The sequence below is a fragment of the Pinus tabuliformis genome, chromosome 3_2 (assembly GCF_031772625.1).
Source record: "Pinus tabuliformis cultivar Carrire ecotype Pingquan chromosome 3_2, CPIR1, whole genome shotgun sequence".
Classification (NCBI taxonomy): Eukaryota; Viridiplantae; Streptophyta; class Pinopsida; order Pinales; family Pinaceae; genus Pinus; species Pinus tabuliformis.
Window position 1 is genome coordinate 174,466,568 of NC_142302.1, and position 72,089 is coordinate 174,538,656.

A 72,089-nucleotide genomic window follows, 5' to 3' on the forward strand; every position below is an offset into this window, starting at 1 on the left:
TGTTAAACCTACTGAGCAGATTCCCAAACCTACGCCTGCTCACCCTCTTCTTCATCTGTTGGCTTCTCTATTGTCTCAACCTGTATAGGCGCAGTTTTCTCTGTCAGTGCGCCTTGCCTTTCCTCCTATTCTTGTTTCTTCTTTTCTTTCCTTTCTCTCCTCCTGAGCTCTTGCTCTGCTTTCAGCAACTTCTTCATCTCCTACAAATTCCTCTCTGCATCTTCCAACCTTTTCCTCTCTCTCTCTTCCTCTATTCTACTCTCTTTTTGCATTGTCACCTCTTCACCTCTATCTCCAAAGCTACTTTCTCAACAAGAGGATCTTCTCTAAACTTGTAGCTTTGCTCAGCCTCTGTGCTCTCAGCAATTTTCCTCTTTCCTTTGTCTTGCGTTGGTTTGCTCCTCATTGTTATTGTTGTTGTTTTTGTTGCTTCTTGTGGTGTTGCTGCCTACAGTGCTACTTTCCATTCCACAGCTATACTGACTGGTTCATTGAGCCTAGAGGAGTTGTAGCAATACTTCCAAGGATCTTCCTCTGGCCAATGACATGCCCCAAGGATCCATGGGTAATACACCTTCGTACAGTGGTTCTTGCATATGCAGTGGGGATCATACGAATTAAAACTCTTGGTGATGAGCCCAAACTTCTTCAAGTTCTCGGCCTCGGCCTTGGCATTTGCATCCTTCAAGATATAGATATCGTACAACCCAATCCTCAAAGGAAGAGTAGGCCATGGTGTCTTCTTCCTCTTGTGCAGTCCCATTGATAACCCCATGGAGATATGATATGCAACCTATTGCATGACCAGATGGTACGTGGAAAACCTAGGTATCTCATGCGGAGGCCTCTCCGCGCCAAACATCCTGATGAAGGTGCCATCGGGTGAGGCATACCAATCTGCAATGTTAAGCAATGCCTACATCGCTTCTTGGGACATGCAAGGTGGATCTTATTTGAATATCATCTTGTACAATGGGTTGATGAAGTGATCAGACAGCCTCGCCATGACTCCTCGATACATGTACTCAGAGAGAAACTTGCAATAGATGTTCACAGCATCTTATGATGGTGTCCATGTCCAACCCATGTCAAGGAATTGTTGCTGGGCACAAATTGCATCAAGAAGGTATGCAGACATAAAGAATCTTGCTTGCTCATCCTTAGGAAGACTTTGGGCATTAGACACATGCACTTTCAACTAAAGAGCCAAAATGTCAGACCAGTTGAATGGCCTTCCTTCATTTGTTAACTGCTCCAACATAACCACCCAACCTCGCGGGAAGGTCTCTGTGCTATCTTGACCATACAAGCAGCATGCAAAGATGACCAAGAGTTGGTAAGCCTTAATGAGTGACTTCGTCTTATAGACCTGGTTGGGTGTCACTCTGAATTTTGATGGCTCTTTTACCAAACGCTTAATGATTTCTCTAGTGTTCACATTGTTGTTGGGAGTGTAGAACAGTGCATCCATGTAGTTCACTGACTACGGCAAGTGATACATTTGATGGTATTTTTTCGTCTTGAAGGTGGAAAGATGTGTTCCATTGGCACTGCTCAATGTCATCATCTTGGGATAGGTATGTGAGACAATCCAATAAATGATATTCGTGCACGGGAATGCCCGGTTCTTGCATGCAACCCTGTACAAGCCTGACTTGTGAATGTTGACATAGACTTATTGTTAAGTTATGGTATGTTCTATGCTTATAACAGTTTACCTCTTTTTCTTATTATATTCCACCGATTAGCAATCACATGTACATAAAGTAAAGTGCAGATAAAACATTAAACAATCGACAGAAAACAAGCCAAGACAAGAGACACAAGATGTGGCGGCTAGCCAGGGACAAACCCCACAATGTGTGGGGAACCCTTTGATCAAATCTTCTTTTATCTTCAATAATTCAGCAGAGATAAATAGTACAATAAATCTGATTCATATCAGCAGTAGCAAACCCTAGATCAGTAGCATCAGCATTAGCGGCTTCATTATCAAACTAGGGCTGACCATATCTCACAAACCGACAGTCGGATTGACTTCATTCCACCACCAAAAGTTTCGGCTTTCAAAGGAGGTTTAGATGAACCTACAGCGCAGTTCCAAAGAGGAGATCTTCTAGGCCACGCAAGTCAATCTTTACTTCTGCAGTTGCAGCTTCAGTTTCAGCAGTTTCCGGCTTCAAACTAGGGCAGTCGATATCTTGCAAACCGTTCGTCGGATTGACTTCATTCCACCACCAAAAGTTGCGGCTTTCAAAGGAGGTTCAGATGAACCTATAGTGCAGTTCCAAAGAGGAGATCTTCTAGGCCACGCAAGTCAATCTTTACTTCTGCAGTTGCAGCTTCAAATTCAACAACTTCCGGCTTCACATGTGTGAGAGAGAGAGACCCATTTCAGCGCAGTAGAGAAGAGACTCATATCTTCGCAGTAGAGAGAGAGAGAGAGATGTGATGAGATGAGTGAGTCCAAATGAGTAAAAGTCCTCTTATATTTATACACAACGTTGGTGGGTGAATAGATGTGACTGTTGGGCTTCTGAGCCTACATGAGTTGTAGGTCGGCTTGATAATAATTCCATAATCAAAATAAATTCATATCTCCATGAATACTTATCGGAATTGGATGATATTTATATCAATCCTACACATCTCGACGAGAGGAATCTAATAAAAATATTATTAGCCATGAATAAGATGACCCACATGAAGTTTTGCCCTGGTTGCCAATTTTAACACTTATTGATCTTCTAGATCTTCCTTGAAACTGTCTACAAATATGTCCTTTATTTCTTGCCATGTAATCTGCATGTCCTTATCTATGAACAATTGTGTGTCTACATAGATAGGCAAGTTCATTGGCACCTATTCAACTACATCTCCAGTGCTTCTCTCTATAGTATCCTTTGATGCATCTCTCTTGGAAACCATGTTGCGTGTACTGCTGAGAAGCTTCTTAACAAATGATGTCCCTGGAGATAGAGCAAACACTCACAACAAGCAAATTTCAGCTTAAAAACATAAAGCACTTCAAGGATCGATCATATGCAACAAACTGGGCAACTGTTAGGCAAGGTTGTGTAGTTATGACTCTCAGGGGTGAGAGAATATCAACTGGATCTGCACATTGCATAGTCCCAGCTGCTAGTGGGAGGTATTGATGACTAGAACTACGCAGAGCGTAGTCCAATGTTCTTGTTGTAGACTGCGCAGTTTAGTCTGGTTTGATGTTGGCTAGGATTGCGCATTGCACAATCCCAGTGGGAAATATTCGAGATTTACTCCTCAAACTACGTAGAGCGCAGTCAGAGCCAGTGAATGATAGCCTTTGTGCAATTCCTAGATCCAAGGTAAAACCTTGAGTTCCATAAATGTGAAATGCATGTTGGAAAGAGCTAGATTTGGTCCAAAGCAACCTAATTCTGCCCAAGGAAAACTTGAAAACGAGTAGATATGAATGCATGAGCAAAGGATGGTGCAGATATGAGTGGATGGTCATGCATGCAATCAAAGAAATTATATAAATCAGTCAAACGGACGAACAATGAAGCTAGTGGGGAGAGTCGCCACAACAACAACTGTTAGTGCAAAAACAGGGTTATGCATGCAACGCTTAAGAAATGCAATGCAAAACTTGAAAAACACTTCTACAAGTTAAAACAAACTAAAAATCCAACGGTTGTTCAATAAAACATGAAAAATAGCACACACACAAGCCAACGAAAGAAAAGCAACAAAAAAAACACTTGAAAAGCAAAACTTACCCAGAAAAGTTGTGTCAGTCATGTTGAAAGTCCCTAGATGCCTCGGGAATGCCAGAGCTCCAAGATCGAATGTGAAAATGAGATCTGGCAGTGTCCATTAAATAGATTTGATCGATTTAGGGTTTCTGACGTGCATGCCAAAAATCTAGGAAAAAACAACAAGTGGCGGAAGTTTCTAAAATTAACTCAAGTGCAACTCCCAATGCTAAAAATAGATCCCTATTTTTAGGGATGTTTTTTTTTTTCTTTTTTCAGGAAGGGATGCCATGCATGCATGGAGAAATTGCGCAATTCCGTAGGGAACCTAACAACCTGCCGACACATGCATCAGACAACAACTGAGGGAATGCTTCTGTGAAATTCCTGGGCTGAGTGGCTCTAGCTGCCTCTCATGCTCTCTACAATTTCCCAGTGTTTGACAAGTTGTCAACTAGGTTTGTGCAGTTTTAGAGTCGAAGCTCAATGTTGGGTTGATCTATGTAATTCTTGAGAGCAAGGCTCACTGTTGGGCTGCTCTGTGCAATTCCTAAGAGCAAGGTTGGTTGCCCTCTAGGACTACACAGTTTTCCAAGGCAATGCAAGAACTGGATGCAACCAAGTCACGGGGGGTCAGCTTGTGGTTAGACAACAAAGAAAGTAAGCGAACACAAGTTGTAAAGCAAAAGATAAATTCAAATGAAAGCACAAGTACCTGAGCAGTGCAAGACAAGCTGCTAAGATTTAAGGAGGGAGGCTCCAAAACGAAGCGAAGGAAAAATTTTGGAGGGTGGTTGTAGCTGCTACAACAGCAAGAAATAAAGGATGTTGTGGCTTTATGGATAGGAAATAGCTATCGATGAACCATGTTCCTTTAAGGATGAATAGAACTCCCACCTCTCAATTGAATTAAGACCCTGACCATCCATGAGAGATTACAAGAAAGGGAGCCTGTGCCTATTGAATTTATCTTCTAAGTTGTTCCAAAGTCACCCTCCAAACGATGAATTTCCATACCAAAGTCTTTCTTACCAAATCAAGCATCTATTTTACACCCACGTACTCACCTACCACCAAGGAACCCCCACTCCCCTTATTATTTAGCACCTTCAGTTGCTTCTTACCATTCAATTCATTCACCCTCATCTCTCCTTGTAAGTGATGCAATTCTAACTACCCACCTATAAAACCACCATCTCCCATAAGATCAATGTTCTTTCCATCAACCAAATTAATAATAAATAACTCTTAGGATAAAGAGTGCTTTAAAGGGTCATAATTAACTCCTTCTATGATCTCAAATTAAGATGTTTTTCTCTTCAAATAGTAGAATTGTCCTCTCCCTTCATTGTATTCCACCGACTGTCCTCCAAATGACCCTCCAATTCTCAATAGCATGTCTGCAAAGATACATCACGCCTTGGAGTTGTATCACCTCCCACTAATTTAACATTTCAACCACTTACCCGAAGGATGGATTCATCACTAAATTGTCTCCCTTTACCCCCTAAGGCCATAGGAAGCATTTCCATCAATGTAGCACTACTAGGGTAGTTAGTAAAATAATTATCCTCAGGTTGATAGTCTTCACAATATCAACTAACTGATTATCTTGTTCCATCCCTTAAAACCTTATTGCTTTCAACCACCTATCAATTATAATTATATCAATGCCAAGGTTTCATTACTATAGTCTCTTGGGAACATGGATGTAGACCTATAGAAAGCCCCCCTTATATGCAGACAATGCTCCTGCACAAACTCACCATATTAGCATTCAATTTCATTTCATCATTATGATATTTTAGTTGTACATATCTAAAGTGTCTTGGCCCTTGTGAAATGAAACCTAGAGAGCCATGTCCTTGTCTCTCAAATCTATACAATCGCTTATATACCTTAATATCTCAACATATGGATCAACTAGAATCTCTCTCTGCTTGCCCTATAGATTCAACATCTCATTCTCAATCTAGATCCCTGATCAGAGCCAAAGATGCCTCATATATCATCTACATAGACATTATTCTTTTTGGCTTAGTCACCATCCATTCATTAGAGCACCTTCTCAACACACAATGCTTTTTATTACTATCCATGCTTCTCTTTGAAACCTCAAAATCATTTTTTGTTCTTGTACTTTATATAACAAAATCTCCTCAACATTGCATGAAGCTATGGAAACCTTAGAATTTTTGTAGAAACCATTGACAAAAGATAAGAAAACCATATAAATCACTCTTGAAACTCTAGAAATTGTTGCATCGAGGCCTTTGAGAATATGGTTGGAGCTACAAAGTATCAAGTAGTGGCCCTATGTGTTGGATCAAATCTTTTAACATTCTATTGTTGTAGCTTTGTGGGATATCAAGACACCCTTCACATCCACTCTTTTCATTGCTTTTATAGAGAATGAAACGCCTATGACATTGTTGATTTCATCTTCAACAAACAACTAAGGTTCTAAGTGTATTAAATCTAGAAGAGCCAAAGTTGAAGTAGAAAAATTGTTGTTTAATCACTAGACTATTCCTTAACTTTAGCTTTCTTTATTCATTGGGTCTAAACTATTGAATCTACATGGAAAGAGCCACATTGATTGGAGTTGTGTTGCAAGGGTTCAAACACGATCAAACTTGAAACCTTAGTGTCAAGTGAAACCCTCATTATGCTTATAATATTGCTTTTCATCATGATGCATTCTATTATTATAAAACAAAGATTCAAGAACACACAAATTTATAGAAAAATTAAATAAAGTTTTGAGATTTTTTTACTTAAGGGAAAAATAAGAACAAAGAAAAATAATATTTTAAAAAATAATAAAGACTTTTTCATTATTTGCATTAATTTGGTTGAACTTACTGCAATATAATATATGGTCAGTTTTTGCTAGTTTATTCTGAGTATAGCCTTGATATAAGGCCAAATAAGATCGCAAAATAGTTCATTAGATAAAATTTGGAGGAACTAACAAAATTTTGGATAATAATTAAAAATTTGCATTGGTTTGTGTGTCCTGATAACACTGACTAAAGAAACAATTACTATAGTCCCTGCAGTCCTGAAGGGGCAAGTACTAATAAAGACTTTTTGATAGTTGATATAATGGTTTTATAAAACACTTGGTTATATATATAATTATAATTATTTATGAAATGAAATCTTAAGTAGAATAAAGACTTAAAATATTTAAATAAATAAAATACATATTAAAAATTACCATTTTATTATAGTTTTTTTTTGTTATTTATATCCAACATTTTTATATTATTTATGAAATTTAATTGCAATTGCATTCTCGCCTTAACTCTCACTTAAATGAGATTCATCATCCTAATTAATAATAATAAAATATAATTATCATATTAATTTTTATGTAATTTTTTTATATGGGTTTTTTTCACCATTATTATAAATCTGTCTTTCTTTCTTTATTATTATTATTATTATTTTTTATTTTTTTAACAAAATGAGTAAGATTTATATCAAAATATTCATCTAGACGTAGTAATTACTTGGTAAATGAGTTATAATAATTTCTTTTTCTTTTGAGCTTCAACTAATAACACTTACTAAAAATACTAAGAAACGAACCTCCTACCGATAAGATTAGGGAGGGAAAAGTTTCAAAACTAAGTCTTCTAATTTTTCTTCCTATTGCTTCATAGGAGTTGACATAGATTCTAACAAATTTCTTACACAAGAAAATGCATAAATAGATCATTTCTAACAATTGTTAGTTGACAATGCATGAGGTGCAAGAGTGCCCTCATGGCCAAAGTTCTTTTTACTGTGATATTTTCTGCTTCTTGTTACCAGTGGGAAGGAACAATGAATTTTAATCACTTATAAATAGGAAGGGGAGGAGGAGGATGTGTGCTTCTTCTCAATCCCCTTACCTAATTCTTCTTCATTCAATGTTGAAGGAACCTTTGGAGAGTCTTGATATAGGTATTCTTCATTTTTCTTTGAAGAGACTTGGTCTGCACTGGTGGATCCTTTTGGATCTCAAGATTCTCATCTTCTACTTCATGGGCATTCAAAACTTCAAAATTGTTGCTAGAAAGGGGTTGATGCAGAGATTCAACCTTAAAAGTTTGTTGTTGCTTATTTCCTTGCTTCTTGTGTTTCCTCTTCACTGGAGTGAATCATTTCTTATATTCTTCTTGCCCCTCTTTAGGATGACGCGTGGGTTTTAGAAACTGCATATTTTGGACAAATTTTCACAAAGTATCCATACTCATGACACAAATTACACTTGAAAATAACTTCATGTTCATAACCCAAAGCATGTAGGTGAGACGAACCATCCATATTTAGCTAAATTTCTTCAGGGAGGCCTTTTGGGAACTCTAGTTCCATACAAATTTTGGCATATGAAATATTGTTCCTATGATTCTTATAATTGATGATAAATTGAGTTATTTTATCTCCTATATCCTTAAAAATTGTCGGCACACCGACAAACAAGAGGGAGATAAGGCAATATAATCCATACAAGGGTAGAGGATACTTCCATCATGGGGTTAAAATCCAAAGGTCGGTGAGTGAGAAACAAACCTATGTTACCTATCAAATAAGGACCCGATCTATAGTTCTCACCTCTATCTTCTTGGTTTTCAAAAATGAATACGTAATACCCATTTTCACAATATCAAACTTTTGAGGGTTCATTATTTTCCCAGTTGACAGAAACCCACTCTTTAATGACTTCATAACTTGGCCACATGCTAGTAAACTTTCCTAGTAACCCTTTTTCTTTAAATGTTGCCACATTCTTTTTCACTGAAGGAGAAAGCCCTGGATCCAAAGAAGGGATTAATTTTTCCTTCTTCACAAATTTGTTTGGGGCACTCATTGTGCAGGCATTTGAACAACACAACTAATATCACACTTGTTTAAAGGCCCTCAAAATCTGTCTACGAGCTTACCAGGTAACAGTAATCTAACATATCAATAATAGATCCTGCTAAAATGTTGAAACTTTACAGCGACGAGCAATGAGGTGGCAGCAACAACATCAAACACTTTAGCGATGGCTAAAATTTAAACTAGAAATAACACAGTAGAAAACACAAATCAACAGAGGCAACTGAAACCTGTAGACATGATAAATCCTATATCAGTCATGGAAAATAAGACCTAAAATGAGTTGAATGCGACAGTTGAACTAGTAAAATGGAGATTGCGAATTCATATAGGAACTGAGGGTCGGGGCTAAAGTTACCCTAGTTGCAGAGGAGTCATTTCATTGAGTTCCATTCTAAACATTGCTAAAATGCCATTATTATAAATCTTACTCTAGTATTATGGTGAAAATATCTTTATATATTAACCATCATCTAAATATGTTTTTAAAATAATAAATACAATTATTTTATTAATTTTTTAATTAAATGTAAATAGTAAAATTATTAATATTCAAACCTTTTTTTTCCTTTTTGTATATTGGACATTCTCCCCTTAACCATTGATCTAATAAATAAACCAACATAGATCCATCATAACTTTGAATCTACCAAGTGTCGAGAGGGATCAAATATTTTAAGATGCAAACCTTTTTTGAGTGAAAATCTTGAGGAAAGGTTTGCACCTCCAGCGATTTGATTCCTAGTAACGCTTGGTAGATCTAGAGTTAAGATGGATCTATACAAGTTTTGAGCAAAACATTAATAAAATGTTTTAAATATAAGAATTTTTTTATTTTAACTAGTTTTATATAATATTAGTTGACATCTAAATATTTTATTTATGATTCACATTCTTCACTTTAAAATGTTAAAAAATGCCCCCATATATTCAAAAGTAGAAAACATATATCCATAGGATATAATTTTTCTCTCTTTCTATATATATATATATATATTGAGAGTGACTTCTCTCTCTCTCTCTCCCGCTCTCTCTCTCTCTCTCTCTCTCTCTCTTTTAAAATATTACATGTCAACTTCATATTAAACATTGAAGGAATTACAAATATCCCTCGTAGGTTGAATTAGAAAGAACTTATTAATGGAATAAATCTTTTAAATGTTATATATAAACTCTATATCAAGAATGTATAATGTTAATATAAAATCATGTTATTTAATATGGACATTGAAATATTTTATTTATAGCTAATACTTTTTTTTAATGAAATTGTTAGGATTTATATTGATATCAAATTGATTATAAGGTTAAGTCCTTTTACATATTCAATTGGATCATTTGTTTCTGGATTCATACCATTCCAAAAAAGACCTTTGTTATTGCTACACTTTCTACCTACTACATAACTAAATTGATAGCACCTGAAAACCTTCCAAAAAACTCCTAGAACTAGAACATAATTGCAATATATATTTCAAAAGAGACAAGAAAACTAGCCTACAAGTAACCACCCATCTTCAGTTTTGACTTCAACAAGTACCTCTTACTCGTGCTACAACTGATCTGGGACAATAATATGATGAAGTATCGCTTCCTCCCATGTTTCCATTCCCACCTTACTTTCCTTTGATCCCTTTCTGATTATAGTATCGAGGTTTACAATACAGAGGTCTAGCATGTCCAGTTAATGTGCAACCTATCTATCTTACTTTGGATCAAGTCAATCTTTTGATTGAGCTATTGAGCCTAGTTCTCAAGACCAACATTTTCCCTTGGTGATTCAACAGAGATAGAATATGTTTCATAGTTGTTGTGATATAGTCAAGTTGGTAGGTGATATCGGCGTTCTCCTACATAACTGAATTTTGCAACGCACCCTCCATATTTTGGCTTGCTCTTCAACCTAATTTTTCACAAGTGAATTTTCTTATCCAGACACAAACCTTTGCACCAGAGAAGAAGATTCAACATATATTTTGTATGTTTCCTCCATACCTAGTTGTTTCCTTCATTTAATGTGTCCACCCCTGAATTTTAATGAACTGGTCATCCTCATTAATTCCATTGTCTAATAATTCCCATCCTAAATCTTGGCCACTAAAATTCATTACCGTTTCCATTATGATATTGATAGTTGAGCGAGTTGGCTTCAACTTTCAGATGAAGGCATCATTCCACATCTCCCTAATGCATTTACTCATGTTGGCTCATGACCACCAATTGTCCTAGACCTCGTGCTCATACTCATTCCTCATCCAAGTGTTTGTTAGGATCCAGGTACCAACATTTAAGGGAAGTTTCTATTCTTTTGTTGTGTGTTTCAAGATGATCACTAGTCAGGGACAAGATATTGCATGTGGACAAAGAGTCTCCCAATAACTCATTATACCCCTATTTTTTCTTGAATCATTCATTTCGCCATATACCTTATGTGTTATTGCATGTGTCATAGAAGAGGTTTAAAGATATAATTTCCATTGTCTTGGGCCAACATCCCCTAGTCCAAGGAAGTTCCTTTATTAGCTAAAGCATTCAATTTGGAATTCAAATGCCTTTTAACATGGTAAAACTCAACAATTAAATTTCCCAATTTTCGTTTTTATCCTCTATAGAATTCGAGTTTGATCATATTGTTGCACAAACTAACAGGCCTAGATAGGCCAAAGCTAGAGGGCACAACAACAATTTGGGACAGAGGCCCACTGTCACCATAGCCTATGTCTCCTTCTCTTCTCAGACTTTCACTGACAGAAGGAGTGTCAGTATCCCTCACTTGTGATTAATATGTCTATGATAGTATTCAAAGTGAGGCAAGGATTGCTCATTTAATGGAAAGGTTCATTTAAAGTGTGAGCTTTGGGAGAAGCTAGTAAGACTTTCCAAAAAAACCCCTTGTAAGGAACATTATACGAGACCTAGGTTTGAGATATTTAACAACCTAAGTTCTCATCCAAGATCAAGATAGTCAAGATAAAATGTTTTGAAAGATATGCTACTAAAGTTAAAACCTTCAAGAAATCCTTAAGTTGAAGGATAGCCCCTAGAATTCCTGCTTGGTGTGATAGCTAGGGCGTCAATTTAAATGAAATTTCGCTGCCAAAATTCATTCAAAACTTATGGAAGCCTAGAGGAGACAAAAGGGAAGAATTATGTCAGGATAGAATCCCAAATTTCCTCATTCCTTATCCTTAAAGGGATGAAGAAAATAGGGAAGAATAAGGTGAGAATAAGGATGTCTCGTTGAGTTAATTTGATCACTAAGGATCTAGGAAGAGTGCCTTGCAATTGGGAATATTTGAGTCAAAATGATCTTGTTTTGTGAACTTCACTCTTCAAGGAGACCTAGAAGTAGCTTTGCATGCCCTAATGGAGACAACTTCACAGCTAATCTAGAATTTTATACTTCGTTGGGAAAAAATAATGGAGTTTCACGGATGAAGATGCAATTAATCCCCTAATAATATTCGTTCATTCTTTGTCCAATGAGTAACACATGCAAAATTTTCCAATAGTTTTCAATGCTTCAAGAAATTCGCATTAATTAGGGTACATTTAATCACCATAAGAGAAATATTCCATGTATTAATCATTGAAACATAAAAATAACATTATATAGCACTTAGAAGACAAAGAAGAGTATATCCATCCATCAATTTTCCAAAGAGAATCTGCGAGAGAGATAGTGAAATTCTTCCAAAAATCAAAATGCATTTAATCATCCAAAATCATTCCACAAATTGCAAGCCGAAAATCCTCTAATGAGGTAGTCGAAAATCCCAAGTGTGGTGTTCGATACAAATGAGGCCTCTCTTATTTATATGAGGCTCCTAAAGTTTGGTTTAGCCTAATTAAGCTCCTAATAATATTTAAATGTGTAAAATAACATGTCTTTGGTGACAAGCCCAACAAATAGCTACTAAAGTGAATGACAATCCATCCTAAGAGGGCTGAAATAGCGAAAAATGGAGTAGGAAGGGTTGTTGAAAGGCCAAAATGAGTCCTCAAAGTGCCATGATGAAGATGAGGGCTCCATAAATGATGATCAAGGGGGTGGCCCTTTGATTTCCAAGCAAAAGATCATGTGGTGCTCCCAAGTGGTTGTGGAGCATAATCAATGGCCTCATGGGTATCTGAATGACTCCATAACAAGTCAATACTCCATCAGTGGGGCTAGATGATGACACATGCCTTCCCATGTCTCTCTAGAAAAGACAAAACCTCATATGGGCCCTAGATCAACTGCCAAATGTTGGATGCAGATGTGTAGATAGGCAAGGTGGTCCAAGTGTATCATCGTCTTTGTATGGTTGGGGCACAAACAAGCAATGTGTGTGTAGAAGAGGCCCATGGTGTGGAAGTCAATGCTCTACAATGGTGCAGGACCATGGCTCTAAACGCTTATCCTACAAGTTCCATTATGACCCTTTGGAAGGCTTGGACCCTGTATAGGGAGACCATGTCCAAGAAGAAGACTCACCTACAATCCTGTATAAGACTCATGGTACAAGGGTGCTATGATGAGGGAAGCCCACACCTTGGGTGTATGAATGTAGGAGGAAGAAATCGTGGTAGGTGAGTTACCCCGACCTTTGTTTTTTGCATACTATTACAAAACACCCCCCCCCCCCCACAAACATACACATGGCCCCCTGCAATATCACTTCCATCAAACTTAGGCATCCATTTATGCCATTGTTTGGGTAATTCATTTGGGGTACCATGACATTTGGTAAATATTAATGGTTCAAATGAAATGAGCTTCGGATCCTCCAGCCTCCTTTCTAGGATTAGATGCTAACATTAATTGCAGTCGCCAGGGCGAATTTAAAGTGCCTATAGAGATGCTTGCTTCACCCTACAAGCATTGATTTTGGGATTCAATGAGCAACTAGGGCTTCGTTCCTTCAATGGAGACGAAGATAGATATGTCAATATTTTCTTAAGGGAACAAGACACACATCTCATGTCCCCGACAATGACACCAAAAATGTTGTTGCACAAACTAGCAGGCCTAGTAGATATGCCAAAGATGGAGGGCACAACAACAATTTGGGATAGAGGCCCATTGTCACCAATGCATATGTCCCCTTCTCTTCTAAGATTTTCACCAATGGGAGGAGTCCCAATATCCTTCACTTGTGATTAATATGTCTATGATAAGATTCAAAGTGAGGCAAGGATGGCCCATTCAATGGAAATTTTCAATTAAAGTATGAGCTTTTGGAGAAGCTAGTAAGATTTTCTACGAAAAACCCCTCGTAAGGAATATTATACGAGACCTAGGTTCGAGATATATAACGATGTAAGAGCTCATTCAAGATCAAGATAGTCGAGAAAATGTTTTGAATGATATTATCCTAAAGTTCAAACCTTCAAGAAATCCCAAAGTTGAAGGATAGCCCCTAGATTTCCCACTTGGTGTGATAGCTAGGGCATTAATTTAAATGAAATTCCATCGTCATAATTCATTCAAAACTTGTGGATGCCTAGAGGAGACAAAAAGGAAGAATTTTGTGAGGACGAAATCCCAAAATTCCTCCTTCCTAAAATTTCGCACCAACCCCTGTAAATCCTCCTTATCCTTAAAGGGATGAATAAAATATGGAAGAAGAAGGTGAGAATAATGATGTCTTGTTGAGTCAATGTGATCACCAAGGATCTAGGACCAGTGCCTAGAAATTGGGAAGATTGGAGTCAAAATGATATTGTTTTGTGAACCTCACTCTTCAAGGAGACCTAGAAGTAGCTTCACATGCCCTAATGGAGGAACCTTCATGGCTAATCTACAATTTTATACTTCGTTGGGTAGAATTAATGGAGTATCAAGGATGAAAATGCAATTTATACCCTAGGAATACTCGTTCATTCTTTGTCCAATGAGTAACACATGAAAATTTTTCCAATAGTTTTCAGTGCTTCAAGCAATTCACATTAATTAGGGCACATTTAATCAACATAAGAGGATTATTCCATGCATTAGACATTCATGAAAATAGAAAAATAACATCATATAGGACTTATAAGACAAAGAAGTGTGTATCCATCCATCAATTTGCCAAAGAAAAGATCCACGAGATATAGCGAAATTATTCCAAACGTCAAAACACATTTAATTATCCAAAATCATTCCACAAATTGTAGGTCGAAAATCCTCTAATGAGATAGTCGAAAATCCCAAGTGTGATGTTCAATACAAATTAGGCCTCTCTTATTTATATGAGGCTCCTTAAGTTCGATTTAGTCTAATTTAGCCTAACTAAAAAAATGTGTAAAATAACAGTTCCATGGTGGCAAGCCCACCAAATAGCTACTAAAGTGAATGATAAGCCATCCCAAGAGGGTCAAAATAGTGAGAAATGGAGTAGGAAGGGTTGTTGAGAGGTAAAAGTGAGTCCTCAAACTGCCATGGTGAAGATGAGGGCTCCATAAATGATGATCAAGGGGTGGCCCCTTGATTTCTAAGAAAAACATCATGTGGTGCTCCCAGGTGGTTGTGGGGCACAATCAATGGTCTTATGGATCTCTCAATGGATCCATAACAAGTCAATGCTCCATCAGTGGGGCTAGATGATGACACATGCCCTCCTATGTCTCACCAGAAAATACAAGACCATGTTTGGGCAATGGATCAGCTACCAAGTGTTGGATGCAGATGTGTGGTTGGCTGGGCAAGGTGGTCCAAGTGTATCATCGTCTTTGTATGGCTAGGGCACAAACAATCAATGTGTGTGTGAAAGAGGACCATGGTGTGGCAGTCAATGCTCTACAATGGTGGAGGCCCATGGATCTAAACGCTCATCCTACAAGTTCCATTATGACCCACTGGAGGGCTTTGACCTTGTATAGGGAGACCAAGTCCAAGATGAAGACTCACCTTCAATCATGTATAAGATCCAATGTGACTCCTCACCTTCCAATATAATTAATCATTAGTGTAGTTGAGTAAATAAGCTTCCTAATCAATGGCAGAAGTGGACACTCCACAGTGGCATGTCCTTCCAAGTGGGATTTAAAATGTATAGGTGTTACCTTGCATGACAAGAGAGGTTAATGAATGACCCTATTAGAAGATTTCAACCTCTAAGGGAGTTACAGGTCCATGGTACATCCATCAAATGGAAGGTGTTATTTGAAATAATGATGGAACAAAGTGGGGGCAAGAGGGAAGACTCCAAGCCACATGTCATGGTGCAAGGGTAGTTATGATGAGGGAATCTGATGCAGGAGCATTCAACTCAGCAATTTCAGTATGTTCTAGTTAACTTAGGGGGTCTTGTATTTTCAAGGAAGTTGGATTCCTATGTATGTAATTAATAATGTTTTGAGTAATTAGAATAGGAATTAATTAGATATTGTGAGGATATTTGTAAATGCTCTCGAATGTAGGAGAACATGAGTGATGACGAGAGAGTTGGAAATCAATTATAAGTCTTAGACTAGAAATTGGTGTCATGATTCGTGGAACTAGAGAGGATTCTTAGGGATTATTGGAGTTAAAAGTGGACTTATAGGATATTCAGGAATCAGTTCAGCGGATTAAGGATCTAAACCAGAATTGGTTAAACATAACCTTTTGTATAAATGTAAGTCTTAAAGGCATAGTAGTGAGGTAGGAGTAAGCCAGTCAGTCAGGAGTCATAGAGTCAGTCATTTAGGCTTACGGGCAGGAAAGGAAAGGCCACTGATATTGAAAATCAGGCCGAGGAAGAAATTCCTTTGTAATGGTTGTTTATTAATATAGATAACTCGATTATGAGTTTGTGTGATGTGTATTTGAATTATAAGTTGTGTGTGAACTTGAGTAATTCTACGTAACATAGGTTGCAGTTGCGCAGAATCAAAGAAGAAGTGCAGGGAGGAGTGTTATGGTTTTACACACAGACAGTATTGGAGAAAGCCTTTAATGTTATAGTGAAGGCAAAGGAAGCATAAAGGCGTGAGCGGAGATCGAGATCAGAACAAGTGAACATCATGTGGCAAAGACAAATACACATGCAGAAAGCCGAATGGGCGATTACACATTAAGAACCAAAAGAACGTAACAGTGTTCAGGAACCGTTGGATCCATCAAATCAATGGACGAGATTGTGTGCGATAGACAGATAAGATTAAGTCACGCGAAATAAAGTCAAGAAGATGAATGGCAGAGATTAACACCACGTGTTAGTAGAAGGACGGAGTGGTATTCGCAAGGGGTAAGCAGTTTCTTGCACGCCCTAAAGGTGGTAAGCAGTCTTTCAAAATTTCACGCAATTACCTTTAGTGGCTAACACGTAGCAAATGATGGAGAGAGAAAACCACTTTTCTCGCATGCTTCCAATCTGATATCGGTCGTGCAAATATCTGCGCGAGATTGCACGATAACTATTGGATCGAGCGGGATTGATCAACGGTGGTGATCAACCAAGTTTGTTGGTGAGCGGATGATGTGATAGTCGTTGGATCGGATGAGACAGATCAACGGTGGAGATCGGCTAAGCTAGTTAGCGATCGGGTGACACGAACACACTAAGGAGAGCATCGATGTATGTACAAAGGTTTTTGGAATGATGAAAAGGTAAGGCTTAAGTGTGGTTTATGACATATTTCTATTATACGGAAATTATAATAGAAATAAGCAGATTAATTTTTTATGGGTTAAGTTTGAGTTTAACCAAAGTCTAAAGACTAGGTTATGGTTGATGAGCGCCGAAGGTGAAAAGTAACCCAAAGTTATAACCTGTGGATAGTTAAATAAATGTTTCCGCGTAGAGTTTAATTAAGGAGCTTTAAACCTTGATTTGTGAAGGTTTGACTAAGACAAAGGAATATTTGAAATGCCTGGGACACGTACACACATAGTGTGACATGCAATCTTAATTGCATATTGTGGGTATATGTGGCTTAAGCTGCATCATTAGGTTATTTGCGGCTTAGTCTGGTGTCATTTGGTATCAGAGTAGAACAAGGAAATTCTGTGTGTAAGAATTCTTTGAGAAAACTTAGAAAAGAGTTATGTTGTGAAGGTGTGTATGCAAGCAAGAGGAGATCAGATTTTAAATCTGACAAACAGTAGTCACACAAAGATAAAGTGTAGCAGGATTGAAGATGCAAAGGAAACATAGAACAATCCATTCAAAGTGCAGGTAAATGGTAGAACAAGATCATGCAGAGGTCTTGAAGATAGCAGGTGAGAAGATTGCAGCAACCTAGAGCAAGGAGTGCTCAATGGGTTCCAAAGGAGAGAACCAAAGAAATGTTGAAAAACTGAGCTCAGAGGAGAGAAGCTTAGTGAGGCATGTGTAGCAAGAAGGAGACTTGTTACTGCAGAGGTTTCGTTGCAGCTCACAAAAATATCATAAAGGAAATTCAATAGAGGATGTGGGTAGAATTGCTAAGGGATGAGAAAGTTGGTGAGAATTTCTGAGTAAAAGAATAGGTGGCCAGAACCTAGTATTTCATTGTGATTGAAAGACAAGAGGACAGTTGTGCTCTTAAAAGGTGCAGATGAGTTGAAGCCTAGAAGGAGCAGAGAGAAATGCTCGAGAGGTTCCAGAGAATAGAGAACCAAGTGCTTGCCAAAAGACCAGGCACAGAGGAAAGCTTGGTGAGGTAAGTCGCAACAGAGAGGACTTGTTGTTGCAGAGGCTTTAATGCAACTCATAGTAAGTGAGTGAGGAACTCATGAAGATAGAGAAGAAGATGACTACTGATATTCATAACAGAGATAACAGAGGTTCTGAGGAAGACCACGACAGAAGAAAAGTGAAGAAGGAGGATGCCAAAGTAAATGGCAAGAGAATGAGTCAAGAGGAGTGTGACAAGGAGATTACAGAGTTAAAAGAACAACTCAATGTATTAAGGATGATACTAGAGGAAAACCAAAGACAAGGTTGGGTCTTGAGGAAAAAGGTAGTGAAATGGTCTAAGTTTCAGAGAAGGCTGCAGCAGAGGCAAGTGAAGTGGCTGGTAGAAAAACTCAGAGACTCTGAGTTGGAAATAGAAGTTTCCATTTGTGAAACAGAATAGGGTGAAGTTCTGGGTGAAGATGAAGACTGGAGATCTATGGAAGATCTTATGAATTATTATGAGAATTCAAGACAGCAAGGAGATATGATGACTGAAGCATCAAATGAAACCACAAGGTCTTATGTTTTTAAAACTAATAGTTTGTGTATGATTGCAGGTATTGTAGGAGAAAAGCAACTTTGTGAAGATTTCTTCATAATGGATGAAGATCTTGAAGTAAAAGATGACAAACAAATTTCTCAAAAGAGGAAGAATTTGACTAGTTACAGCAAAAAGAGTTTATGGATGAGTTACTTAATGAGAGAAGACAGTCATTTAAAGTTGTCAAAGAGATGGAAGATCGAGATCTTATTCTAATGAAGAATGAAGAAATATTGCCTTAGAGAGGTAATCTAATTAATTTGATTAATGTTATTGATGAAGAACAAATGCGGGAGAATATTAAGGCAGATGATGAGACAAGGATAGCTCTGGAAGAAGGGTTACAGAGGTGTTATCACTCTAATATTTCTTTTGAAGTATGAAGAAAGAAAAACCAAAGGTAACCATGAACCACTTTTGGAGATCAGGACCTAGCCTTCCTGATGCTCAGAGAGGGCTCTCTCTTTATAATTTAACTTTGTTTTAGTTAAGGTGATTTTAGGCTAGTTATTGCTTGCACTTGGTTTTTGCTTTGAAAATTTGGTAGTGGGATCACTTTACTTAGATGGACAGAGGTTTGGCTTATACCATTGGGCTATGGAGTTAGATGCCTGACAAACAAGACTGGATTCAGTTCTAAAAACAGTGTCTACATGGCAAGATAGATGAGTTAATGCATATCTCAAAGGCTAAATGGTGAATGGCTTCAAATTGGATCCAGGGAGCAATTAAGGATTCCCTGGGCCGGACTTTGGAGGGAATGATAGAAGTAAACTTGGATAGGAGAGAAATTAAGGGTTCTCAAATCCGGGTATCAGAGGAAACATGTAAATGACTAACTGTGTAAAACAGAGTGTAATTAAACAAATTCTGAGTGGTATTTCCAGTTAATTCATTTAGATTTTAGAACACATTTAAGATTATGAAACACATAAGAAAGGTAACAAAATCACACAAAGAAAGTACTTCACTACAAATGGCTCATCTCATGAATCCTATAGCGAAATGCTTTTATTACTTGCTCTAGTCTGTTGACTTGAAAATGGTACAATCACCCTTAGGTTCAAGATCAAAATAACTCTACAAATGTAAAATAATCCACACTAATACTTCGAATTTTGAAGTATTTATACAAAAGGAATTACAAAATATCTAAAACTTCTTTCAGAACTAAACTAGGAAAAAAGGAATATCTTCTTGCAAGAAGATAGAGACAACTATTGAATTGCTGCTTGTTGTCCCTATTATTAAGGTTTTGTTGGCCTTTGCTCTTTGATATTTTGCCCTTTATGCTGCTTGGTTGTTTGGTCTTTACGCTGGATGTTCTGTTTTACTTTGACCTTTCACCTGATACTCTTTCATCTCATACACTTTAACCCTACTGACATGTCAATATCTTTTTACCTTGTTGTTTCACTTTTTACCAGAGATTTATAATTTACTGTCCTTTTACTACAGTAAATCATTCAATTTTTCCCATCTTTCTTCATCTAGTAATTGGATATTGATCATTTTTCTGTATATCTCATCTGCCTCTGTATATTTGGCAAAAGTGGGCTTATTAATAAACAGGTGTTTTACCTCATGCTGGAGGTAAAACAAGTTTTCAAAAGTTTGGTACAAGACTTTGCCTGTTGGCATGCCCTTCATAGATGAAGTGATCACCTGTTCTTTGGCCACTTCCCTGATCTTCTTGTTGTAATCTGCCTGTGTCATTAACTTGTCATTTATAACTAAGGGATTAGGTAATCCCTTTTCCTTCAACAGCTCAAACTTAGCCATGAACCTGTCAACGGCTAGCTACATGTTCTGACACTTATCTTCTAGATTCAACATCAAATTCCTCTTGGTGAGGACTCTTCTGACTTCCAAAATTGTACCTGTCCTATCAGGTATCTGAAGCTCTTGCAATTCATATTTATTCTTGGAGTTGAGGAAGTGGATGATTCTTACTGCTTCCTATGGCATATCTCCAAGTTCTGTTTTAACCCTTTCATTGGCTTCTTTTTCCTACTTAATCATATCAATCTGCTAAAAAATGACCTCGATAGATGGCGAAATATCATTGATAGAGTCAATGATATTGGCCCACAGTTTCTCTTTAGCCTTTTCTATTGGTTCAGTCAAGGTCAGTTCTTTTTCCAGGTTCTTTATCCTCTCATTCATCCTTGCAGCCTTTTGCTGCTCTTCTTTATGCATAATTTGGGCAAGTTTGCAATCTGTCTCAAGGTTGTTGACTTTCTCCTTCAATTTGTTCATCTCATTGGTCTGAATGGACATTTCTTCCATTGCTTTGACCAGCCTATTTGCTTCATCACCTGTGGTACCTGTTGTTGTTGATGTTGTTGCTGATGTAGTTGAAGTTGATGTTGGTAATGCAGTGGCCATTGGACCAGTGGGAGCTAATGTTGCTGCCAGAGTGGAAGGTACAGTTGTGGTCACTGTTGGAATGACAGTTGGAGGAGCACTATCAATACTAGCTTGTTTGAGTTGAATCAAGCTATCTAGTTCCTTTTCCATCTCCTTCAACTGGTCATTGAGTTGCAGCACCAAGTCCATCATCTCTTCATGATTTGTCTGGCTTTCTAGGACTTCCTTTGTTTGTGGGTGTTGTAATTGAGGCAGCTTGAGCTGTTTCTTGAGGGTTACAATATCCTCATTCTTCTTCTTGATTAATTGTTCAGCAACCTTGATGTCCTTTGGGTCATGGCCCAGTTCAATAACCAAGTCTTCCAAGGACTTTATCCTGGTGTCTTTGGCGCTGGAGGAGGCCTTTTCTAGTTTGTACTGGGTTGTCACATTGTCCAATGAATCTTTCAGTTTGAATGCTGCCATGGCCTTTGCTGTGAGGGTGGAGTAGATCATTTCTCCAGCCTGCTTGTGAAATTTGATCTGATCAATGGGATGAACATCCCTGGCCAAGACCTCAAAATTGGTCTTCTTGTAGTCTGCTGAGGTTTTGGGCTGCTGTACAGTGGGCTATAGGAATGACACCTGCATTTTTCCTTCTTTGATGTCAAAGGCTAACATCAATCTGTTCTGGTTTGGTGGTGTCATCTTCAGGTACTTAGCATATGTGTCTGCCTTCAACTTTTCGTTCCTCATTTTTATTTCCTTAAATCTTTCTTTGATATTTGTTTCCTTGTCAGCTAGCCTCACAAAGGAAGACACCTCCACACTCTTTTGTCTATGTATGATCTATGTGTTGGAAGTAGATGGTTGTTGTGTTTCTTCTGATGCAACTATCTCTGTTTTCTGTTTACTTCTCTGCCCCATTGCCTCAGTGTCAATCATTTCTTCTAATGCAATGTTCTCCTCCTGTTTAGACAGAGGATTCAATTTGGGCCTTTTGTTTAGCTTGAACTACTCATCAGTGGTCTCCATGGCAGAACTTGATGCTTCATCCCTGTTTCTTTTAGGATTCTTCTCCTCATTAACAGGGGTCTGAATGACAGGAGGGATGTTCATTGGCTCTCCCAACTTTGGAACCTACCAGAAAGAGCTCTGGTCAAATTGTTTCTCTAAATCAATCATGGTGTTATCCACATCCAAAACTGTGTTGTCCATGTCAATCAATGTATTCTCTACCCACTCTGACTGATTAGCATATCGTTCAATGTCAAGTCTTGGGTAGTGCATGTAAGGTCCCAGCTTGACCTTTTGTCTGAGCTTGTTTATAACCCCATGAAGATCATAATGACAGGTGAAACTATTCCTGAATTTCATTCCCTGGAGCATCTTATCAGCCTCAGGTCCAGCCTCTTTGGTGTTGCAGATGAATGGGCCCATTTGGTTTTTCATCTTAAACTGTGTCTTCTTCCTAGCAGCTAGGAAGTTGACCTCATCTGCACTTATGATTTTCCTGAAGTATTCAAGGGAAAATATCCTCATGGGGAAGTATTTAGGAAATTTGTAGGGGGATAGCTCACAGCCATAGATCTTGATTTCTGTGTGATTCTGGTAGAGGTATCAGTCTCCCACCTAGCTATTCTTGGCCAGTTGCAATACTCTTTTAATTTCTGGTTTGATTCTAGGCTGATTCGTATAAGTCAACATGTTCATAACTGGGTATACAAAAGAGTCTATGAAGTCTTTATATGAGGTGGAAAACTTGTGGACCAAGGGTGTCCACAAGATGACTGATCTTTCCTTTCTCTTGGTGTCCAATTTCTGGATCTTCAAATGGAATTTACATCTCTGGTAATAAAGGAACGTATGAAACAACACTGAAGAGTATTTGAAAACTCTTTCAGTGGGCAATCTAGTGAGTTGTTCATGCATTCTATCTGCAATGAACTGAGCATAATCATACAAAATGGTAGGAGGCTTTCCTGGAGTGAAAATGGACAAGAAGGCCATGATGACCTCATCCACAAACTCGTCTAATGTGCATCCTAGGATGCATGAAATCATGGTGATTATTCTCCTGCCAGTCTCTAAAAAAATAGTGGCAACATAGGGTGGAATGTCTGTAGGAGTATGTGTCTCCTCAATGATGAAATTCTGGAATATTTGTTTGATTTTAACTGGGTCCAGTGTGATGTATAGGTCCAACAAGTGTCCAATGGAAAAAGGAGTCAGATTAGGACTAGGCTGGATTTGCAGCATCTGGTTGATGGATTCAGCAGTAATGGTGAATAATATCTCATGGTTTGGTGCCTCAATAGCCCTATGGCTTGGAACATAATAGGCATGACAAAAATGTACTATGTCTGGGAATGGATGGACTTCTGGGAATGTATACTTTGGTAGGCTGGATTCCCAAAGGTTTATATCATCGGCATGGTTAAGGAACCTATCCTTGGCCCAGCAGTGGATTCTCAGAAGGTGGCATGGGGTGGCTATATCTTTGATTTGGAAGTCTCTGTCTGCCAGGGCCAGGTGGTCAATGTCTAAATGAGGGGTTGTCACTGGTTTGACATCTAGAGAAGTCTGGGCAGCCATTTCTGTAATAAACTGTGGAAATTTGGGTTATATGGCTATGGGAGTGAGGTTTTAACAATTCAGTAACCAGGGTAGGGTATCAACAGTTTGCAGGTAGGGGTTTTGGTATTTTAGGAATGGAAAACTCTCAATTTAAAGGGAAATTAAGTAAATTCATTCAATTATTTCATGAATTCAGTGTACTTTTTAAATGAGAGGGAAATTCTTGGTTTTTTGCTTAAATACCTGGAATTTTACAGTCGGGGTTGCAAACTGGTTTAAAATTGAGGTTTGCAGAGGCTTTTGCGGCTTTGAGGTGTGCAATGATGGCGTTTTGGAAGGTTCTGGCAATTATTAACTAGTCGCAAGAGCTCTGAGGGTGCTAGTGTGTTTTGAAGGCTTCAGCAGTGCAAACGGGCGAAAAAGGCCAAAAATGGGATCTGAGGGGTTTTAACCATGAATGGTTGAAATTGGCGGCAAATATTATGAACAGTGGACGGTTTTCGCGTGGGCGGGGAGATGGTTTTGGAGGCCATCGCATCGATTTTGGAAAGTGGGAGGTATTTCCCGAGGGAATGCAATCTATGCCAGATGCTGACACGTAACAAAATGGGCCCAAGCAAAACCACCCATATCGCGTGCTCTCGAGCCGGTAAAGGTCGGGCATTGAGGGTCATTAGATCTGGGGGTGGATGATCCAACGGCCGTCGCGTGGCAAAGTTGCACGGTTGGGTGATGGGGCGGAGGTCAGTGGGACCCATGGGATTAATTACAGTTAAGTGTAATTAACCCATGATTAACTACTGGTTTATGAAAAGGCAACGGAGTTAGTGAGGCGGGAGGGTTTTAAAGTTAGGATAAAGGGTTTTTTGGGGTTTTTTGGGGTTTTTGGGTAATTTATCAAGGGGAAAATGATTTTTCAAAGGGGGGAAAGGGTTTCACACTTAGGGGAATGAATTTTGAAAGTAAGTGACCAAGGAATGTGTGAAACCAAGGGGTAGGAGTGAAAATGAAGGGAAAAGGGGTTTTGATAAGCCATGAAGGGGAAAAAGGGAAATTAGTAAGTATATAGTGGGGGGTGAAATGCAATGAAGGGGAAGTTAGGCAAATCAGCTTATGAACATGCTTTTCACTTTGATAATTGCTCCTGCACACTGAAACACATGATTAAACATGATAGATGTGCTTATGCCTCAAATAGCTTGTATTTCTGCAACCTTTCTTCTACTTACCCTAACATTTTTTCTTCACTTTGTTGGGTGCACTTAAGCTAGCAAATCCATTTCTTTCCTTTTTATTTTATGTAACAAACTATCTACTTCTAACCTTATATCTTCCAAGGGCTCAGATTAAATTGATGAGCTACTTTTATTTCTCTACCTATCTACTAATCTGCCAAGATTAAACTGTTTGGTGAGATTTTTATTCTCTAACTATAAACATGAAATTCAAAGCATGAAGTAGTCAAGATTAAACAGTTTGACTATCATGGGTTGTGGCATGTATGACAAGCTGCACACAACCATTATTTAAGACAGTAAAGTAAAGAGTAGTGGCACTTGGACTTGCACACTTTCATGATCTGTTTTTTTTGTTTGGGGTTTTTCATTTTTTAATATTTTCTTATTTTTCTTGTCCTTTGATATTTCTTTTAGGACATGCCCTCTTTACATTTTTTAATTTTAATATGGAAAACGTTTGCAGAAAGCAAAGGTATGTACAATATTACAAGACTTAACCTCAACCAATTCAAAAATTATGAATCCTATCACCATAGGACTATAACAAGAGGGACAGCAAGGCAAAATGTATTGAAGAAGGACATCTACTGAAAGACGTTAAAAAAGAATAAGTCTATGCTAAAGATTTAGTGAAGGGAGAAAGGACATCTGATGATTGGTCACTAACAAAGGAAGGTTTTGCACAGGATGAGCAATGTTTTGAAGCTTTCAAAAGTATGGAAGAGTATCTTTCAGAAGATGAATAATCTGAAGTAAAGAACGATGGAGAATGTCTCTTGAATGAGAAAAGTTGTGAATCATTGCAGCAGAAAGAATGTAGAAATACATTGATCTTTGAAACTGTTATAACAAAGGAACAATTTCTTGTGGAAGAAGGAGATGAGATTCAGTCTGAAGAGCTGATATGTGAAGCAACAGTTGAGACTGTTGAACCTTGCAATTTTAAAACTAATAAATTGTGTATAAATGCAGGAATTATAAGTGATGATGAAGTACTTATGAAGCATCACGAAGAACTTGAATTGCTGGAATATTTGTTGGAAAGCTCAGAGTATGATAGTGTGATTGCAAACGAAGGAGTTCACTATAGTGGACAAGAACAGAAAGACATCATTGAAGCAGATGGTGTGGAAGAGAGACTTGCTTACAGTTTTGAGAGTCCTTTAGAGAATTCTTTAAAGAGGTTGAATCAACATACTAATGTGTTGATAGAGGAGGAAAAATCATAGCATCATACTAAAATGTTGCCAAAGGAAGAAGAGGCACTGAGGCCTTAAGTTTTTCATTTTAATAATTGTTTTGTGAGTGCAGGTTTTGTTGCAGATGCTAGAGAAAATTTGGCACATATGAGCAGCCAAGTAAAGAAAGAAGAGGAAGGAAAATATGTTGGAATTGATGAACAACATAGTAATGTATTTGAAGGGAATCAAGTACAAAGAAAATTGGAGGACAATTTACTTTTTAAAAGTAAATTTACAGATATTGAACAGAGGTTGTTTGGAAAACAACAAGAGGTTAAGGATGAAAGGGCGGTAGTAAGGATCCAACAACTTCAAAGAGAAGATAGCAAACAATAGTTTGAAGATGAGTGGACAGAGTACAACAAGAAATGGAAAAGTAATTATTAGTCAAAAGATAAATTGGACATAGAGATTGAAAGAATAATAAGATTGATGATGAAGGTGGCTCAGAAGAAAGCAGCGGTAAGAAGGCCAAGGAGTAGCAGAAAGAGAAAAACAACAACAAATTGTGAAAGCATAACTAGTGGAACAAAGCAACATAAAGTGTGGAAACCTGGAGAACAGCAACAAACAACAACAGCAACCAAAGACAAATTATAGAACAAAGTATGGGATCCAGGAAGACAAAGGTCGGAAGCACATTATTAGGAGATCATGATTATTTTAACCTTGGGAGTCTTATGCAAGAGCATTCATCTCAGCAATTTCATTATGTTCTAGTTAACTTAGGGGGTCTTGTGTTTTCAAGGAAGTTGGATTCCTATGTATGTAATTATTAATGTTTTGAGTGATTAGAATAGGAATTAATTAGATATTGTGAGGATATTTGTAAATTCTCTCGAATGTAGGAGAACATGAGTGATGACGAGAGAGTTGGAAATCAATTATAAGTCTTAGACTAGAAAGTGGTGTCATGATTCGTGGAACTAGAGAGGATTCTTAGGGATTACTGGAGTTAAAAGTGGACTTAGAGGATATTCAGGATTTAGTTCAGTAGATTAAGGATCTGAACCAGAATTGGTTAAACAAAACCTTTTGTATAAATGTAAGCCTAAAAGGCATAGTAGTGAGGTAGAGAGTAAGCCAGTCAGTCAAGAGTCAGAGAGTCAGTCATTTAGGCCTATGGGCAGGAAAGGAAAGGCCACTGATATTGAAAATCAGGCCGAGGAAGAAATTCCTATGTAATGGTTGTTTATTAATACAGATAACTCGATTCTAAGTTTGTGTGATGTGTATTTGAATTATAAGTTGTGTGTGAACTTGAGTAATTCTGCGTAACGTAGGTTGCAGGTGTGCAGAATCAGAGAAGAAGTGCAGAGAGGAGTGTTATGGTTTTACACACAAACAGTATTGGAGAAAGCCTTTAATGTTATAGCGAAGGTGAAGGAAGCATAAAGGCGCGAGAAGAGATCGAGATCAGAAAAAGTGAAGATTGTGAGGCGAAGACAAATACACAGGCAGAAAGCCGAATGAGCGATTACACATTAAGAACCAAAAAGAACGTAACAATGTTTAGGAACCGTTGGATCCATCAGATCAATGGACGAGATTGTATGTGATAGATGGATAAGATTAAGTCACGCAAAATAAAGTCAAGAAGATGAATGGCAGATATTAACACCACGTGTTAGTAAAAGGATAGAGTGGTATTCGCAAGGGATAAGTAGTTTCTCATGCGCCCTAAAGGTGGTAAGCGCTCTTTCAAAATTTCACGCGATTTCCTTTAGCGGCTGACACATAGCAAACGAAGGAGAGAGAAAACCACTTTCCTCGTGTGCTTCCAATCTGATATCGTTCGTGCAAATATCTACGCGAGATTGCACGATAACCGTTGGAAAGAAATTTACCAGACAAATTGATAAGTCGGGCATTGCCGGCCCACCAAGCGAAACCAGTGGTTTCTTGATCACAACCAGCTAAAGTTATAGTTCCATTAAAGAGCGTTTCCATGAGGTAGGACCTCCTCAGGGAATATAAGGTTTTCATGAGGCTGATCTTGAGCCGCCATCCAAGCGCGAATACCTTCGTTCAGGAGAATATTTTTCCAAGTTTTTTGGCGAGCGAATGACGCGATAGCCGTTGGATCAGATGAGATAGATCAACGGTGGAGATCGGCTAAGCTAGTTAGCGATTGGGTGACGCGATAACTGTCGGATCGAGGAATGAGATCGATGGCGGAGATTTAACGCACTAAGGAGAGCATCGATGTATGTGCAAAGGTTTGTGGAATGGTGGAAAGGTAAGGTTTAAGTGTGGTTTATGAGATATTTCTATTATACGGAAATTATAATAGAAATAAGCGGATTAATGTTTTATGGGTTAAGTTTGAGTTTAACCAAAGTCTAAAGACTAGGGTATGGTTGATAAGCATCAGAGGTGAAAAGTAACCCAAAGTTATAACCTGTGGATAGTTAAATGAATGTTTCCGCGTAGAGTTTAATTAAGGAGCCTTAAACCTTGATTTGTGAAGGTTTTACTAAGATAAAGGAATATTTGAAATTCCTGGGACATGTACACACATAGTGTGACATGCAATCTTAATTGCATATTGTGGGTACATGCGGCTTAGGCTACATCACTGGGTTATTTGCGGCTTAGGCTGGCGTCAGAATCCCACACCTTGGGTGTATGAATGTAGGAGGGAGAAATCGTGGTAGGTGAGTTACCCCAACCTTGGTTTTTCCACCCTTCTTCATATGCTTTTTACCTTTTATGGATTTTCTTGATTTTACTGCTTGAGGCTCCAGGGGATGTGAGCATGATGCATAAGTTGTAGCAGTAAATACCCCCTTAAGGTGGGGTAGTTTAGCGCCCACCAGGGGTTGGGACAATCATGGGTTCCTTAGTGCTGCAAGGGGCAGTCATAGGGGCCCTAGGAACTAGGGTGATGGCCATAGTGATAGGGAGTAGATCCCATGTTTGTATTTTGTCCACGTGCTAATTTTTATGTCTCAACCATCTTTTGCATTTTGCGGTACATTTCCTATTATAAGTGTCCAAATTATTGTTTAATATTTCTTTTTCGTTGCATCAACCTCTGGGACATCACTCTAGGGCCAACCCAAAGTGTGGACAAGGGGAAGGGGAGGCCAACACCTTGTGGACCCTATTGCCACACAATTTAGGAGGGGTGCCTAAGGGACAACTACTAGACCAAATGACAATAATAGGACAAAGACCCAATGTCACCTCAGTGAGTGTCCTTGTCTCTTTATGAACTTTCACCAATGGGAGGAGTCTCAGTATGAAGGAAATCACTAAAATGATAAGGTCAATGGCTAGGTATGGAGTGATTTCCAAATCCCATTCAAAGGAGAGGCTAAATAATGGATTGATTGCTTCAAAAGAAAGATAAGGGATCTCCAAGAAAGGCTTATGAGGAGAAGGCCTAAATCTAGAGAGGGAGGATACCAAAATTTGAGGATAAACTTAAATCAAGGCTTCCTAAAGGGTTTAAAGGACCTTTTAGGGACCCATTTTTGGCCTCTCTTTTATACCTTATTCCACCATTTATCATAATTATCCTCCTCCATTTTTTATCCTTTGATACTCAAAATTATCCTTATTCATGTCAATCGTCCAAATTGTGAGTGGAGGTAAAAATTCATGATTAGATTCATTTTCATACTTCTTTGGTTGATTTAGACATATTTTTAAGTGAATTTATATCTTGTTGCTAACATCGAAATATGGTTGCATCTTTATTAGGGGTCCTTGACATGGAAAAGTGAACTCCTTAGTCTTTGGCAAGTCAACTTAGCAGTTTAACACTTGGATTGGCAGTTCAGTACTAGGAATATATTCAGCACTATGTTACGCACTTAATTTGGTACTAGGATAATTCATCAACAAGCTTGATATTCTATATTTGCACTCCTCTAAGCAACAATCAACACTTGTTCGGTGCCTTCCTTAAACTAGTTCGAAACCATGTTATATTTTATAAGAATATGTTAGCCTTTGTATGGAAGAAATTCGTTTGTACTTGACAAAGAGGACCAATTCCCTTGGGCATCGATTCGTATGGATTGGAACAATGTTCCAAGAAATCTGGTCTTGTCCTGATATGACACTATCAAATCATTTTGTACTATTTCTGTATATTCAGTTGTAAATTTATTTTTAGACAATGATCTCTTTAAAAGAGAATCATCAGTAGTGTCATAGGTTAGACAGAAAGGATGAGAGTAAATATTAGTGACAATATTCTTGCCAGAATTCTTGTGAGTTTTATTTCGATTCAAACATGTTGGGTACTACAATGTACAAGTTTTACTAAAGACTTTCTAATACAATATTTTGGTTGTTATTTTCATGGTTATTGATGTGTCGTGATTAATTTAATTTATTGCAGTTAGTTTACCTTGACTTGGGTTCTTGAAAAAGGCCCACCATCGATCTTGGCCAAGCCTTGTTAAGTTAATTTTAGTTAGACTTAGTATGTATAATCAAATTTAGTATAGAGGAATTCTATTATTTTACATATCGGTGTGGTTATTTCTTGTTCTTGAGAATTAAAGTGTTGCTTTCTTGTATTGCATATTATTGGTTGGATGATTGAAGTCAGAAATAGTATTGATTGTATATTGATTGTTATAGGTTAAGATTTGAACAATGACTCCATCTTATTGGTGTTTAATTAGTAATCTCATATCGGAATTCTAAAACGAGTCAAATTCCTTTGGTCACTGCTCGATTGAAACAAGTTAGATTTCTTTGGTTACTGTTAGATCTATTCGAGTTACTATTAGATTTGGATTGAGATAGATTTATCTGGTCAACGTCGGATTTGAAACGAGTTAGATCTCAAGTTTGATATTAATCACCTAGTATTACATCATTTTTTGTTGGCGGAGTAATTGAATTGATTTCTTCGTTTTACAACATTATGTTATTTCTGGTAAAAGGATTTAATAGGCTTATTCACTTCATAATATCTTGATTTTTAACACAGAGTAATACAATGATTTGTTTGGGTTTGGGCACTAAGGTTGAAATTTGAGTTTCGATATAGTTTGGTACTTCGGTTTTGTACTGAGTTGGTAGAAGGATTAAATATTGTGTACGTGTAGCTCACAGATTTGGATTGTGTAGTTAGTTCAACTTTAAAGATAGAATATTTCCATATTAAATAGGTTCGTTGAACTGTACCTAGACCAGTTTTATCTTGCAACTCAAAGTTTACGAACCTTGCTTAACACTTTAATGAAGGGAGATTAATCAAACATATAAAAACCCTAACATTTTTGGCGTCGTTGCTGGGGAGTTGCAAACAGTCCAGGTAACATTTTATTTTGGTAAGAGTTTGGTAGATTAATCTTTGTGGTAGCAGGTTTGTAGGGGAACGAGAGGGTAGAGAAAATACAGTAAGACATGAGTGAATAGCCACACATCCACTATGATGGGGTTGTTCCAAAGTCTATTTGTCCTTGATTGATTCTTTTTAGTTTATTTTTCATATGCATAGAGTTAAGGGTAGACCTAGAGACACCAAAGGTAGATTTATTCAAGGTGAGAAGCTCCATTCAAATTTGTTTGGTCCTACAAAGACCCCCCCCCCCCCCCCAATTAACCCTACTAATCATTATGCAAGCAATGTGCTGAGAGGAGAAAGTTTAGTTACAATAGTAGCTTCAAATAGGGAAGAATTGTATATAGGAGAAATTACATAGTTTGGAGGTATATCACAAAAATAACAACATGTGTCCAAAGAAGTTGTGCAGATGGAACAAGTGCAGGTACTGCAGGAGGGGGTGATTTCACAAGTAGAGTCTACAATGGTAGAACCTCAAAGAGATTTAGGACTTGTGCATATAAGAGCTAACTCAACTGAGTCCTCTTCCAGCTGGGACACTACACCTGATTCTACTACTTTGAAATACTTTGGAGGAATGGCTAGCAAGGAAAGCAGAGAGAACAGAAATGATGACAGAACTAATGACAATGGTGGCAGAAGAGAAGAACTTGGAGGTGGACCTGATGAAAATGAACATGAAGAAGAAACAGATACCACATTTGGATTTCCTATCCTAGACATCTCATGGAGTGTTACTATGAAGAACATACCTTTGGCATCTCTTCCACTCTTTCACGGTATGTATTCAGAGGACCATGATTCTTTTTTGTTTGAGTTTGATGTACTTTGTAGGAGCTGCAATTATCATGATGATGCTCATAAACTCAAACTATTTCTTGCCACTTTAAAAGATTCGGCCCTTAGGTGGTTCATGAGTCTAGGCGAGCACACCATCTTTTCTTGGGATGAAATGAAATCTGCTTTTCTTAAAAAGTACCAAGATCACTGTAAAAGAAAAGATATCAATGACATTTTTAGGATGCAACAAATGGAAGATGAAAGTTTAGAAAAGTATCTTGAGAGATTGCTTTACAACTTTCATAAGTCTTGAATAGGTAATTTTGATGAGTGAACTATTTGAAATGTTTTCTTAAAAGGATTAAGGGAAGATTGCATAGAAACATTAAACCCCTTAAGGTGAGGGGACATCTACAAGAAACCTTTCGCTAAGATATATGAACTCTGTAAAACATATTCTAGAAGTTAAGCTAAAAACAATGTAAACTTTGAAAAGAGAACTGCACCGAGTACTAGTTTTTTTAGGTAACAAAAAATCATTTGATTTTTGAGAAGCGTTGATTTAGAATACACCTTTTTTTGGAGCATATTTTTGACACTTTAAATTTTCTTATGTATAAAGTATGAACATTAATTTTTAAATGTTATTGATTTTCAAGTTGATTTTGAAAATTGTTGATGCAACATCAATCCCTTTTTTTAGAGGGCTTATTTTTTACACTTAAAATTTTCTAATGTATTAAGTGGCTAATTTTTTTAAATGTTGGTGATTTTTATGTGGATTTTGAAAAACATCAACATTTTTTAAAGGCACATTTTTTACACTTTAAATTTTCATATGTCCCAAGTACGCACATTTTTTAAATGTTAACTATTTAATAATTTTTCAAGTTCTCTTATTCTTCTTCTTGTTTTTCATCTTAAGATGTTCGTTTTTTAAAGGTTTTACAAACATGTGTTTTTTGTTTTTCTTTGCATTGTTTTTTTTATATGTTTTTTTTAATTATTTTTGCAAAATTTTAAAAAAACAATAACACTAATATTTTGAGGTTACGATTTTTTATATATTTGTATATTGTTAATTAATACTTCAATACACATAAAATAATTGTCACTAAAAAATAATAATTTTAAACACTTGACAAAAAAATATACATTTTTATATATATAGAGAGAGATATATATATATATACATTTTATATATATATATATAATTAAAAAAATATGTATTTCATGACTTTTTCGCTAAAAATGACATGTTAAATAAAAAAAATGTTGGAAAAATGACAAATCTTGTGAAAATTTTAGGAATTTTATATCAAAAGACGATGACATTTGAAGTTTTTTTTTTTTGAAAGAAATTATTCTAATAAAATTTTAAGTAAAAATAACATAAAATAATTGTAAAAAATAAATAAAACATACCATTGAAAAAAATTTACAAAATTAAATACATAATAATAAAAAAAATCAAAAACAAAAAAATACAATTAAAATTAAAAAATAAAAACATTGAAAATAAAAAGATATAATAAATAATAAAAATAATATATATATATATATATATATATATGATGGCGGTGGTGGTTAACATCCATTGAGACCAAACTTTGGTCTATCGGACCTAAAGAAACAAATTATTTAGTTTGATTTAAGATTTTATTCCTATGCTCAAAAAGCTTAGAGAGAAGCCTCCCAATTTTGACATTGTAAAAGGCTAGGAAGGTCAGTATTGCAACAAAGATTACGAAACTGAGATCGAATGTGGTTGTACGCAGGGCACTCTAAGAGGAAGTGATTTTCATCCTCGATGTTCATATTGTCACAGAGATGGCAGATCCTTTCCATCCATGGTGTTTTAGGAACTACCCAACAACCCGTTTCACTATGGAGCTCATGAGAGTTCGTTCTAATCTTGGCTATATTAATTTTATTTTTTGAGCTAATTAAAACAAAGAGATACTTTTGATCTTCTAGGGTGGGGTTGATGACCTTCTTATAATATCTTAATTTTCTTTTAGCTGCTAAATCTTTCTCACACCACATTTTTTCTTTGAACTTAGAAGTAACAATATTTTTAATGTTATTAAGGTTTTGTAATGCAACATTCTATTCGATCTCCCAATGGTTTAACTAGACCCTGGTGTCTTTATACCAACCTCGTTTGAGCCTTAGGTGGTTTTGGCTAGAATTTAAAGCTAGCTTAGGAAGTCTATGGTCTCCTATGTTATTGAGTTTGTGCTTGTACAACAGAAGCCTAGTCATAGCTAGGCTCTCAATAGGGGAAAGACCCACTTCTATAAGGAGAATAAGATAGGATGTATTTCTTTTAATTTTGAGGTTATACGTTATAAAACACTTTTGGATTTGCTCAATATTTCTCCAGGATTCTCTAGAGATGTTGCAAGCCCAAACCTCACATCCATATAAGATAACAATAGTGACTAAAGTTTCAAAGAGGAACTTCTTTCTATTCCACACTATGAGGTTTGTCGTTTTACAATTATTTTCAAGACCAAAATAAGCATTCCACCCCCATTAATCCTTTTCTCAATGCTATAGTTCCAGTTGAGCTTGTGATGAATATCAATTCCTAGGTACTTGTAAGACGATACTTCCTCCAAGTTACTATTGTCATACATAAAATTAGCGTAAGTGTCCTTCTTGGATTTGATAATCATAAATTTTGTTTTGTCAGTGTTAATAGTCATACCCATGGTAGAGCATCGATCCTTAAGAAGTCTAAGTTACTTATCAAGATCAAATGGGAACCTTGCGAGAAGAACAATATCATCAACATAGAGAAGAATGATGATGACTATCCTAGCTAAGATCGTGCTAGCACAGCCTGCTTCCTCTAAACAACCTTTTATCTTGTCGTTGTAAATGCCAAACAGGGTAAGGGAGAGGGGGCAACCTTGTTTAACTCCGATATTACACTTAATATCTTTCGACCACCCCTCATTGCTCTTTAAATTGGCAATTACATTCTCATATAACATTATAGCGACAACTCTCAAATCGAAAGGAACCTTTAGCTCTTCTAATCTATTCCATAGGTTGTTTCTAGGAACCGTATCGAAAGCCTTTCTAAAATCCACAAAGAAACAAAAGAGATTGGATTTATCATTGCGGCATTCCTCCACAATGATCCTAAGCATAATGAGGTGGTCCGTTGTTGAGTGTTGCCTTCTAAAACCCGCTTGGCCTTTAGCCCGCTTACCTTCACTTTCAAGCCATATGCTCAACTTCTTTTCCAAAATAATACCATATAACTTGGCTAAGAGAGGGTTGATCATGATTGTTTAATAATTAGAGGGGTTATTTGTATCCCCATGTTTAAAAATAGGGATAATGAGGCTCTGAGTCCATGGTTTAGGGAACCCTTGCTTGACCACTTGATTGAAAAGCTTATGGATGTGGGGGATGAGGACAGGACCTCCAATTTTTAAGATTTCCGCCTAGTAACCTTCAATATACTTAGCTTTCCCATTTGCCAGGTGTTTAACCCCAAAATCAATGTCTTCTAATGAGAAAACTTCTTTCGTTGTGAGCAGGGTTTCAAATTTATCCGTGACATTTGGAGATTCTTAAAGCTTTCTAAGATAGGAATTCCAATCGTGTAAAGCAATTTTATTATTATCTTTAGTTTTCCTTGTTAGAATTTGCCTCCAGAATTTCTTAGGAGCTACCTTAGAGAGGTGTAAGAGATTCCCTTATCTTTTACGAATATACTGTCTTTTTTTCTTTTAGTTAGGGCTTTGTATATTTTAATATTGCCAATTTTAAGAGATTCATCAACAACTTCCTTAATTGCTGTCCTCGCACTTTTACAATCTTTGTCATATCATGGGTTGGTTTTGTTATTTCTTTTATTACTTGAAACTTCAATTGAGAACTTGTTAATAGAATATGAGAGGGTTGTAGTAAAATTATGATAGATGTCTTCTATGTTGTCTATACTAAATAAAGGAAGAAAATAGCAATAAGAAATGCTAAATATAGAAGTGTTAAATTTAGCACTACTATAAATAGCATTTCAGGATACCTTCCTATTTTAGTTAGTCCCTGAACTAAAATAGAGAAGTAAAAATTCAAATTTGATATTAGTAGTTGTTTGTAGAATAATTAATCAATTCATCTTGAGTTAATTAGTTGTAGAAAATCAAACATGAAGTCTATGTGAAGACATGCAACAGTTTCTCCATTGATTGAGGAATATATCCTTTAGTTAAAGAGATAAGAATGAGTTGTAATTTGAGTTGTAACTAGTTGGCTCAGTTAACTGAGTCAAGTCTAGTTAGATTAGTTCAAATAGTTTGTTGAACTAATCGTGAGTTCAGTTAGTTAATGCATGCATGCATGTAACTGCTGCACTTCAGATTACTAAATATTCTCTCATAAATAACTCATGCATGTCAGTTCAGTCAGAGACCCAGTTGAGATCAGATGGAGGGACAGTGTACTATCAATTGTAGGAATATTCCATTGTGATATCTCTTGTATGTAGAACGAATTCATTACTTGGAGATTGCACAGTTACTTCTTCAGTTTAGTGAGTGTGATGAGGCCAATTCACACAAGTGGCATCACTGGACCCCAAGGAAAATTGCGCAAGGAAATAGGAGGCTTGGAGGGTTGAGGGAAGGCATATCTAGTGTCTATTCAGTCTGTGAGTTGTATTGTTTTGATTGAAGAGAGATCAGGATAGTGATGCAGGAGCATCTAACCCCCTCTTAATTAGAGGAGGAATCCAAAGCGGAATAAAGAGGAGAGGTAGACCATCGAGCAAAACAGGGGACAATTCTATTCAAAACAGTGTAAACGATGGGATGGATAAAAGTCTCAAGGAGACTTATTAAATGTAATACTGCCACATATGTATTCTATAGCAAGCTTTAGGGCTTCAGTTGAGTGATTCAAGGAAAGGATTGATTGGATCCCTTCAGTGATCCGATCCAATGTATTCTTATAAATAGTGAACCTGCGCATTCAATTAGGGGATAATGATAGACAGAATTGTGTAAGCCGAGAGTAATCAAATGTAGTCGAGGGGGAACTGTCTCTAAGGCTGAAATGCTTTAGTCTGTACTAAATATTGTATAATGAATATAACTGTGTTGTGTGGATTTTTGCGTACTTGTGTATTTACGCCTTTTCAAGTTCCGTTATGTATATATGCGTGAATGGCTTAAATCCAGTATTAAAGTGTGTTGATCATCCATCGATCACTGAAGGATCGATGGTGATCCATTGATTAATGAGATATCGTTATATATGAGTGTTTATCAGAGTATGGAAAAATTGTGTTTAACACAGATTCCATCAAAACGGCGAGATCAAGCCAAGGAAGAATGGCAAAGAAATGAAGTATCAGTAAACCAGGACCGTTGGATCTTATAGATCAACGACTAGGATTTTATCGCATCGGAGGAACCCTATTGGGTGTTATCGAACCCTAACCATTGAGAAGAGTGATTGCGATAATGTGATGGATCGTGGATCGTTAGATTGAGAGTCCAGATCGACAGCCTAGATCTAATCATTGATCCCAATTGGGGAAGTCAAAGGGCTAATAGTTTATGAATGTTGCGATAGCGCCGATGCGGCGGAACACTAATACGCCGATAGCGATAAGTCAGCGATCAAAGATTAGAGAGATTGCTAATAGGCAATCGGAGTTCGGATCAGAGTGGCGCAGTAGAAAGGATCGGAATGAAGAGCGGACCCGACAGATTTATAGACACAGGTTTAATGAATTTGAAGTCCGCCTTTGGTGATTCGGCGAGGTTTTTCTTTGTAATTCCCTTGTTCCCATGTATTTCCAATGGTTGTATGGCCGCGAGGTTTTAAGGCTAAACGCATGTTTAAATTCTCTCGATAGCGTAAAGGCTCTAGTATGTTAAATGGTCCATGATTTTAAAGGCTTAAAGCCTTATGAACGCTTCCGATAAGGGTTTGTGGACCATAACCCACAGGCCTCAAGGTCGATTATTGATATGAAAGGGGAAATTGGTCATACCCTTATTTTCCTTTTCATCAAGTGGTATCAGAGTAGGGAATTGATTTCCTACGAGAAGGAAGAATATTTTGTGTGCAAAAGAGGGGAGAAGAGGTACATTATGTTAAAGCTGAAGAGTTATGATCTTACTGTCGTGCAGATAGCAGCAACGGAAGGTGAGAATATTTGCAGCAACCTAGAGCAAGGTGTGCTCAAGAGGTTCCAGAGAAGAGAACCAGAAGGATTCCAAAAGACCAAGTGAGGAGGGCTTGGTGAGGCATATGTAGCAGAGAAAGATTGTTACTGCAGAGGTTGGTTGTAGCTCACAGAAGATCATGAAGGCAGTTCCACTGAAGAAGTGAAGTGGGTAGAATTGCTAAGGATAAGGAGAAGCATATGACCAAGAGGTCATAAAATTTTTGTGCCTTGGGAGTCTGATGCAGGAGCATCTAACCCCCCTTAATTAAAGGAGGAATCCAAAGTGGAACAAAGAGGAGACATGGACCATAGAGAAAAACAGGGGACAATTCTATTCAAAATAGTGTAAACGATGGAATGGATAAAAGTCTCGAGGAGACTTATTAAATGTAATACTGCCACATATGTATTCTACAGCGAGCTTTAGGGCTTCAATTGAGTGATTCAAGGAAAGGATTGATCGGATGCCTTCAGTGATCCGATCCAATGTATTCTTATAAATAGTGAACCTGCGCGTTCAATTGGGGGAGAATGATAGACAGAATTGTGTAAGTTGAGAGTAATCAAATATAGTCGAGGGGGAACTGTCTCTAAGGTTGAAATGCCTTAGTCTGTACTAAATATTGTATAATGAATATAACTGTGTTGTGTGGATTTCTGCGTACTTGTGTATTTACGCCTTTTCAAGTTCTGTTATGTATATATGCGTGAATGGCTTAAATCCAATGTTAAAGTGTGTTGATCATCCATCGATCACTGAAGGATCGATGGTGATCCATTGATTAATGAGATATCGTTCTATATGAGTGTTTATCAGAGTATGGAAAAACTGTGTTTAACACAAATTCCATCAAAACGGTGAGATCAAGCCAAGGAAGAATGGCAAAGAAATGAAGTATCGGTAAACCAGGACCGTTGGATCTTATAGATCAACGGCCAGGATTTTATCGCATCGGCGGAACCCTTTTGGGTGTTATCAAACCCTAACCATTGAGAAGAGCGATTGAGATAATGCGATGAATCGTGGACCGTCGGATCGAGAGTCTAGATCGACGGGCCAAATCTAATCATTGATCGCAATCGGGGAAGTCAAAGCGCTAATAGTTTATGAACGTTATGATAGCGTTGATGTGGCGGAACACTGATACGCCGATAGCGATAAGTCAGTGATCGAAGATCGGAGAGATCACTAATCGGCGATCGGAGGTCGGATCAAAGTGGCACAACGGAAAGGATCGGAATGAAGAGCGGACCGGACGGATTTATAGACGCGGGTTTAATGAATTTGAAATCCACCTTTGGTGATCCGGCGGGGTTTTTCTTTGTAATTCCCTTGTTCTCGTGTATTTCTGATGGTTGTATGGCCATGGGGTTTTAAGGCTAAACACATGTTTAAATGCTCCCGATAGTGTAAAGGCTCCAGTATGTTAATTGTTCCATGATTTTAAAGGCTTAAAGCCTTATGAACGCTTCTGATAAGGGTTTGTGGGCCATAACCCACAGGCCTCAGGATCGATTATTGATATGAAAGGGGAAATTGGTCATACCCTTATTTTCCTTTTCATCAGATAGCTTGTGAGCTGATTCTTTTTGTAATCTGAACATATTTCCACTTGTACGATAATACAGAGATTGGGGTTTTAGGCTAAGGCTTTCCCCGAGTTATTCTTCTATGTTCATGTGTGATTGATTTCTCATTCTCAGTTATATGTGTTCTATTTGATCTTGCTCATATTTGATTAAGCTTCCTCAAATTTTGTTGTAGAAGTAGATCTTGTATTTTGCTTTAGTATATTGCATAATCTGTTGATCTACAGTGGGAATTTCTACATTTAATTCATTTATAAAGAGATCGTTTTTATTTCTATCAAAGATTAATTTCTTTTGGCTATAAGGATTATCTTCTTTGGGATCTCTATGCATGACAAAATTGAGAATTATAAGTAAAGGCCTATGATTAGAGTCGGGCTCGTGGTTGTTTAAGATGTGAAAATTTATTATTTCGTTGTATAAAGGGAGATTGGAAATAACATAGTCTACCACGCTGCTACCGAGCCCATGGATGCAGGTCATCTGGCTAGAATTGGGCCATTTCTTTAGACCGTTGCAAATTATGAGATCCTTGAGCACTACAGAGCTTGACTAGCTCCGACCCAAACAAATTCTCCCCGAGCTCTTCAAAGCTCCTTTTGTACGGCTAGCGAGAGTAAGGTCTTCGTCTAACCAAAGAGGATTAGGGTTGGAATGATTGCTTAGAAAAATAGCTTGGTTGCTTGAAGTTCGAGCATTGAAGTCACCCATTAAAAGGATACTACCTTCATTCCTTAGGCTAGAAATATCATTCTCCAAACCATTGTAAGGACTATTTTTATCTAGATTCTTTTTCTTATAGAAGTTAGAATTTATGGGGGGGAATAACAAATTGCTATGTAGGTCTTTTTATCATTAATGTGAGTAATCTCTATCCAACTATATTGTTTGTAAGGGTCATTTTTATAAATCTTAGCATGGGGGGAGATGTTCTTCTTAACGTAACAAGCTATACCCCCAATGCCTCTACGGGAGGATCGCTTGTTCCAGGTAGACCATAGTGCAAAGCCATATATGTTAGGGACCTTAGATTCTTTGTGCTCCCAGTTTCAACAAGCAAAATAATATCAACATCATTCAAGATCCAACTTAGCTTGGGGCCTTTGTTCCATGGAAAACCCCGATAATTCCAAGAGAGAATCTGGAGCATGTTGAATTACTATTTATTACTATCTTTTTGGTTTCTATCTCGAATAATGGCTTTTCTATTTCTGCTTATTGCTCATTTTCCTTCCTTCCTAGCTTATTTTACCTTTTGAACCTCCTTTCTTAATTCTCCTTGATCTTCTGGAATGAGATCTTCATTTATAAACATTCTCGTTCCTTTTAGACTTGAGGTTTTACTAAGTATGTCATACTTATGGTCAGTAGAGCTCACCTTTATTCGGATAAGCCTCCCTTTATTCTCAGTTAATTTCCCCAACCTTGTTGCTTTTGTGAGTCACGTTGTTTCAATCTGTAATCTATTATGTAATTTTGTCTAGGCTATGGCTAAAGTATCCTTGTCTACCTCCCCTTTCAAACCCAAGATTATAAGGTTCAAGGCCCTTTTGTTATGCTCATGGTCTAATTCTATCAATTTTTTCATTTCACCTTTAATTGATTTGCGAAAAAAAAAAAAATAATAAAGAAATAAAGATTAAATAAAAATTAAAGAATAAAAAAATTAAATAAATAATTAAATAAAACTTTAAAAGAAAAACAAGCATTTAAAATAAAATAATGTGTTAAAATAAAATTAAAAACTGATAAAAACTTTTACTAGAATTTAAAAAAAAAAATCAAAATATCATATAGATTCAAAAAAGAAAAAACATTCCCCGCCCAGGGCCGTGGGGCGACGACAGCTGCCACGCCTAACCAGCCCCACTGCCCCATAGCCCTGGGCGAGGAAGTCCGAGGGTAGTGGGGTAGCGCACAACAACTACCAACCTTGCCCAACCCTGCGGGGCTATGTTTTTTTTTAATGTTTTTTTTTTCAAATATTTTTTTACTCTTTTTTAATTTCATTTTTAAAATGTGTTTTTTTTAATTTATTTAATTATTTTTTCATTGTTTTTTAATGTTTTTTTTCAACTTAACTTTTTTAATTATTTTATTAATAAAAAATAATAATTGTAAACACTCGACAAAAAATATACATTTTACATATAGATATAATTAAAAAAAAAAAAGTATTTCATGACATTTTCGCTAAAAATGACATGTTACAAAATATATATATATATATGAAAAAATTCAATAAAAATGTTAGAAAAATGGCAAATTTTATGAAAATTTTACGAATTTTATATTAAAAGATGATGACATTTGAAGTTTTTTTTTTCAAAAAAATGATTCAGATAAAATTTTAAGTAAAAGTAACATAAATTAATTGTAAAAAATAAATAAAACATGCAATTAATAAGTTAAAGAGAAATGAGGGATGGTCGAAAGATATTAACTGTAATATCGGAGTTAAACAAGGTTGCCCCCTCTCCCCTACCCTATTTGGCATTTACATCGACAAGCTAGAAGGTTGTTTAGAGGAAGCAAGATGTGCTGGCACGATCTTAGCTAGGATAGTCATCATCCTTCTTTTCTACATTGAAGATATTGATCTTCTCACAAGGTGCCCATCTGATCTTGATAAGCAACTTATACTTCTTAAGGATTTCTACTCTACCATGGGTATGATTGTTAACACTTACAAAACAAAAGTTATGATTATCAAATCCAAGAAGGACACTTACGCTAATTTTATGTATGGCAATAGTAACTTGGAGGAAGTGTCTTCCTACAAGTACCTAGGAATTGATATTCATAAAAAGCTCAACTGGAACTATAGCATTGAGAAAAGGATTATGGGGGATGGAAAGCTTATTTTGGTCTTGAAAATAATTGTAAAATGTCAAACCTCGTAATGTGGGATAGAAAGAAGTTCCTCTTTGAAACTTTAGTCACTCCAGTTATCTTATATGGATGTGAGGTATGGGGTTGTAGCATCTCTAGAGAATCTTGAAGAAAGATTGAGCAAATCCAGAAGCGTTTTATAACGTATAACCTCCAAATTAAAAGCAACACAAGCTATCGTATTCTCCTTATAGAAGTGGGTCTTTCCCCTATCGAGAGCCTAGCTATGACTAGGCTTCTGTTGTACAAGCACAAACTCAATAACATAAGAGACCATAGACTTCCTAAGCTAGCTTTAAATTCCAACCAAAACCACCTAAGGCTCAAACGAGGTTGGTATAAAGACACCAGGGCCTGGTTAAACCATTGGGAGATCGACGAGAATGTTGCATTGCAAAACATTAATAACATTAAAAATATTGTTACTTCTAAGTTCAAAGAAAAAATGTGGTGTGAGAAAGATTTAGCAGCTAAAAGAAAATTAAGATATTATAAGGAGGTCATCAACCCCACCCTAGAAGATCAAAAGTATCTCTATGTTTTAACTAGTTCAAAGAAGAAAATTAATATAGCCAAGATTAGAACGAACTCTCATGAGCTCCATAGTGAAACGGGTCATTGGGCAGTTCCTAAAACACCATGGATGGAAAGGTTCTACCATCTCTGTGAGAATACGAACATCGAGGATGAAAATCTCTTCCTCTTAGAGTGCCCTATGTACAACCACATTAGATCTCAATTTCAAAATCTTTGTTGCAATACTGACCTTCCTAGCCTTTTACGATGTCAAAATTACAGGGAGCTCGGGAGGCTTCTCTCCGAGCTTTTTGAGCATAGGAATAAAATCTTAAATCAAACTAAATAATCTGTTTCTTTAGGTCCGATAAACCAAAGTTTGGTCTCAGTGGATGTTAACCATCATCATCATCATCAAAAAAAAAACAATACAATTAAAAAAATACAAAATTAAATACACGAAAATAAAAATTAAAAACAAAAAAATACAATTAAAAAAAAACATTGAAAAAAAAAATTATATATATATATATATATATATAATAATAACATATATATAAGTTGCAAAAAATAATAATAATAATAATAATAAACATTAAATAAAAATTTAAAAGAAAAACACGTATTTAAAAAAAATGTGTTAAAATAAAATTAAAAACCGATAAAAACAATTTAAAAAAAAATATATATATATATATATATATAATCAATCAAATAGATTCATAAAAAGGAATAAATTAAAAAATAATAACAATAAAAATAAAAATAAAAACATTTAAAAAAAAAAAGTAAAAAAGTCGTTACCCGCCTAGGACCGTGAGGCAACGGCAGTTGCCACCCCCACCTAGCCCGGCCACCCCATAACCCTGGGCGAGGGATTCCCAGGGCCATGGGGTAGCCCGCAACAACTACCAACCTTGCCCAACCCCATGGGGCTACATTTTTTTTTTCCAAATATTTTTTACTCTTTTTTTTTTAATTTCAAATTTTTTAAATGTGTGTTTTTTTTAATTTATTCAGTTATTGTTTCATTATTTTTTTTTAGTGTTTTTTTCTCAACTTATTTTTTTTAATTATTTTAATGTGCCCCCCTCTCCACCATGTCTAGCGCCACAACCACACGAACCTCGGCAGGGAGAATCAGATTTCCCCACCCAAGGCCCATGGGGCCATGTTTTAATTTTGTTTTTTTTAATATATATATATATCAAGGATATTGATTTTGTTTTATTGTTTTTTTTAATTGTATGTTTTTAATTTTAATTTTTTATATTTTCTTTGTTAAAAATGTTGAAATTTTACCTCGAAAAAAAAGAGGTTATTCAAGCATCAACATTTTTTGTTTTCAGGTAATTTTTGCACAAACAAAAAAATAGTTTTTATTGCCTTTTACTTTCATTTTTTTTAAATGTTGAAAAATTACCCAAAGAAAAAAAAAAAAATAAAATCATTATACCATTATCAACAATTTTTGTTTTCAGGGTGTTTTTTGTACAAAAAAGATTGATTTTTATTGGCTTTTAATGTCACTTTTTTTTTAAATGTTGAAAATTACAACAACAACAAATTATATATATATATATATATATATATATATATATATATATTTAAAGCAAAGAGACTATGTGGCAAGAATTTTTAAACATGTTCAAGGGGAGTTACTCGAATAGAATTGGAGAATATTTTAGAAAAAAATAAAATGGATATCTTGAACACCATTAGTGATCAATTGGACACTCTTAAGATCAAGTAAAAATAGGAAAAATAAAGGTCGCTTTGGTCATATTTTGTCCCAAGTGCAGAAAGAAACATGCTAAAAGAGAGTGTCATGTATATGTAGTGGAGGTTTGTGGGATTTGTACACATGATCATTCAACTGAGGCATGGCCTTCCTTACGAGGATTACAAGCCATTTTTAAAGGAGGAGCTAAAACAAGTGAACCTTCCCATCCTCCTAGAAGACCACCATGGAGGGCACCAAATCTCAACTCATAGAAAGGCCCTAATATGCAACCTTATCCCCAACACCAAACATGGAATCCTCAAACACCCTATTCTCCATGGCCAACTCAATCACCTCAAAATTCACCATGGAGTCAAGGTTGGAGAGGGAATCCCCATGGGAACGTCTATCAACCTTAATTTCCATCACCCTCATACTCCCAATATCACCCACAATACCCAACCTATGCACCATATGCACCTATTGTCCCTCAATTTCAGTAAGGGTATAATCCATCATATCCTACACCCCAACAACCCACATTGTCATTACCACCACCACAACAACCACTCCCATTACCTCAAGGTACCAATCAACCATCACAACAAATGCAACAACCATTTAATTCAAATCCTCCAAGACCAACTCAGTTGCCTACACAACATGTACCTAATCCTAATAATAGGCCTCCTCAACCTGTGAAAAATATAGAACTGTAGATTTCCCCACCAATGTCATTACTTTTTTTCATGTAAATGAAATCCAACTACAGTGTAGGAAAGTGTTAAATAAAATTAAATCTACAGTCATTATCTAAGAGGAGGATCCCCAAATAGAAAATGAAAATTTAAAAAATAGAAACTGACAAAAATAATGTAATAAAAGAACCATGGGAACAATTGGAACCTAAAGAACCTCATTTTCTTGAAAGATTGCTTGTAAATAAATTTGAAGTACCTGTGGAATATGACTTGGAATCATAATTAAGAAACATTTATATAGAGATCCCTTTACTTCAGGTTATTAAAGACATACCCATATACACTAAGATTATTAGGGATCTTGTATAAAGAAACTAAGAAGGAAGAAAAACAATAACCAAATCATTAAGGTAGTTGGCCAAATTTCTGAAATGATATCAAGGTTGCCACCAAAATATGTTGATCCAGGGAATCCAATAGTAACTACAGGAATAAATGGAACTTTCCTACCTAACATTCTAGTGGATTTAGGGGTAACAATTAATGCAATGACCATTGATACTATGACCCTACTGCAACTAAACCAGATAAGACCCACACCTATTGTGTTAGAGTTGGCAGACAAACATATTTTTAAGCCTATTGAACTTTTAGAAGATATGGTAGTAATTGTGGATTCTTGGGAATATCTGGTATATTTTGTAGTGATCCCTCCCAAAACCACTAAACCAGGACACCCAATAGTTTTGGGTAGACCATGGCTAGCTACTGTTGATGCCTTTATTGGTTGCAAAACTGGAGAAATGACAATTTTGAATGGATTTCAAGTTCAAAATTTGGCTATTTTTACACCTACTCAATTGGCAAATGAGATTCCCTCTTGGTTGGAAACCCCTTATGGAGAAGAAGAATGCATGCTGCCTTTATTAACTTTAGAGTAGTCAAGAGGACTTCAAGAGAAAACAAAAGAGCATGTCCTTCAACAATTCTTATCAGAAGAAAGATGTATTACGTATCATGTTTCTTTAATGGTTATAATCATGTTTTCAGTTTTGAATTTCAAGAAACTTTTTATCCTGCTATTTTCACATATTTTACTATTGCAGCCATGGGGGGGAATAGAGAATTAGGTGTTCAGCCTGTTGAAATTAGTCTTGGTAGAATATTATATATTGGTATTGATTTAAGTGCGGAACAATAGAAGCATGTAATAATAATGATCCAAAAACAGTCTGAAGCATTTGCTTGGGACTAATTAGATATGAAAGGAATTTATCGTGACACTTGTACCCACCACATTTACACCAATGAAGAGATCAAACTAGTGAGGCAACCCCAAAGAAGAATGAACCCAACTCTCAAGGAAATTGTTAAACAAGAACTCCAAAAGTTGTTGAGTGCCAATTTTATATATCCCATCTCTGATAGTAAATGGATATCTCCCTTATTAGTCATTCTGAAAAAAGAGTGGAAAATGGAGAATTTGTGTTGACTATAGGGAGTTGAATAAAGCTACCTTGAGAGATTACTTTCCTTTACCCTTCATTGACCAAGTGTTGGATACCTTATCTGGAAAGAAGTATTTTTCCTTTTTAGATGGGTTCAATGGCTATAATCAGATCCAAATAGCCTTAGAAGACCAAGAGAAAACCACCTTCACTTGTCCTTGGGGTACTTATGCCTACATAGTTCTTCCTTTTGGCTTGTGCAATGCTCTAACCACTTTTCAAAGAGTTGTACTAGCCATTTTTGTTGATCTCATACATGATTGTGTGGAGGTTTATATGGACGATTTTACAGTATATGGGAATGAATTTCAAGAGGATTTGGATAATTTAGAAAAAGTATTGATTCGTTGTTAGGAAACTCATCTAACTCTTAGTGATGAAATGTGCAAAATGATGCAAAGTGAAGGAATTGAACTTGGTCACCATGTTTCACAAACTGGAATAAAAGTTGATCCTACAAAAATCGAAGTAATCTTACAAATCCCAGTCACAACCTCACAAAAAGAAGTAAGAAGTTTTCTAGGGCATGCAAGATACTATAGATATTCATCGAAAATTTACTAAACTTGTTGTTGCCATGTTTAAGTTATTGGCTAAAGATGTTGACTTTTCATGGGATATTGATTTTCAAACTACTTTTTAGGTACTAAAAGAAAGGCTTTCAACTACACCAATATTGAGGGTACCTAATTGGTCTCTTCCCTTTCTCATTCGTACAGATGCATCAGATACAACCATGGGAGTTGTGTTGGATCAGGGAGAAAATCAAATCCCTTATGTTATTTATTTTGTTAGCAAAAATCTCTCACCTGTAGAATTGAATTACACTGTTACTAAAAAGGAGTTGTTAGTTGTAGTCCATGCCATTAATAAATTTAGGCATTATATCACTGGCTATGATACATTTGTGCACACGGAACACTCTACTATTAGACTCCTCATGAATAAACCTATTATACATGGTAGAGTTACAAGATGATTACTTTTACTTCAAGAATCTAATATTGTTGTGATTGACAGGCCTAGATGAGATAACTCAGTGGCATACTTTTTGTCGAGAATGAACATTTCACAAGATGTTTCTCTAGTCCAGGATGACTTCACTGATGAGAATCTATTTTCCATTTCTACTCATAATCCTTGGTTCATTGATGTGGCCAACTACTTGGTGTCATGCAAGCTGCCACAAAATTTATTTGCTAGGGAGAAGCACAAAATTGTTCAGTTGAGTGCCAATTATTCTTGGATTAAAGGTGATTTGTATCGCACTAGACCTGATCTAATTGTGAGGAAGTGTGTGAGAGAATATGAGATGTATGATGTTTTGAAAGCTTGTCATAATGAGCCATGTTGTGGGAATTTTGTTGATAAAAGCACAACTTACAAAGTGTTGAATGCGGGCTATTATTGGCCCGCCCTTTTTAAATATGCTAAAAAGTTTGTACTAGCTGTGATGCTCAATGCCAGAGAATGGGAAATCCAATCTCAGCTGATTAGATGCCTATTCAGACCCAGGTATCAATTGAGCATTTGAAAAGTTGGCATTCGATTTCATAGGACCTATTTCTCCTATGTTTAGGAAGAAGAGATACATTCTAGTTTGTATTGATTATGTGACAAAATGGCTTGATGCCAAAGCCTTATATACTGCTAGTGAAAAATCTGTTGTGAAATTTATCTTTGAATACATATTCACCCACTTTCGCATACCTAGAGAAATTTTCACTGATCAGGGGACACAATTTACTTCCAAGCTGGTAAAATCTATCACTGAATCATACCAAATTAAGCACCGCAAGTCTACACCATACAATACCTAGGCTAATGGTCAGGTAGAATCTTCCAACAAAGTTCTAAAGTCTATTCTTACCAAAACAATTCAGCTTCATCATGGAGACTGTGCTAACAGGTTACCAAAAGCACTATGGGCTTATAGAATAACTTGGAGAAATGTGACTGGATATACTCCCTACAAACTGGTTTATGGGAAGCAGGTATTGCTACCCATCAAATTTTAGGTAAAGACCTTTTAGATTGTTGTCGAATTAGGGATGGACTTGAATGAAGCTCAGAAACAGAGTACTTCAACTAAATGAACATGATGAGATCAGGTAGGATGCTCTCCAGAGGACTATGTTGGTACGGGATCAAAGAGCTCACTGACATGATAAATATATAAAAAATAAGACCAAAGACCTTTCAACTAGGAGACTGGGCATTATTGTATGAGTGTAAATTCAACACTTCAAGGGAAATTCCCAACTAGATGTCTAGGACCCTATGAAGTTGAAGAAATTTTTGATAATGTCTCAGTTAAAATTAAGACCATTGATGATGATCAGGCTTCCATTGTGGTAGATGGATATAGATTGAAGGTTTATCATTGAACACTTTCTACGCAAGAATTTCTACAAACTCTTTTGAAAAATCGAGCGATGGAGTTGATTAACAAGGAGGACCCAACTCCTTCTAGTTCTTCAATATATATATATATATATATATAGAGATAGATAGATAGATATAGATATATATAACAATGGGTTTCATTCTATTTTTCTCCTTAGACCCACATAGAATAAAGAGGAAATATATCAAGTGCAAGTTTATTCCTTTATCTAGACTTGATAGATTGTTTACATAAAAGGACAACCCCTGGAGTCTTCTTTGAGTAATTTCAGACTCTCTAAAATTGAATGCTTTGAGCATAAACTAACCCAGGCTTGTTAAAATAAATGGGATAGTAGTAGTTAGGGATATACCAAGTTTAGAGTTGTTATTTTTCGGGCTTGGTAGAATAATTATGGAAAGGAAACCCCCTGGAGTCTCCTTTGAGCATTTTCAGACTCTCTAAAATTGAATGCTCTGAGCATAAACTAACCCAAGCTCATTAAAATTAATGGGGTAGTAGTAGTTAGGGATATACCAAGTATTATACCAAGTATAAATTTATTTATTTATTTATTTATTTTTATTTTTTTTTTTTTTTTTTTTTTTTTTTTTTCGGGCTTGGTAGAATGTTTACGGAAATGAAACTTTTGGAGTCTTCTTTGGTGTGTCTCAGAATCTCTAAAATTGAAACACCAACTAGGCAATAACTATTCTTGGTCTGGCTACAAACCCATGGAATAGTGGCACCATATTTCAGCGTGGAGCAACATATTTTCATGTCATCTCATAATTCTCAATTGTTGTTCCTATTGATATTTTATACTAGTTCCAAGCTAATTTTGAAACCAGTTCTGGAAAGTTCCCTACCACAGTCAACTATGCTTCAAGGTTTCTATTCCAGTACATCATAAGTCTAGATCTAGTTTTTCAGTACCTGTATTATTATTCAACCTATTTCTAGTACTAAATCAATCCCAAATTTAATGTTGATTATTACTACAGTTCTAGTTCTCTAATACTTAAAATACTACTAGATTGAGCTTAAGTACCAGATGAGCTTCAACATTTTGATCTCCAAATTGGGTACCAAATCAATACACATAACTCAAGAACAAAACTAGTTCAATACCGAGATATTTAGTTGGAACATTAGTCTATTCAGTACTCAGTTTAACATGTGATGGTCGTCAACATTATACTTTAATGATTATGAGTACTTCATATTTTTCATTCATGAATCCCTAGAAATCATTACACAACTAGGCATAAGTATGAATTAACTATTCATTTGTTTGAATTAATACAAGGAATATGGATATTGAGTTTATGAAGTGATTTTTGCTCTCCATTCATAATAATCATGATAAAAATTATGCACCCTAACTCTGAAAACATTTGTACTCTTTGATGTGTTAAAAAGGATTTTTTAAATATAGGACATTTGTCATTTCCCAATCAATCTTCATTATCCCTTCTCGAAGTCGTGACCATGCCTAAATTACTAATCATCATTATTAATCCATGTTCCTATTTGTGTACTCCCAATTCGATTATCGACCTAGTATTTTTGTTTTGCTTGTAAACCCTTTTGTGACTCCCTTTCAGGCATTCAGTCGTTCTAGGATAAGTTCATCGTAGGCTTGGGGGCAGAAAGGCATGAGCCTACTTTTGAAAAGTTTAGTACCAGGCTGTAATATGACTTATGCATGAGCCAAATTTGAAGAGAAATGGTGGACACCATTTTTACAGTGACTTCAAGGGTACAATAATAAAATTGCTTTGGAGTTCGCACAAAAAATTGATGATACCACTATAAAAGTTGGAGATATTGAGTTTGAACTTACAGAGGCATTAGTATCTGAGTAACTGACTTGCTTGCGAGTGGAGAGAAATGTTTCAAGGGGACTCTGGTGGACCAAAAGAAATGTGACAAATTCCCGAAGCTAGAGCACAAAAATGTTGACTGGACTCGAGGAATTCCTAGAAGTCACATTACAAAAGAATGACATGCATTATTGATAACATTACAAAATTTATTGACCTGTGAAGGATGGTATGCATTTACCTTTCTCTATCATGTGAGGCTTCTCTTGCATATCACAGATGATTGTGCTATGAATTTTCCTTCTTCTTATGGCAAAGTGTGCAAAAGGTTGTGAGAAACATTCAATCATCCTCTAAAACCAAAAAATTCAATCTTTGTCACTACGACCTCATCAAAATAATAATCATGCACAAGTTAGGGTGACGAAATGATACATGGGCACAATTTCTAGCAATAAATTTTCCAGTGGAAGTAGATTAAGTGGAGGTGAAAAGCAGAACCCTTACTCCAAAGACACTAATAAAAGAGTTTGAAACCCTTGTTGAGTCACCAGTCAAAGTAACAGTAGAAACATGGTTTGCAAGTAAGGGTTCAGGGGGAGAATTAGGGAAGCAAGCCACAAAAGACTATAACCTTGTTCAAAAGAATAAAATTACAATAGTGGAGTCGAAAAATAAAAGGAGGTCTAAAAAGGATGGGTTAGAGCAGAATCCTCAAAGGGAGAAGGAACAAATATCATAACAGGTGAAGGTACCTATTAAGAAAAAGCCACAAATAGAATATATGGGACAAAGCACTCCTACACAGAAGAAGCAGCCGCTTAAGCAACAAAAAGGTCGCATAAGGAAAGGGAAAAAGAAGAAATCGGCTCATAAAAAGAAGAGTGATGAAAAGAAAGTTACTAAGGAGGAAGATGTTATGCCTGAGAATGTTTCTAATCAACCTTCTGTTCCAATTGCAGAACATGGTAGAAGATTGTCTTGTAGTATGACTCATCAACAATGTCCTCCACAAAAAACTCAGTCTCTAGTATCCATTCCATCTTCTCCAAATGAAGAGCTCCATTCTGAGACCTAAATTCCCCCTCTATCACCTCCAAGGACAACAACACTTGAAAAATCACTTCTAAGGGAAATTAGACCTGTGGACGATTATGTCAACCTACAAGGTAGTTCTCCTCCTAACGTTTCATTTGCATATGAACCTACAATGAATAAAGGAATAGTTAATATAGTGATGATTCAAGCTCAGGAGAAAGTAGTTATGGAAAAATTGGTCTAGGAGAAAATATGTTACCCCCTCAAAACATATATTGTCCTTTTGTGGAAGAGTTACAGTACCAGGTCGAAAAGTTGCAAAGGAAAACTCTGAAGTTGAAAGAAAAACCACACAAATATAACACCCTATACAAATGTGTCTGAGGAGAAAGGGAACTATTTAAAGTTCAGAATTCAACCTTGAAGGCAGAGAATAATAGATTGACCAAGAAAAATAGGGGGTTATTTTGTTTAGGACGAAGACAATTGAAGCCTTCCTAGATATATATTGTTTATGACAGGTTTTAGAGGCTACGACAACAAAGAAGAACAAATGACCGAGGCCTTAAGGTTCTACTCAGTGCAACAAGAATATAAGGGGATGAAAATACCAATTTTGAAAACTAAACATTTTGCAAGTGAAAGTTGCATGAGGACATGCAAACTCATTGGCATGGGGGAGATGTTGGGACCCATTTTTGGCCTCTTTTTGATACCCTATTCCACCACATATCATATTTATCCTCCTCCATTTTTTATCCTTTGATACTCAAAATTATCCTTATGCCTATCAATGGTCCAAATTATGAATGGAGGTAAAAATTCATGGATTAGATTCATTTTCATACTTCTTTGGTTGATTTAGACAAATGTTTAAGTGAATTTATATCATGTTGCTAACACCAAAATATGGTTGCATCTTTACTAGGGGTCCTTCACATGGAAATTTGAACTCCTTAGCCTTTGGCAACTCAACTTAGCAGTTCAGCACATGGATTGGCAGTTCGGTACTAGCCAGATATTCAGCACTATGTTCCACACTTAATTTGGTACTAGGTGTGGTGCAAGTAAATTCTCAATGCGGACACAAACAATTCCTCTGGCCCGAGAGAGCGGGTCTAGCCACAAACGAACAATCTATGGAAAATCTCCTTAAGCTAGAATCAATTAAGAGGGCCTACCTCTTAGAATTTTATTCCGCTTGGTGATGATCTTGCTTCCTCACTCCAGCTATCTTCCATTTCCTTCCTTTGAATACCTGAAGCAAACAACAACAACAAAAAATGTGACAGCATGCAATATTGTATTCATCCTACTTAATAGGTCAAGGAACATTAAGCCATAAAGATATAAAATGACACTTCATGTAGGAAATCAATCGATAGTTGCATTAATATAAATCAGAAAGAGATTACAATCGGTGCCTTAACGTTGCTGGTCTCCTCTGACATATTTGGTTTCCCATACTTCTGCTAGCACTTCATGGATAGCCCCAAAAATTGGAATTTTTAAGGCCTCTTTCCCTCTAGTCTCAAACCAAACCAAAATCACAGTATTCTCCCTCAAACATACACTAGAAAGCTATAAGCTATAAATGACTTGTTGGTTATTCGCACTTGCTCCAAAACTCCAACTAGCTTTTGCTTGGAAAAAAGAGAGGCTTATATAGCTTGGATGGATGGGATATGGTTCCTCTTATCATGGGAGAAGGTATTATCTCTTGAGGTTTTTCCATCCTAATAGGGGAAAGGAGCCCAAATTGATTTCCTCGGCTCTATTCGGCCCAACCATCTACCAGACTTCTGTTACGAACCTTCTAGACATGGAAGATTCGACTTCTTATTTAAAAAACCTTCCAAAAGAGGATCTGCATGACTGGAAAAGGGATCAGTCGATCCAATCAGCGTGAGGGTTAGTTTTAACCTCTATAAATCGGCGCGAGGATAAAACTGGTCAATAGCATCGGTCTTGTAAACTAGGATAGAAGGAAGATTCCTGGGAAATGATGTAAAGGGGAATTATTCTACTCATGAAGAGGGACATACTGGGAGTTTCTACATGATGGGAAAGCATGTCAGGTATATTGTAGAGGTCCTCCAGGATAGTAGACGGGGAGTACAGGGACAGTGACAAAATGTTGCGTAACAGATGCCCCCTAAAGCGTGAGGCTGAACTAGAATGGGGTGAAATGCTTTATAAGTGGAAGCGGGGAACCGGAGTCCATCATCAAAAAAACTGCAAGCAAGTATAGATACATACACATCACTGAAAACTCTAAATAATGATACATGAATCATGGTATGGACGCATCCATCCAAAGAATGATCATGTAAATGGATCCAAGGTATGGGCGCAGCCATGCAGCAAAAAGGAGCATAATGAAACCAAGGTACAGTCGCAGCCATCCAATAATGAGAAGGATCACATATAACAAATCATGGTATGGTCGCAGCCATCCATATGAAAGAGACATGTATATCAACATGACCATGTCACATCGCCTCGCAACTTGGACATGTGTAATCTTAGCCCAGGGTCTTGCTCTCCAAACAACCCGATCAAAGTACAAATCCTAACATGTGAATGAATGTGTTGAAGTCAAACATGCTAGGAAGTCGCTTGATTACTGGTCAATGATGTGAACCATTAACAAGCGCGAGAGAAACCACCAATAATGACAATGGCTCTCAAGGTATAGGCAGCACAATTCACGGAATGTGAATAAAGAAACTGATGTCGAACACCTGTGAAATCACTCAATCGAAAGCCAATGATGTGAACTTGTCATCGAGTGCGAAGAACTTGCCATTAGGGCATGCAATTTCTAAGGCTCTGGAAGGGAGTCTCTCGGGGAGCTTTCTGGATGATGAGCTGAAGTCGATAGGAAGTGACCGTGTTGAAGGAGGGCCATGATGTATCCCACATCATCAACACGAGACGAAGGGATGCAAATGATTTCAGATGATACAGAGAATCAGGAGTAAGTGTAACTGCAGAAGGACTGACTCTTGAACATATCGGCGACACGATTCCGGAGTTTGGAAGTTGTTGGGTCCATAGGATCGATGGTCATGAGGACGTGGAAAAGATCAAATGGAAGGCAAAAATGAGTGGCCCAACCCAGGAAGGTCAAATGAAAAGGAGGATATCCCATCCCGACACGAAGTAGAAAGTGTCATGTTCAAGAGTGAGCTACCGCGACTGCCCGAATTTCCAAATTTTCCCCCACCATTTCTAGCAGGTACCCCAATTATTTTTTATCCTAAGCTTGAAGGGGATAGCATATGCTTGCACTGTAAGTTCATCCTTTGAATGAATCTGACCTATTAAGTTTAATGAACCGTAGGAAGGAGAAGCTCATGTTCGTCATGGCGACGAATCCAATGTCGTTTAATGTTTTAACGAGTCCAACAAAGGTGTAACTTGGTATCTTTTTCATGTTTAAAAAGTTTGAAAAGGACAAAGAAAAGAAAACTCCACACGGTCCCTTTTCATACATTTGTGATTCTTGAGCCCGAAAAGGTAGAAAACGATACTCGAGAGAACTGTTTGACCATTTCAGTCAAGGAGTACCTTTTTCGTAAATAGTGCATCCTAGCCCAAAAAAGGGGTAAACATATATTGGGTGCACGACATTTTGCATCCTTTTACGAGTTCAAAACATCAAGAGCTCGGCAATCTTTTCATGTTTAAAGAGTCAGAAAAGAGTTGAAAGGAGACTGTTTGGTCAATTTAGTGTGTCCTAAATTTCTATTTAAAATGTCAATCCGAGAGTCATAAAATGTTGAAGTAAGTGCACTGTATATGCAAGATAACTGATTTCTTAGTTCTTTGTCGTTTTTGAGTTTTTGGTTTGTTTTTGGGTTTATCTTCTGTTGATTCCCTAATGTGAGATGGCAGAATTGAAAATCAAGTATGGATGGCAATGGTGATTTCTAAAATGATTTTCCAAACTTTAAAGTTCTCAAAAAGGTTTCAAACTTGCTGTGATGAAATCAATTCTCAAAAGAAAATAAAAATGTACCAAAACAGTGAACTAATGAAAATGAAGCCCAGTATCCTTACCGCTGTGTAAAAAGAAAATAAAAATTGAACTCAAAGCAATTCAAAGACTGTAAGCAAAGCAAACTAACCACACTACTTCAATTCATAGTCTGATCCCTCACCTTTCGACTCGCTCTGGCTATAGGAGGTAATCATAAATAAATTGAGTAATCTGATATCTAAGTTGCAGGAAATGAAATTGCATAAAATGAAACTAAGATTAAACTACACATTCATATTTCAATTCCTGAAAATGACATGAGTAATCTAATCACTAATCTTGCAGAAAAGGAAACTAAATCATACTACATCAAATAATATTCTGATTCCTCACTATTTGAGTCGCTTGGCTATAGGAAGGTAACCATAAACAAATGGAGTAATATGATATCTAAATTACATGAAAGTAAATGAGCAAAACAGAACTGAAAGAAATGACAATGCTGGAATTAAAACTTCAGAAAATAAATCAGCAGAAAGGACAAGATGATCTCATGTCATTAGTCATTAAAACTATGTAAATTGCCCGGGCTGCCTACAAGAACCTGAAAGAAAGACACTGATCAGTTAACAATCATGAAAAAGCATAAAAGAAAAGATGGACAGCAGTTAACATGAATATCAGAACAATGTAATATATACAAGCAAATGATTATAAAAGCAATGACATAATGAAAGAAAGCGAGAAACTATACAGTAGATACAGAGCTTTGGTGTACAGGGGCCCTCTACAACCTCGACCAATCAATACTCCTCCATGTACATGTCATTTGCAGCTTGCCCATGTGGTCGGATTCTCCAGTGGACACCTGTAACATAGTCTTCAACAAAATGGCTGCGGAAACTTGAGCTGGCTGCGGAAAGTGACAAGTTTCCGCAACTGATTGAACAAAAATCTAAATCAAACAGCAGTCACAAGGCATAGTTAGGAAACCATTTTATAAGCTCTTTTTAAACTAATATGAAATGATTTGATAGCTTGTGGGTCAAGTAAATGGAAAAGAAGGCTGAAAAGGTGTATAGGGAAGATTCAAGTTTGGGACTCAACAGAGACCCCCCATTTTATTCGCTTTTACGAGTCAAAAAGGGAAAAATACTCAGTGATCTTTTCATTTGAGATTTACAAGTTGAGAAAAGAGCTGAAACACAACTCCAGTACCATCATCGACAATCCATCACCTGTCGCTACACAAGAAAGGTAAATGCATTATCTATTTCTGAGACAAAATAGGTCAAAAAATACTCAAAACCCTAATATTTCATGAAAAAATGAATAAAATCGAACAAAAGTAATTATTTTTTACCATTTACCATTTTACCTTTGTGTGAAGAGCTTTTTACCCACTTGTGCCCTAATTTTTCTAGAGCAGATTGCGGGAGATCCAAGAGGTCATTCGTCGAGCCATTAGTTGTAAGTAAGAGCCAAGACCTTAAGCTCCATTTTCATACTGATTTTTCCTGTTTTTATCCATTTTTTGGGTTTCATGGGGTTCTTTTGGCAAAACTTTTTCGCCCTCGGTCACCGCAATTTTGGGCACGGAATTGCACCGATTAGGGGTTGCTAAAACTGCCAATTGCGCCAGCGCAATGAGCAAAGAATTTGCATGTTTTTTGCTCAATTCGGCCATTTGAACCCAATTTTTTCCATCCAAGGATGATCATTGACTCCATTACATGGTTTTTGCGGGAAGAAATCGTGAAAAATGGTGGATTGGAAAGAATGTGAGCATGAGGATATTGATACTCAAGCAATAGATGATCCAAATTGCTTGGAGACTTTGAGGAACTGTGGGCTCCTCAAATTCTTTCTTACACCAGATCTACGGGCCCAACCCGAGTTGCTACGGTACCTGATCAGTCTTTGGGACATGAATCGGGAAATTTTCATCATCGGTGACGAAGAGCTGGAGTTGGAAACTTCAGACATTTATTTCATCACGTCATTACCCCGAAGAGGGGAACCAATCAACCTATATGGGTCGAGGCCGATTGGGGCAAGTGTGACCATGTTACTTGCCGAACATTGCCCAAAAGCTCTCAAATCCAAAAGTGGAAAGATCGAGATTATGACTATTTAGTATCTTGTGTTTAGAGTGCTACTATTGACCATCAACAGAGTGGCTAGGTCCCAAGAGCCACATGAGACCAATAAGTCGAAGTTTCAGTATGCTATCGACTTCACAGCGCCCACCATCTTTAACTGGGCGGAAGCTATGAAAATCAACATGAAGCGCCAACTATCAAAAGCTAAGGTGGGAAACCTGAAGCAGTTTTGCTTCGGATCTGTGCTAGTGACCTTCTTCCTAGAACGGGTGCCATTGTTCCAATACCAGTTGACTGAGGTAGATCTGTTGATTCCACGAGACCCATGGATGGTCCGTTGGAGCGAGTTGATGCCCAGGGTTATCGGGGGCCAATAGATGTCCTATAAGCCCACCTTTTTCTCGTGGCTATGACGACAACTGATCATAGTGGAGGATTGGCCTTACAGCGGTACCGACTTCCGCGGAGATCCAGATATGCCACTCCCAGAAGGGGAGGATTTTGATGATGGAGGTAAAACAAACAATTTTTAATTTTTTGATGTTTTTTATTGTTTTTGAAATATATGTGTTCATGACACTTCAATTTTATGAATGCAGATGTTGAACCAGAATGCCCTTCCGGGATGTCCCCAATCACCAGGCACGTTGCTTAGCAGTTTGATGTTGCTCCTTATCAGGAGTGAAGCGACAATGAGGAGGAGATTGCGCGGAATCTCAAGGGTTTGACCCACGGGATCCCAGAGTATGCTCGGATGGGCGATGTCCCACACCAGTACCAGAGGCATATGGTGGGGGTGTTAGATCGGATCCGCCAACTGCTGACTCGCGTATTCTGAGTAGTTACATGCTATCATGAGCATCATTTTGTTTAGTGCATAGGTCTAGCATTCCACATTTTTTAGGCCTGCGAGCCACGGATGTATAAGGCCTGCAAGCCACTGATGTATTTCAAACACATATTATTTTTTGAGGTTTTGATGTATGACAAACATTACTGGCACACACAACACACACACACACACACATATATATGTTGTACTTCCTTGCTTACCATGGTAAAAATGTTTTTTTTTTTAGTTGTTACATGTTTCGCAAGTGTCTATCCAGCACATAATTAGCTAATGCATATGTTAATGTATTCATGTGTCGAGGAATATGATGATATGTAATGTAATCAAAATTTCTCTCTAGCAAATGAATACATAGATACATTCTCAATGTCTAAGGGTTTCTTATAGAATATTGCCCGTTAAGTTGAAGAACAACAAGCTGTGAATCAAGGTTGACAACCAATTCCCGGATGCCAAGAGCAATATCTTTTGACAATAATTCGATAATTGGGCTATACTCAACGATGTTATTAGTTGTTCAACCTAGACATATACCTTGAAGATCAATCAACTCACCATGGGGGTCATAAATGGCCCATGCTGCGGATGATAGATTCCGAGTACTATGGCAAGCACCATCAGTGAAACCGATGTGAGGAGACACCAACATCTGCAAAGCAGGAAAAAACATAATAAGCATGGAAGTTGCTTGCAAAATAACACACCAAACCACATTGTACAAAAATGAATGACACACTATTGTACAAAAGTAGCCATGCAAGAAGACCTAAGCATAGTACTTTTTGAGATAAAGCCCATTGTGGGCATTGTCTAAGGGATTTCCCTTATAGTCAATGAGCTTATAGGCCCCTTTCTATAATACACGTTTAACAATGTAGGGCCCATGCCACATGGGTTCGAACTTGCCTGGCCCCAGCTTATCATTAGCCTGATCATACAAAAGAACCAAATCGCCCTCAGAAAAGGCTCGAAGAGACACAGACTGATCAAAGTGGGATTTGACCCACTTTTTATGTGCTTCGATAACCAAAGAAGCAAGACAACGAGTCTCATAAACAAGTTCTAGGTACAAGAGATGCTCTTCCTGGGGTGAGGTCTCGGGGAGAAGTTAGACAGCCGGCTTAAGGGATGGAATTTCGCACTCAATCGATAAAGTTGCTTCCAGACCATAGACTAACTAAAATGGTGTGAATGCAGTTGCATCCTTGGTCAAGGTTTGGTAAGCCCACAGAGTTGAAAAGAGCATGAGATGCCAATTTGACTTGTGCATCCCAATGGTGCGCTGAAGCATCATGACCAGAACTTTGTTCACAGCTTCAACTTGGTCATTGGCCTGAGGGTAGTACATGGTTGAGCCATCATGGCGCAAGCCCAACGTAGAGGTCAACTCAGCCATCATGTAGTTTCAAAAATGGGAGCCATGGTCGATGACAATGGCATGAGGCACTCCAAACCTGGAAATAACATGATTGAATACAAATTGAGCCGTCGTTTTACCGTCCGCAGAGTATGTAGGCATCGCTTCGGCCCATTAGTGAAATAATCCATAACAACGATAATATACCCATGCCCCCCAGTCGAACGAGGGTTACAGGTCATATAGTCGATGCCCCATTTGGAAAAAGGATCGGCAGTAATAACGAGGTGTAGGTGAGTGGGTGGTGCGCACATCTTACGCTGATAAATTTGGAACTCATGGCACCTGCGAACGGCAAGGATGCAATCCTTGAAGATAGAGGGCCAAAAATAACCAGCACGAAGGATTTTTTGAGCAGTAACATATCCAGACAGGTGACCGCCACATGCGCCAGAATGGCAGTGATTCAAGACTCTCTCAACCTCCTCGATAGTGAGACATCGACAAAGAATTGAATCGACACCGATGCGGTATAAGGTATCTCCAATGATAAGGTAAGGTTGAGATTTATGTCGAATGCGTCGACGATCATCCTTGGTCAATGCAGACTAGAAGGTGGATGTTTGGAGATATTCGATGATATCACCATACCAGGGGTCGAGAGTGCTAATTACAAAAAGAGTCTCGTCCGGGAGCTTCTCATTGGCACCAGCAGGGAGAGAAGCGGAGGGAAGGGAGCAAATCAACTCAGCAAAGACCAGTGATTTCTTAGATTTGGCAGTAGTAAACACCAAATCAAATTCTTGGAGGATAACAATCCACTTTGTATACTTGCCCCCTGTTAGGGCCTAGATTTACCTCAGGCTGAAAAGGTAGGATCCAGGGCCAACATCAAACCACGCTCAACCTGGTAGCTAGCCCTACCAGGTCAGGAGAGGGCTCTCTCCGAGTCAATCTCAGCAAATAATGATCTATGGGGCTTGAGATGACTGAAATATCTTCTGATTTTAGGCTAGGTATATGTGCAAAAGATTTGATTTGATAAAATGGAGTTTTGTTGGCTCAGAGGGAAAGGCACATTTTGGGGTGTGGGGATTGAGGCTTAGTTCTGCAGAGATCTCGATGGGGCAAGGTAGGCAATCGTTTTGGCACTTAAATTTTAGTGAGATGGAAGGAATAGACAGGTGAGGTGTTGAAGAGGGCAAGAGAAATCATGAATCCTCCCCAAACAGCTGAAAACATCAAATAACTAAAGCAAACTTCAAGTAGAGCACTGCACTTTCAATGAATTCTACTTACACTCTTGTTTGTTTAGTTCAGAAGAAATAAGATAGATAATGGCATGCGATGACATAAAAAAATCACAATTACAAAGAGAAGCATTGTACCAAGACAAATTGCCACATGAATCCCAAAGAGTGCTGCAAATCCTGGTCTCAATTCCTTAGCCAAAATACTAGAAATGAATGTACAATGAAGCTCAAGGCTTTCTCAAGAGTCCAACCAAGCTAATGACTGAAAAATAACATAATATAGACAAACATATCTCATCCTTGCCTCTATGGGTCGAGCTCACAATTTTAGGAGCTGATCCAACAAATTCTAAACTGAGAACTAGAAACTAGGCAACATAACAGCTTGCCTCTAGAAACAAGGGAACCGATTCATTCAGTTTCAAACAACCTCTAAACTAATGAATCTACCTCTACAAGTGAAAATCTAACATATTTACATCATAATCCAACAATTTTCATCAAATTACATCTTAAATTTTCCATTAGGAAAGTGAAAAAGTCAAACTAGGCGAAGCTGGGCGAAAAATAGAGCAAAACTTGGTCAAACTGGCAATTTTTCCTCTATGCGCCGCGCCTGATTCTCTATGTGTAACGCCTGTTTGGACCCACTTTTAGAGGCCTTCCTGATGTCCAAATGAGCTCTAGGTGTGCTTTCTGGAAAGGTCTACCTGTCTACTTTCCAACCCAAGTGTAATTTTTCAATTTGGCCTCCATTTGCCCCCACAAAAGTCCATTCTCCCAACACTGTTTCCTATGTGTCAAAATAGGGGCAGTGAGGTCATTTTTTGAGTGTTTTTGACCTTTTTGAGGGCTCAAAACCTGCCCAAATTTCTTGGCCATAGGTAGGAAAGTGTAATTTTGCATGAAAAATCCAAAAATTCTAAGTTTTTGTGATTTGGAGGCCTCTAACAAAAGCGAGCGCCACGTGGTGCAGTGCATAGGGCAGAAAAACTTGTTTTTTGTGCCAAAAATGCAAAAATTGCTCCAAATTTCTTGAAATTTGGGTTGAGTCTTGTCTATCAAGTGCTGTGATGGGACAAGGAAGCCTCAGCCAAGATCTAAAGTCCTTCATCCTCTTTTTTCCTCCTTGATGCTCTCTTCAACTTTGCTTTCAAATTCCTGATTCTCGCTTGGCACACCAAGTTCTGGGACAAGTAATGATATGACAAGTTTCTAAGCATATTCTTCTCATTTATTTCCTTCTCCAGCTTCCTCTCCAAGTGGATATTGACTCTTTCGAGCCATGACTCCCTGTCGGCATTGATCTCTTGCTCCAATGAAGTGAACTCCACCCTCCTCCTTCGAGCAGCTTGGCGGTTTTGCCGAATGTTTTGCAACTCCATAACCACCTGCTGATCCTCAAGCTGTTTATTCCTCTGCTCCAAGTACTGTATAGTCCATTGGGCTCTATCCAAGTTGGTATACAAGGCATCAATGTCCACCTGTTGCTCCTTAATGATCTCTCTAAGATTTGCGCTTTGCGGGCCCATATCGGTATCATCACCCTCAATGAGGATGAAATCAGTCTCCCGCTCACTTGATGGTCCTTCCTCCTATAGTGGCCTCTTGCCTCGGTCCTGAACCTGTTGTGCTGATGATGGAAGCAAGGCCCCTTCCACCAAGGGTAGAGATAACACTCGCTTTGCTGCTGCAAACAACCATCTAGTGCCCCTCTGATAGGTTATGAACACCGGCACACTAGCGGTCTCATGGCCCTCATGTTGATAAGAAGGTCCACTTGTCTCATGCCCAGCCTCTGAAGGTCCCTGTGAAGCTCTGAAAAACTCATGAGAGATGAATTCATCCCAAGTGATGCCCTGTAAACCAAGCTGATGAACGACCACAATTTTGATGAGAGCAAAATGATAAATACTGTTGAACTGCTATTGAGGGGTCTTGTGCTGCACAAGAGTGGTCATCTTCTCTATGTTTCGGCATATGAAGTAAGGAATGTTCATCATCCGAACCTGAGTAAAATGCATCAGCAACCTGATGTGATAAGCATACAAGCGGGAGAACTGACCCTCACAGGTGAAATACTTCATGATGAGTTTCATTAAAGGAGCATATTCATCCTTGAGGTACCGAAAAGGAAACACTCTCTTGAGCTGTCTCAAAAAACCGAGTTTGATGCATGGTTCATAGTGTTGCAGGTCAATTTTCCACCTCTTGTTCCATGGTTCTCCAATGTTTGGTATGCCAGTTGCTAATGAAATGGTTTCTGGTGTTAATGTGAAAGTGACACCAGCAAGAGTGGCTTGATCACCATGTAAATGCAACACAAATAAGCGGGCCAACTCATGATGAAACTGAATATTAGCAACCTTCTCGCAAAATTCATAACATGACTGATGCTGGAAACAAAAAATGGCAAGAGGGCAGGCCTGTAATTTAGTAAGAGTGGTTGGTTCCTCTCTGATATGTCTGCCACCTCTATAAGGCCTCCTGGGTGCACGTCCCGCCGTGGGTGAGTCACTTTGGGTCTCCTCTTCATAATCATATGAAGGATCAGATGCCATAGTTGCTGGTAGACAAATTTCCTTGGAGAAATAGGTGTTGATGTGTCAAACTGTGTTGGACTGCTTTTTGGTGATGTGCTTGACCTCTGCCACCAAGGGAAAACAGTGAAATAAGGGAGTATAAGGGGAGGGAAAAATAGTGGGAATTTTGGGAATGTTGGGATAGATTTAGTTAGGGAAATATGGGATGTTATGGGAGTTTTTGTATAGGATTAGGGTTTGGGGTTTTACATTTGGAAATTTGGGAAAGGGAAATTAGAATAGGGGATTAGTGAATTTAGGTGGTATGGGAACTTAGGGAATAAGAGAATCAATGGAAAAAATGGGATAAGGGAGTGATGGGGGGATGATAGATTTGGTAGCAAAATAGTTATTCAAACCCTAGGCAGCAAGTTTCTTAGAATGTCAAATGGTAGGGTTTGATCTTTTTTAAAACAATTACCATTCTTCAACCACCATGATATAAGCACCAAACTTGGATAAAAACCAATGATGGAGGCTCTACTTGGAAAATCTGTGTGTTTTTGGGCGATTAGAGCGAGTCCTGGAAATTTTCGGGCCCTCTGGTTGTATGCACCGCGCTCATGTTGTTTTACACTGCAAAACGAGGCCCAATGCACCGCTCCCGATGAGTGCGTCGCGCCTCCTGCCCAGTGCGTCACGCCAGTCGATTTTCACCCAAACTTGTCACTCACTCACCAAAATCGTTTTTTCTTGCTTCTCTTTGCTCTTGGAGTACAAATGAACTTCAAACACTTGGAGGAATGATTTATACCTGGAGATTTAAATTTATTTTGCCAAAACCCACTTTCATAATGTTTTTCAAATGACTTTATGTTCAAACTCTGTTTTTTTCACTTTTTCACTTCATTTGAGTTTTGTAATGAACTAAATGACTTGAGCTTTGCTTGTCTGGCAGGTGTTGAAGCTTCTGGGGCTAAGGAAAGAAACCAGGGTGCAGATGAAGGAATTTGCAATAAGGAAAACAAAATTTTCATGATTTTTGTACAATAAAAGCTAAATACTCTGTTTTTACATTTTCAAACACTTGGTGAGGAAATTTATTGATGTTGAAACCTCCTCATGGCCTGCTGGTAATTATTGGACATTTTGACACATTTTTTGACGAAACCTTAATGAAACCCTAGACCTAATTGACCATGAAACCCTAAAGACAACCTTTGCAATTTTCAAGATAGAAGATTGTATATGCTTTTTTTTTAATGAGCAAACATGAGCCAGCAGGTAGATAACATGAGGGAAACTATAGGAATGCCACTATCGTCAGATGATCTATGCGCCTAATGGAATGCAAATGACTGGGCGGGACACCTAATATGAAATGCAACAAGAGGATTTGATCTCTGATGGAGGGATGAGAATACCAACTCTAACATTGGCTCCAATGGGGATGGTAGCTCCTTGGAGGTGCCAAGAACTACAGATCTCTGGGAAAGCAGGCAGTGCCTTCGTCCATTGGGCTATGGAGTCAATAACTTCGACACAACCAAACTGAACTCTTGACTGAAAGACTCAATTTCAGGATTGAACGTGAATCAAATGGACTCATTTTCAAGACTGAAATTGACTGAAAGACCTGACTCTAACGAACTAAACCAAAACTGAAATCAAACCTCAGTTTCATAGCCTTCACCTCGGGCCCAAAACTGAAGAATGAAAACAACACACTCTTGCAATGGAATTTAAACAAACCGGTATATACAATGATGAATAGGACAGCAGAAAACAGTTCACACAATATACCGTTTGAGGAGCCGACCATTGACCGGTCCACCAGGATAGTCTTCGCCATTCAGCTCTTGCAAAAGGAAAGCATTCTGGCCCCGATGTGCTGCAATCTTGTATGGTCCTTTCCAAAGATTTTCAAATTTGTCGTGCTTACCTTTCTCTTCATTCCTTGCATCCCATTTCAACACTATGTCTCTAATTTCAAACCTTTCCGCTTTTGCTTTCCAGTCATATATCCTCTTAATTCTTTCCTGCAGCTTGGAAGTACACTGAAATACCTCCTCTCTAGTTTGCTGCAAATGTATCATTTGGTTGATCCTCCGCTGCAAACTATCGTCCTCACTGCCAGCTTCTTGCAACAGTTTTACCATCGGGACTGCCAAAGATGTCGGGAAGATTGTGTCCACACCATACACAAGCTCAAAAGGAGACATGCCAATAGATTTCTTTTGACTTACCCTGTCTGCCCAAAGTGCATTGACCAGCTTTTTGTGCCAACTCTTCTTGTTAGTTTCCAACAGCTTTTTGATGATGTTGACAAGAGACTTGTTTGAGGATTCTGCCAAACCATTAACTTGTGGGTAATAGGCAGTCGAATGCCCCAAATTGATTTGATACTTATGAAAAAAGTCAATAATTCTTTTCGATTTAAAGGCTATTGCATTGTCAGTGATCAACTTATTTGGACATCCAAAACGAGACAAAATATTGTTTTCAAGAAATGAGATAATTACCGAATCGGTGGCCTGCCTTGTAGGAATTGCCTCAATCCATTTGGTGAAATAATCCGTCGCTGTGAGGATCCACTTATGTTGTGCTAAAGAAGAAGGATGAATCTCACCAATAAAATCTAAACCCCACTACTGAAATGGAGCGCTTACTTCAATGGGTTTGAGTGGTAAAGGCTGCAACTTCCACTTACCTTGAAAAATTTGACATTCGTGACAACTGGCCACTGTTTTGTACAAATCAGCAAATAGACTTGGCCAATAGTACCCCACTCTCAAGATTTTATTGGCTATTGTCTTCCAGAAAAGATGGCCTCCGCAATCTCCCTTGTGAAAATCTTCCTTAACTTGTTTTGCCTCTTCTTCTACCAAAAAATTTAGCAAGACACCACCGGGATCTTTCCAATAAAGTTCACCGTTCATGATACAAAATTTTGCAGCCTTCAATTTCAGTGTCCTCCTTTTGTTCTTGGCCATTCCGGGAGGTGATGATAGATTTTGAAGTACATAAACAATGTTCGAATACCAAGGAGAAAGGAGGAAAATTTTTGATACCTGAGTGGGCAGATTTTCTTCATCTTCCTCAGACATAGCAGCAATTAGATTAATGTCCAAAGCATGCAGATTTGACTCAGCCATGAGTTTACCCAACCCCTGTCCTTTAATGAGATTTTTCGGATTGATTTCCACATCATATTCCAGCAAGGCAGCAATCCATTTGCCTCTCCTTCCCTCCGGATCTGTTTGGACTAGGACATCCTTAACAGCAGCATTAGGAACATAAGCAAGGATGTGAGAATGCAAAATATAAACCCAAAAATCTTTCAATGCTTTAACCAATGCAAGGGCCTATTTTTCAATAATATTATACTTCAATGCCGCATCCCTTATGGTTCTGCTGAAGAATGCAATTGGTTTCTCGAGCTGGTCTCTTTTCTGCATCAAGACCGCTGCCATAGTATGATTCGAGGCAAAGGAAAACAAAATAAAATCCTGAGTATAGTCCGGGCTGATCAAAACTGGAGCTGAAGAAAGAGCTAATTTCACCAAATTAAAAGACTTAACTGCTTCTTCGGTCCACCTTACTGCACTATCCTTTTTCAGCATGTTTGTGATTTCTCTTAAGTGTTCTGCAAGATTGGGCACAAAGCAACGTAAGAAATTTATCTTACCATTGAAGGATTGGATTTCTTTCTTACTTCGTGGGAAATCAATTTTTTGAATGGCCTCCACCCGAGCTGGATCGATGCAGATGCCCTCCTTTGAGATAATATGCCTGAGAAGCTTGCCTTCATCCATGGCAAACAAGCTTTTCTTTAGATTGAGCGAGATGCCATACTTCCTACACCGCTGAAAAACAATCTTCAAATGATAGAGGTGCTCTTCATCTGTATTAGAGAAAACTGTTAAGTCATCAAGATAAACAACTAGAAAAACATCTTTTTCATTGGCAAATGCTATATCCATCGCCCGTTGAAAGGTTGCACCAGCATTTTTCAATCCAAACGGCATCTTTGCATAATGAAAAGTTCCCCACGGAGTGGTGAACGCTGTCTTGTCACAATCATCCTCATGGACCAAAATTTGGTTATAACCCGAATAACCATCGAGTAGTGACATCCGTGATGCTCCAACTACTCGCTAAAGTATGTGATCCATCTTGGGCAATGGATAATTGTCTTTCAAGGAAACTTTGTTCAGATTTCTAAAATCAATGCATAACCGGATCTCACCTGTTTTTTTTGCGGACGGGCACCAAGTTTGAAATCCAATCTGAAAATCTGATGGGGACCATGATACCAGCTTTATACAACCTATTCACTTCCTTCTCAATTGAGGTCAGTAGCTTTGGATTTATTCTTCTTAGCTTTTGGCGAAAAGGCTTTTGATTTGGCTTGATCGAGATCACGTGTTGAATTATGCTTGTGTCATATGCCTTCAAATCTGAATAATCCCAAGTGAATACATCAGTAAAAGAGGATAACAAACTGATATATTTTGCTTTTACCTGTGGGGGAAATGCTTTTGATATTTTCACCATCTTGGGATTTTCAGCTGATCCGATGTTCACATCCTCAACTCCTTTTTCGGTTGGCAGCAAGGTCAGTTTTTTAGCCACATCATCCTGATCAAAGAGCTCCTCTAAAGGTATTAGACCTTTAGGAATGATGTTGTCTTTGAGCTACAAAACTTCCATTTGATTGACTTCCATATTCTCATCACCATCATCATACTCCATATCGATAGAAATGTCCTTGAATTTACCTTTGTTTTGCAGAAATTCATCGATCTCATCATCATCTTGGAACACTTGCCAATACCTTTGATTGTCGGGGACAGTTGGGCGATGCTTCACATGAATCTCAAACTTCTTGTTTGAATTCATTGGAATTTTCAAATTACTTGCTACTATTGCAAGTGAATCTGCAATGACATTCTGAGCACGGGGCACACAAGTTATAGTGTAATCAGAAAATACCTTCAAGATATCCAACACCGCATTGCGGTAGGCCCACATTCAAGGATGCTTAGCTTGGTACTCGCCTTTCACTTGCTTGATAACTAACTTGGAGTCGCCATACACTGAAATCCTCTTAGCATTTAATTTTCTAAGAACTTTCAAACCAGCAATCAAAGCTTCATATTCAACCTCATTGTTTGAACAGTCAAAAGCTAATTTATAAGAGCAGACCCTTACATTACTTGGCACTTTGTTTGGGGCGAAAACCGGGCTGCGTATCCAAATACCAATTCCAGCACCTTCCCTTCCTACCGCGCCATCAAAGTCCATACTCCATAGGCCTGTTTCATCCTCTTCCAAATGCTGAAATTCTTTTTCTTTTCCTTGTTGTCCATCAATATGTTGTTGTTGTCGGACTACTGATTTTTCAGCGGTGCCATCAAGTCTTTGCCGCTCTTGTCTCAAGACTTCTCTAAAATTTTCAGTAATCTTGGGAATGTCTTCTACTTCCACTAGTTGACTATTTACATCATTAAAACTATCTGAATACAAAAAAAATGACTCTAGATCAATATGTACATAATTGATCAGATGATTTACCGGTTTCTCCTTGTTGGTGATCATGTACTTCATTTTCTGTCCCTGGTATAGTTTCCTCATCTGACCGAACACGGGAATTGTAGCATAGGAGAAATCAAGTTGCATTGTCCCTTTTATCTTTGCTCCCCAAGATCTGGAAAGAAGCATGCCAAATCTAGGAGGTATATCCGCCACCACCACATCCATCAAAACATTTTTAGCCGGAATCTGATCCAAACTGACCACCAAATCCTTGATAAGCCCAATGCACCTTACTCTATTGGAATCGAAAGGGTAAAGGTCATGGTATTTCCTAGTGACGTCCAATCCTAATTTCTCCATGATGGCTTTCGGCATAAGATTATGAGACGCTCCGGAGTCAAACATAGCATTATGTAAAATAAAATCATGCACCCTGAGACTGATATAGAAAGGAGCAACATCACTATCTTGGGACTGACCTTCCAACGTTGGCCCAAAGATCAGCTCGGGACTGTCATCCTCCACATTTACCATGTCGGATGATGGATCTAAACTCAAAATTTTAGACACCTGACTTTTATAATTGCTGTTCTTCATCAGCTCGGTCAAAGGAATGGATATTTTCAACTTAGCAATTTCATTTTCTAAGTTAAAAACTGAAACTTTTTCTACCTCTTTCACTGGAACATCCTTCTTTTCCGTTTTCTCCTTTGACACATTTGGCTGGTTTGGTCTTTCACTTGCTGATGTCGTTTTGCTGGTGCTAGGATCAGCTGTCTCTTTTCCCTTTTTCTGCACATTAGTAGGATCATTCTTTGACGTTGTTGCCTCCTTCCTTTTCTGAATTGGATTTACAGGCACATCTCTATTTCGAAGTGAATATTTCCACTGATGAGCTGATAAAGCATTCATGTATCCTCTTTGGTAATCATCGGACTCTTCCTCAAGAACTGTCTCATTTGCCAAAATAAAATTTTCATCCCCTCGTTCAGCTGGATTCTCGGAGTACTCCTCATCTTCAATGATGTAAATTGGCATGTCATCGGGCGTAAAGAAATGATTTTCTTCTCCAATCACATTCTCCTCCTCTTCTGATTCCGGACCAAGTACAACATTCTGTTGTAGAGGTGTTTGCACTTGCTGCTGCGCTGCTTGATCTTGGGCTCGCTGCTCTCTTTGTTTGATCCTATATTGGGGCTGCTGCTGGCCACGGAAGTTAGGATTTCTGATTTGTGGTTCAGACTTGTCAAGTTTCAGTCTATCAAGCATATGTTCCACCTTTCGAAGCACTTGATCTGATGAGGAAGACTCTTCTTTTATTGTGACTTTCTTTTCAGCTCTTGCTCTAGCTCTCTTGGCTAGCAGATTTGCTTCAACGTTGACCGCAATCTTTTGCATGTCTTCCAAAGTAGCCAAATCTCTTTCTCTTAATTGGTAAGCCATATCAGTGTCAAAATCGTCCAGAAAATTAACCAAGGCTAGCCCCATGGGTGGCTTTATATGATCAGGGATTGCATTGTAAACTGAATTGAATCTAATACAGTAATCTTGAACAAACTCACTAGCGTTCCGCTTGATGTGCTCATATTCGGAAAGGATCTGAAGGGGATTTTTCTTCACTTCCCAGCGGTCTAAGAATTGTCTCTGTAGATTGGCCAATGTAGTGACGCTTGCAGCCGGCAAGGCCCTGAACCATTTCCTTACTTCACCACCAAATGTTTGTACAAAAAGTCTCATGGTTACATTTTCTGCATCAATCTCATGGAGATCGAAGAAATCCGTCATTCTGTCCACATGTTGCTGAGCTGTGACACCATGAGGAGTGCCATCAAACAAAGGAATT